Source organism: Callorhinchus milii, unplaced genomic scaffold, assembly GCF_018977255.1.
Source record: "Callorhinchus milii isolate IMCB2004 unplaced genomic scaffold, IMCB_Cmil_1.0 Scaffold1, whole genome shotgun sequence".
NCBI lineage: Eukaryota > Metazoa > Chordata > Chondrichthyes > Chimaeriformes > Callorhinchidae > Callorhinchus > Callorhinchus milii.
In genome coordinates, this window is record NW_024704742.1 from 37,515,857 (window position 1) to 37,587,191 (window position 71,335).

At 42.2% G+C, this 71,335-nt stretch overlaps 3 protein-coding genes across 6 annotated transcripts in view; 1 reads left to right on the forward strand and 2 right to left on the reverse strand.

Annotated features, from left to right (window-relative positions):
- Window positions 1-780: 780 nt before the first annotated feature.
- Window positions 781-29,601, reverse strand: klhl8 (kelch-like family member 8). Of its 2 annotated transcripts, XM_042340242.1 has the most exons (11): window positions 29,536-29,595; window positions 27,561-27,620; window positions 20,483-20,792; window positions 16,831-17,379; window positions 12,549-12,735; window positions 9,747-9,890; window positions 9,533-9,644; window positions 8,570-8,738; window positions 7,792-7,951; window positions 4,969-5,170; window positions 781-3,039 (listed from the first exon to the last, which is right to left on the reverse strand). In XM_042340242.1, exons 3-11 carry the CDS (start codon window positions 20,738-20,740, stop codon window positions 2,916-2,918), a joined length of 1,905 nt encoding a protein of 634 aa, XP_042196176.1. In that variant the 5' UTR covers window positions 20,741-20,792; window positions 27,561-27,620; window positions 29,536-29,595; the 3' UTR covers window positions 781-2,915. The 2 variants fall into 2 exon arrangements, with proteins under 2 accessions (XP_042196176.1, XP_007895123.1); XM_007896932.2 differs by lacking the exon at window positions 27,561-27,620 and having other exon boundaries at window positions 29,536-29,601.
- Window positions 29,602-35,724: 6,123 nt separating this feature from the next.
- On the reverse strand, window positions 35,725-50,978 carry LOC103180861 (flavin reductase (NADPH)). 3 transcript variants are annotated; one of them, XM_042340267.1, is made up of 5 exons: window positions 50,953-50,978; window positions 40,522-40,664; window positions 39,645-39,846; window positions 37,943-38,110; window positions 35,725-36,333 (listed from the first exon to the last, which is right to left on the reverse strand). In XM_042340267.1, exons 2-5 carry the CDS (start codon window positions 40,654-40,656, stop codon window positions 36,176-36,178), a joined length of 663 nt encoding a protein of 220 aa, XP_042196201.1. In that variant the 5' UTR covers window positions 40,657-40,664; window positions 50,953-50,978; the 3' UTR covers window positions 35,725-36,175. The 3 variants fall into 3 exon arrangements, with proteins under 3 accessions (XP_042196201.1, XP_042196194.1, XP_007895120.1); XM_042340260.1 differs by lacking the exon at window positions 50,953-50,978 and adding an exon at window positions 47,980-48,002; XM_007896929.2 differs by lacking the exon at window positions 50,953-50,978 and adding an exon at window positions 43,311-43,739.
- The window catches only part of sdad1 (SDA1 domain containing 1), a 25,882-nt gene continuing 3,025 nt past the window's right edge, over window positions 48,479-71,335 (forward strand). Inside the window, exons 1-19 of the mRNA XM_042340247.1 lie at window positions 48,479-48,642; window positions 51,233-51,337; window positions 52,081-52,179; window positions 53,139-53,249; window positions 53,342-53,413; window positions 55,286-55,386; window positions 56,262-56,319; window positions 57,532-57,603; window positions 58,391-58,492; window positions 58,888-58,957; window positions 60,080-60,183; window positions 61,211-61,268; window positions 62,046-62,104; window positions 63,084-63,160; window positions 64,542-64,639; window positions 65,364-65,440; window positions 67,044-67,167; window positions 67,635-67,729; window positions 71,105-71,295. Coding sequence (XP_042196181.1) covers window positions 48,538-48,642; window positions 51,233-51,337; window positions 52,081-52,179; window positions 53,139-53,249; window positions 53,342-53,413; window positions 55,286-55,386; window positions 56,262-56,319; window positions 57,532-57,603; window positions 58,391-58,492; window positions 58,888-58,957; window positions 60,080-60,183; window positions 61,211-61,268; window positions 62,046-62,104; window positions 63,084-63,160; window positions 64,542-64,639; window positions 65,364-65,440; window positions 67,044-67,167; window positions 67,635-67,729; window positions 71,105-71,295 — 1,778 coding nt within the window. The 5' untranslated portion in view covers window positions 48,479-48,537. The remainder of the gene's footprint in view (window positions 48,643-51,232; window positions 51,338-52,080; window positions 52,180-53,138; window positions 53,250-53,341; window positions 53,414-55,285; window positions 55,387-56,261; window positions 56,320-57,531; window positions 57,604-58,390; window positions 58,493-58,887; window positions 58,958-60,079; window positions 60,184-61,210; window positions 61,269-62,045; window positions 62,105-63,083; window positions 63,161-64,541; window positions 64,640-65,363; window positions 65,441-67,043; window positions 67,168-67,634; window positions 67,730-71,104; window positions 71,296-71,335) is intronic.

Here is a 71,335-nt window from a genome sequence, read left to right on the forward strand (position 1 = left end):
ATAACAGCAAAAGGAGAACTTAGAAGTAATTTTTTCACTTCGAGCAGTAGTGGTCACTGGGGTGGCCCATGGGGCCATCAAGTAGCAGCCCGCGGCCATTCATGCTAGTCTAGGTAAGGCCGTGTTCGATCAATACTGTGTTTTCAGTTTTTTTCTTGATTGAATATTTCTTGATTATAAGCATTTTGTGGGCATTTGACCCACAAAATAGTCAATCCACTTTACAATACATTCTGTGAAGGACTTTGAGACTCAACAATATGATTAGCGCTATATCAAATGCAAGGATTATGATCGTAAATCAATCAAAAAAATGTATCTTGTTTGCCGACCATAAAGGGCCGGGTTGACCTAGAGAATTGTTGGGATATTGAATGTTCTGCAAAGTAGTTTGTGGAGGTGAAGTCCATTGTGGCTATTGAGAGGGGAGCAGGCAGGTATATGAAAGGGAGGGATCTAAAGAGTATGGGCGGGGCAGTGGGATTGAATTGCTCTGTGAGCCAGTACGGACTTGATGGTCCTTCTGCGCTTTTTCAATGAATTATGCTGAATATCACACTATCCTTGAAAAATACACTTCATTCTTCACAATGCTCGTTTGGAGGAATAATAAACCTTGCATTTAATATAGCGCTTTTCACGTCTTCTACATGTCTCTAAGTTCTTCACAGAATATCCTGTAAAGTGAATTGACTGTATATTTGTGGGCGAAACATGTTATCATGAGGAGAATACCCTCATCTCACTTGAGCCTAACCCCACAATGCAACACAATACCAGTTTGAGGGTGAATACCTTTATTTCAATAAAACAAAATAAATCATACTTCTAAATACTGATTGACACCAAAGATGATTACTCCTCTCCCGATTCAAAACTTATTGCATTTTACATATTTTGTGACACATTTGACAAGTCACAGCTACACTTTTCAAAACTGTAAATTTCCAATTGTAACCAATGCAATTAAAAGGAAAACTCAAAACGTTTCGGATTTTAAGAGAAACTCATTTCAAATAAACAACGTTCATTTAATATGGTATTTAACTTAAAAATAATTAAATTGTGTCTTGTTCCCTCTGCATTGAATACTATTCCACTGTTAAAATGATGATTTTTTTAAAAAAAACTAGGCATCAGAAACTGACATAACAGACCAAACAATCATAAACAACAAATTATGATTTAAGTTTTTTTGTTAAAAAGCAATGATTTTGCTCTAACATGTTTACAGCTTTTTTTGTGTGTGGAATGAACCCACATGGATCTTGTTGATTCACTGTTGTTTACCGTAGGAATATACAAAAGTAATGAAGAGGATTTTTAAGTTAACTAACACTGCAAAACAAAAGAATATTTCAAGCACAAAAAAGTCAATTGCAATTCCAATACACTACTGCATAGGGTGTAGCAAATTAAATAATAGGGTGTGTTCTGAATACTCAATGTCAACACGTTCTTATTGCTCGGACAGGACTGGAGTATTCTAGGTCCTTTCCCTATCACAAACTATGGTCATTCTCCAACCACCAGATCAGTGCCAATGCTGCTTCCAACTGGATGAAGTGTAACCTAGTTTGAAACCTCCCTGAGATACCCCTAAAGGGAAGAACATAGTCTCTCAAACACACAGAAGAAGGATCAGACTTCTTGTGCGTTGAAATGCAGATGTAAGCTCTTTTGCAAGATGTAAGGCTCCCATACATTCAGAAATAAGGACCACAATGCAAATACACAATTGTATATCCACTTTGATCATTCCTGCCGCCCGATAAAACACTCAGATATCCAAAAAAGGACGATACCAAAAACATTCACAGGTAAATTTGGGATTGTGAATAAAAATAGGTATTGTATGTAACGGCTATGTAATATCTGCTGAAAAAGTGTCATCATTTGAGATATGCATTGTTTCCTAACAATGGGATTAAGGAGGAATTCACAGGCTGTTTGTTGGAGCAATGGAATTAAGTCATCCAGTAAAAATCCATCTTGGAAATATAATTTAATATAGATCTAACTCTTACTCCCTCCAAAAACATCAGTCTTTATATTACTGTGAAACAGAGCACAAAGGTTCAGTCTGCGATAGAGCCAGGTCAAGAGCAGAAATATACTGATTAGTGATCAAGCAATTTACAGGAACACTCAGCATTAAAACATGCTTGCAGTTTTGAACATAATAAAAACTTCCAAAGCATTTATTTAAGTGTAGCACAGTCAAAGGTGGTGCTCGCTGATCCGGGGCTGTGCACTGCTGAGCAAGTCACAAAACTGACGAATTATTGCTTGGTGAATGTCTCAAAGAAGCCCTGGGAAATTATACACAGCTTAGAACCTCAGCAGAAAGCACAATATGTGCAGATACTCACCACTCCTAAGTAGTGAAGATGAAAAACAGGATGTAGAGAAATGTATTAAAGTATATGAAATTTCCTTTTAAATAAAACCTTTACCAACAACCTACAGTATGTTTTCAATGTGAAATACAAACCAGAAACGTTGTGTAGTGTCACATTTCACTTAGTACTATAAAGAATTTATTTCTCCAGCATGTGTGACATTACTGCGTCATGAAGAACAATTGCCGCTGGAAGAACATTAACACTGCGACAGCGCAGCTCGCTGTGACTGATGACGTGTCTGATTCACACCCACGAATAAAAGCGTTCTATCCGCAAAAAACAAATGCTTCCCATCCACTGCAACGCAAAACACTTCACTTTCGGGACACAGTTTTACAAGATCAAATTCTGCTTTTTGGAAATCTATATACACTTCAGACGCCAAGCCAAATCAGGACAAATTTGTTCCTCTCCTCAGTGAGTAACAAGCGGCAATCAGACCAGAACTTTTTCCTCTGGGAAAATTATTCATCTTGAGAGGGCTTCATATTCCATACACCAGATTTCAGGTCACATGCAGTCAACTACATTGCTGGATCCTTGTCCCACGTCCCGGATTTGGTTAACTAGGCAGCCACACACAGCAACTCCAGCTCCTGCCCTGCAGTGCGATATGGACCCAACCAACTCCCACCTAGAATCATTAAAGAACAGAAGAAAAACAATTGAACCAAAACAAACATCGCAAGGTACACCAACTCATACAATCATTTAACTTCCTCCCTCTTGGGGAAAGCTGATGTTTAGCATTCCAGTGCCCCAGGTGGAGGAATGCAGGTCCTGCTTCATGCTATATTTATATTGTAGATGTATTCCAATGCTGCTGCAGATTCACCTCCTTTTACACTGAAAGGTAGAATCCACAATACAGAGGAAGGAGCAGTTGATTTCTGGACGGTAAAACCGCAATTTTATTTTCAGGCTGTGGACCTTCAGCACTGGATGAAAACTGCCAGAAAGCTTTATTCTTTATTGAAAAAACGCAAATTCAGCTGATTATTTCTGACAATTTTGAAAATAAAGTGAACTTGGCATTGATGCCCTGTTCACCATCTGCTCCCCCTGTGTTCCCAAGACCATCCTTGATCATTCCTGTTGTTGAATTGTTCCATCACCAGACTCATGTTTACTCCCAGTCCCCATCTAGAGTCTGAAATCCCCTGCTGTAACACCATCATCAATAGCATTGAGAAAATTACTTTGCTATGAAATGCAGTTATTAGAAGAAATACAAATATTGAATATACAATATCAAATAAGTGGCAAAATAATTATCTAATTAATGAGATGGTCAAGACATTTAAAACAACTTGTGAGCAACTAAAACTGGTCACATGCCAGCACCAATTTCAATACCAGAATTTACACACAAGCATTTCAGAAACAAAGTTTCCTACCGTATTATTTGTTTTCTAACAGTTAAACATGTTGCAGTCAGAGTGGTGCAAATCACCCATACGGACCAGAATAGCACAGGGCTTTCAGAGGTTCACTCATGAAGTTTAATAGCTAAAAGGGTTCCGTTTAACACCAGCAGGGGGCAGAGTGGTTCAATGGACAAAGCAGCAATCTTCCCCATCGTGTGTGACTAGGTTCCCGCTTATTCTTTGTAACACGGGAGAAAAGCAAGGAGGAAAATCAGGTGGAGAGTCCTCCTCTATTGAAGTGAATGCTTCCAAATGTAGCGTTCAGACTAAGTTCAATCTATCTCTGGGATTTCCATGTGTAGGTGGGACGCATGGAATTCTCAGCATGGGGGTTTGGATACTCTTAAGCCTGGTGATGGGTTTCCGCCTGCATCAGCCAACCAGGCTGACCAAAAAAGACGTTCTGCTTCTCAATCTAAGTTCAGCTTCTCAATTGTCAATCATCTCAGGCCCTGGGTCAAAATCTAGTCCAGAAAGGGGCTGTTAGGTGGGTTTCCACAAACAGTCGTGGATTGAGTGAATAAATTATTATTATCCCAAGGCGCTGGACAGTCCAGCATTTGCTCCTGAGCTGGGGATGGGGGCCAAGGAGGTGGGAGGCTGAGGGTTGAAAACATAGCCAAGACGCAGTTAAAGAAGATCGTGAGGCAGATCTTGAAGGTGAGGGAAGGGGCTAGTCAAAGGAACTCCTGGATACAATACAAAATGACATTTGTAAAGCGCCTTTCACGTCAGGAAGACGTCCCAAGGTGCTGGACAGTCAGAGATTTGGACCCGAGCTTGGGGTCGGAACCTGCTGAGCGGACAGTTTGACATGGAATCAGCAGGTTGCAAAGGTAGGGAGGGGGCAAGGCCATGGAGGGCCTTTAAGGCGAGGACAAGGATTTTGAACTCTATCTTCTGGGGGATGGAGAGCCAGTGGAGCCGGGCGAGGGTGGTGTGATGGGGTCACGGAGCCTGGTGCGGGAGAGGACACGAGCTGCAGAGTTCTGGATGATCTACAGCTTGTGGAGGGAAGAGTTGGGAAGGCTGACAGGGAGTTGGCGTAGTCGAGCCTCGATGCGATGATGGGAGTTCCAGAGAGTGAGACAAAGTATTGTAGAACAATAGAATCAGCAATGCAGGCGGTTGGTTACCTGTTTATCATCGGATCATAGGCTTCCACTGTATTCAGATACACGTTGCCATTGTGGCCACCGACTGCAAAGATTTTGCCCATTAAGGTTGCCACCCCAACTCCACCACGTGGCGTTGTCAGCTCGGCTACATACTCCCACTTGTTTGTACGAGGATCAAACCGCTCCACAGAGCTGAGTGGAGAGTTGTCGTCAAATCCACCTAAACAAGACCAAAGAGAAATGAGTCACCAGCAACCTGCAGAGGAGAGATAATACATCAAGGTGGTGGCACAGTACAAGATGCCACACAGCAGAGCAATACAAGTTTGAGCGTGTTATTCTGCCATTCTAGATCTCAGCAGCACTGCTCCAAAGAGCATGGAGTAAATCCTTGCATTTGATACAGCGCTTTTCACGTCAAAAGGACATTTCGAAAATGCTTGAAAGGATTTACTGCTTTACCAAGGTGTAATGACTGTGTATTTTGCAGGTGAGTATACAGACTGGTTGACAGATTTCGAGATATGAAATTAGAGACAAAGTAAAACTAAAAGGTTGTTAAACAAATCAACAACAATTTCCAAAAAAAAATTAAAAATCTGTTTGCTGTGAAGCGCTCTGAGATGCCGTCCGGCGTGGAGGGCGCTATATAAATCCAAGTTGCTGTTGTTAAACAAATCAATCATATCATCATCATTATTATTATTATTCGCTTTCTTTCTTGAAGATAATGATTTGTGCTGAGCCATGTACATCTGGCAGTCCTTCGTTACTTTGCCTAAGTGACCCAGATTCCTCATATGAGAGCCTAGACAACGAGTGCCAGAAAGCTATTCAGCCACAGCAGCGACCACAACAGAGCGTAATCCTGTCTCCACCCAACATCCACGCAAATAAAGGAGAGAGGCTGATCCTCTTGCAATGCTGCCTCTCTAGCATGAAGCTATTAACCAACTTTGCTGTGGAGATTTTTAAATTGTTAACGCAGCAGGTAGAGGAACAAATCCAGGCCCCAAATCCCACTTCTCCACAGGACATAATATTCAGTAAATAGCTGCCTTCCCCTTTCTTTTGTTTCTCAAGATTCCAATGGGAGCATCCGATAAGAAGACGGACATCTCAAAGACAAACAAACTGTACAGTCAATATAGCTACACATCAAACTAAACCAGGCAGCTATCACAGCTACCTTAGGCATCCAAGTTTGCTTGATTTATCACTTTTTCAAAAAAAAACTATTTTTCTACAAAAGCTTGTAAAGACAAAAGCTCAGTTCTTATTCCCCTGATCCACTTTTGACAAGTCCTTTGACTTTTTCATCAAGGTATTGATTCTATGAACACGTGTCAGACAGCGGCTGACCAAAAAATTAATTTAAAACTAGACAGAAATGTATTTTCTTTTGTGGTTGCCAGTCACGCTGAAGATAAGAAGCTGAATAGATTCACTAACATAAATGTCTGACTTTTATGAATTATTTTTAAAAACATCACTTATATCCAATATAAAAATGATATAAAAATGCCTAGGGATTTTTTAGTTGGGATAGCCTACTTAGTCACTATTAGTCACTATTCACGGCCATGCCTTATAAGCCCTTGCCACTCACTCATCTGGTTTTACTCTTCATCTCAGGAAGCCTGATAACTCCGAGCATTAGCTAGCTGCAAGAGAACACAAACTGCTGCTTCTAATGCATCAGCAGGGTCAGTCCCATAACAATTCAATGTAGTCAACACAAATAGAACGAGCAGGCATAAGCTCATTTATAATACAAGAGTGGTATTTAGATCTCCATGCCTGAGGGGTGATAAATAAAACAGCGAAGTTACTGGGAAGAAAATCATTAAGAAACAGTAAGACATCACATCACAGCTGGGGCTCCCTACTGAAACCAGCTTAAATTATATAATTTTTTAAAGAAAAAATACAGATTTTTTTAAGCTATCGAGTTAATTAACAAATACGTTTGGCATATTGAGCAACTTTGTATAACTAAATTATACAGCCTAAGTCTGGATTTAGATGAATATCTAATAGGAGAAATATGAAAAGGGTTTGGGGGGGAAGGGAAAAAGGCAAGAGAATGCGTCTAAACAGATACCTCTTCCAGTGAGCCTGCAAAAGCATGATTGGCTGAATGGCCTGCTTTGTACTGTAAATTTCTATATCTATAATGCTTTAGTTTGCCATGGTTCATAAAACCACAAGAGAGGTTTGGATGAAGAAGGTCCTTTGGCCCCCTTGATCTCATCCTTTAGAATACCCACTCTACCACCACAGTAACAACTTTTTATGTTAAATTAGTCCAGCGCTCTGGCCTCAACCACCTACTCCAGTCATTAATTATTCTCTAAATAAAGAGATACTGTATCCACAACTGTTTGTGGGACACAGCTGTGCACAATTGGCTGCTGTGTTTCGTCCACAAAACATACAGTCAATTCACTTTAGAGTATATTCTGCGAAGCGCTTTTTGACATCTAGAAGACATGATAAAGCAATATATCAAATACAAGGATTATTATTAGTAGTACTTCCTGGCGTCTGTCGTGAAATTGCCTGTTGCAATCCGAAATGTGTCCTCTTGTTCGGCTGACTATGACAGAGATGTAAAATAAATCTTATCTTGAGGTGCAATATGATGATTTTCACAGGATTCCTTTATAAGGAAACTGAAAATATTTCACAAGGACATGCAGCCACAACACTGCAATATGGTCAACTTCAATACTAGGGCACCTGGTTTAGAAATGGTTGCATGAAAGCTTAAAGATTGCTGATTGCAGAATTGTGGAATTTTTATTCCACAAATGTGCCCATTACAAACTTGATACTCACCAACTATGTACAAGCAGCCATTGAGTTCACCCACTCCATTTCCAGCCCTTCTTTGTCCCATTTCCTTAATTTCCATCCATTTATCCAAATGGGGATCATACCTCTCGACACTGGACAAAGATGCCACCCCATCGTTACCGCCAACAGCATATACATAATTCTAAATGCAAAAAAATAAGCGAATGGATTAAATGAACAGATTATTCAAAAGTGAGCAAGATATTTACATTTAATTGCCATGTTAAGGCTTAGAAATACAACATTTATATAGCGCCTTTCATGTGGGGATATGTCGAAGTGTTTAGCGTGTGGAATGCATCTACACAGGAGATCACGGAGATAGGGTGGTGCAACTTCATGAGCGCATATGGAGATGAGGATCTTAAACTTGATCTACTGGGGTAAATGGTGCCATTAGAGCCAGGCAAAGACTTGCGGAGACTTGTGCGAGAGTGGGCTGCTGAGTTCCCACTTAATCTGGTGTTTGTAGAGGATGGTGTGAGGGAGGGCAGAGAGCAGGGCACTGGAAAAGTTAACTCTGAAGGTGCCAAAGGCTTTGTCGAGGGTTTCAGCTGTGTTGGAGCGTGAGGTGAAGCGGCAACACAACAGAGTTGAACAGAGCAAACTTAAAGGTTTCTTTTGAGCAATCCTTTAGAGTTGTATATTGTTAATGTCAACATCTAAACATCTGCAACAGTTTTCTGAGAATGGCTTTAGAAAACTTACATTTTGGACACTCATAATATTGAATGTAGTGGAAAACTGATGTAGTGCTTACCCCAAGTGCAACTGAACCTACACCACCTCTCGGGGTGTTCATTGGTGCCACGCTACTCCACAGGTCTGAGCCAATGTCGTACCTCTCAACATCACTGAAGCAAGTATGATCATCCAGTCCTCCTATAGCATAAATTGGACCACCAAGCGAAGCCAGTGCAATGCCCCTCCTATAAAATGACACACCTTATTTATAATTTGTACAAAAAACACGCTTTGAACAATCATCTTTGTGAAACAATCTACTTCAGGGAATGGATGCTCTATAGCAAATAACCACAGATAAGAAAGCTTACTTCGAAAAGCGTATCGGCTCTCAACTCGTTCCCTAAATAAATCATACGGTCAGTCTCACGGGAAAACTGCCCGTAAGGGCTTATCCACACGATACTAATCTAAACTCAGTTTTGAGTGAGGCAGGTGTGTGTGCCCTAAATGAGCCGTAAAGAGCTGCTGTTTTCGGCTCTCAAATGATCTAAGTATGGTTCAAAGATGGTGGCGATCAAAGCTTTTCAGCTGATTTTGTATATTACTATTCAAAAGTATAGGAGAGGTATTTCTAAATGCATTTCAATGCTGTACCTTAAATCGGAATGGAATCTTTAGGAAGCCTGTACTTGTGACCCTTATGTTGTTATAAAGGCAAAAGTTAAAATTGCTATCAGATGAGGTAAGCTATGACCAAATGCCAAGCAGGGATTTTTTGACATGCCCGAATGGTCTTTGTTATTGCTTGCTTCAGATCCTGCATCTGTGTGAGCTCATTTAGGGCACACACACTTGCCAGACTCAAAACTGAGTTTAGATGAGTATCCTGTGTAAAAGCCCTTACAGGCAGTTTTCCCGTGAGACTGACCACATGATTTATTTAGGAACCAAGTTGAGAGCCAGTGCACCATACTAAAAGCACAAATCGAGTGAGCATCTAGACTGAAAGCGTGTCTGTTTAAAAGTGCATCTCTACCTTTTAGTATTCATGGAGGCTTTCATCATCCATTTATTTGTCAGAGGATCAAACATTTCTATGCTGCCCAAATGTTCGTTTCCATCATGCCCTCCAACTGCATAGACTTTTCCTATGGTTCAACCACGCAACACCGTTAAAAATGTACACGATCATCAACTTAAAACAAAGTCAGCAAAGCGCTTCAAGAAATATGGTTTGAAATGTTATTAACCATCAACTGAGATTACTCCAACGTGCCGTCTCCTGCTGTTCATTTCGGGACCAAAGAACCAGCTGTTTCTGCCGATTGAATAACACTCAATACTGCGGAATGGGTCACCCGCTCCACCTCTGCCACCAACACAAAATAACACACCTGCATGGAAGTACAGAGAAAAGAAACTCATTAAAAGTTAACCACACAACACCAAATTTGGACAGCAAGACGAAAAATAAACACGTATCTTCTGCAAACCCTGATGTGCACACTGCAGTAGACTGTAAGGTCAATGGAAGAACTACATATTCATTCCAGTACATGTCAAGGCCTCGCTATTGATACATCTACAACTGAATGCACAGAACAGTAAAGTAACCTACCTGTCCAAGAAAAACAGACATCTGTTGGGGCAAGTAAATATTTATTGTCATCTGTTACCTTGGTAAAGCACCATACACAAGTTTAGTTATTTGACAGATAGTCGGGTTACATGAAGGCCATTCCGGACTGTAGTAAGAGATTAACCTTGATTAACCTTGAGTCAATAATTCAACTAGGCATAACTCTTAAAATAAAATAGATAGAATTGAGTTGAGGGAAAGGATTAGTATCCTGGTCAATTACACAGTTCCTGCTAATATTGACTTTGTGATTTGAAATGCCTGGTGTATTTCAGTTGCATAGTTGCTATTTTTGGACGCCTCGTTACAGTTCCAGGATTCACTATACCAAAGGATAATGCAAACATTTTTATAAAGTATTTGATAAAATTTAAANTTTTTTGGAGACACCCTGTTTCCCCCACAAAATATACAGTGAATTCACTTTACAGTATATTCCGTGAAGCGCTTTGAGACATCCTGGAAGATGTGATAAGGCGCTATATCAAATGCAAGGATTATTACTTACCCAATTTCAGAGAATATTATGCACACATTAGAGAAAACCAAGACTTGGGGACCACAAAGTATGTCTTTTGGGGTACTGCTGGAGTTTAAGCCTCTGAAGCGGCAGAGCTTACCATTGAGAGCACCATTCGACAAGCTTTCTGCTGCTTGGTCAGCTAGGACTACCCTACTTCTCAGGGATTCAGTTTGCAAGGTTAATAGGAGCTGAGTGGGAGGAACCCCAGAATCATCAATCTTCCCCTCCAAGTCTTGCTCTGCCCACAAAATATACAATCAATTCACTTTACAGTATATTCTGTGAAGCCCTTAGAAACACCTCAAAAACATGATAAGGGGCTATATCAAATGCAAGGAATATTATTTTTATTATTAAGTCCTAATGATAAGCCAGGCTGGCTGATCTGTGATCAGTATACCATAAAGCTGCAGAGGATGGTCAATGGTTGGTCATTTGACATGTAACAATCACAGGCCTTTTCCTCCAGCGGGTGATGGCATGTATCAGGAACCCCTGTGAGCTCCCTTGTGAGCAGCACAAGTCGACATAAAATGTGTAGGAGCATTGTCAACATCCTCTTACCCACAGCTCAAACACACATCTCATTAAGCAATGGTCCTGACATGAAAAGTGCTGTACAAATGTAATTTGTTGTTGTTGAACCAGTTGCAAGTGTGGAGCTTGATCAGCAACTGTTTACCTCTCTGCTTACCAATCAAGATTAACCACATGAAAATGCCTTCACATAATGAAATTCGGTTTCTTAAAAAAAACGAATTTTAAAAAATGTTTTTTCTTTATTAAATACTTATTTTAATTAAATCCTTGCATTTGATGTAGCAAATGGCTTCTCCTGATCAATTGGTTATTCACATTCAGCTGTTTGTGGATCATTGCTGTGTGCAAATTGTCTGTCACAGTTGCATACAAATAAAAGTCATTAACCTTTACAGCAATGCCTTTAAACTGCTTTGAGACGTCTTAACGATACGATAAGGCACTATGTCAAATGCAAGTATTATTATCAGCATCTTTCATGTCAAGATTACAGTTCAGAAGCGATAGACATTTTTTTCCGCCAACTTTCTCCCCCATTTTCCTAAAGAAAAAAAAGCTGCCGTTAATCGGACATTAACGCTGACACGGTCAGCCCTCCTGTACTTATCAAAGTAATCATTCTCATGCACAAATCTAACAGTGAATGCTGGCAGGCTATTCACCCCTCGAGGCTTCCCAATAAGTCCAATCTCGTCCTCACCCGATGTCTAGCAATAGGTATTAGACATTCTATTACAACAATCTATTTCTGCAAAGTCCATGCGGAGGTGGGATGGTTGCAATTCTTAATTTGGTTTGGATTCTCTTAAGCATGGGGATTGGTTTCTGTATGCGTCAGACACCCAGCTGATCAAAAAAAGCTGTGGCAGCCATCTGAGCATCATCACAGGCAGCTAAATCAGTACAAACTAAAACCTTCTGGTTTATTTTGCTCAACGCTGCATTGTTGTGTCTTTTTTTTTAATTCCCCAATGGGGAAAAGCTATAAAAATTAAATGTAATAGATTCTTATTCCTAACAGCAGCTAAACATCTACGTTTTGAAGTAAACAGAAATTGATTCCGTGATGCAGGACCTCTCAACAACAATAAGATACAACAGACTCATCAATGCACCAAATATCGCAAGGAAAGCATGGTCTGCTGAACCATCTACTGTAGTCGATGAAAGCAGGAGTGACAATTTTAGGTTCTGGTTTGAAAGTAATGATTGCACCTTCTTCAGGTCCATATTACACACCACCATTAAGAAAGAGCTGCGGCTGGAATTGCTGTTCATCTCTAGTTTTCAAGAGACTTTGATATCCACAGTAGAATGCATCTCATTAAATTAAGATCAAACTTGTATTACCAGCAGTGTGTTTTCTAGGTGTTGTACGTATGGAGTACTCAAAGTCTGGCACTGGCATGTTGCTCAAGTGAAGATGATAGTTCCTCGCTTCATCCAACAGGTCTCTGCATTTCAGATTCTGCCTGATCATGTTGTCTTTGGCCACAACTCCCATAAGGAAATCAACGGGTAACAAGGGCAATCGAACCTGTTGGCAAGTGCACAGAAAACATAAGCGTGGAACAAGAAATGATGATTCAGTTCACTCTTTCTAAATAATCTAGACTTTAGATATTTGATTATCAACAGTATTTCAATCACATCAAAATCCACCTGCTATTCCTTATCCCAGGTTAACCATAACAAGAACTTGCATTTTTATAGCGCCCTTCACACAGGATAGCGCCTGGGAGATAGCAAGACAAGCATCGACTGTGTTACAATCACCTAACAAACTATGTTCAAACATTGATCCTATCCAGGTGGTTAGCAGATCAGAAATTATCTGTCTTCGGAAATTACACTATTTTATCATGATTAAACAACTTTAGCGAAGTTGGGAGAAAATGTGAAGATCACAAGTGACATCAAAAGTCTAATTGCCACCTTTTTTTTTTGCTTACAACCCTGTACGGCCTGGAACCCAAGCAAGGGAGAGGTGGAGGGTGGGGGGAAGTAACCATAGGCACGGTCGAAGAGGTGGGATTTAACACAAGAATTCAGAACTAGAGACATCAAAGGCTTTCACCATGTTGGATTCATTCTAAGATTCTCTTCAGCTCTTCTAGTTTATATAATTGTGCTGCTGTGTATCTTTATGTGTCTATCTTATTTTATTTAATCACTCTTGGGTAGGAGTTCCACCTGGGTTTAGGTTAGCTCTATTAATGTAATATTTCGGAGCATCCAGAATTCTTAAAATAGTCCAATTTTGAAGCGGTTTCTCTGTAAATTTAAGAACTTATGCGAATTGCGTGCACAACTTAATACAAGAAAAGTTTCTGAAAGCCTTTCGAACTGCACGAAGAGAGTACAAAAGATTGATTTTCTTTCCTTTTATACAAGGCAATAAAAGAAACTTTCTCAAAACAGCCAGAACAATTGACCCACTGTGCTGGTTCTATAGAAATTCTCTAATGTAAAACCAGATGTGAAGAACAAGGCTCCCTGAGCAACCGCTTTCCGCAAGGGCGTCATTCATTTCTGCATCGGGACAACATCTTTTTTAGGAAGGGTTTGAATTCAGTTTTGAATATGACCATTAGACTCTTGATCTAGTCTTGTCTAGCATCTCCACTGTCAGTTTCCAAGACTTCTAGAAGGAAACACCAACACTTTGCGTTTATATCGTGCCTTTCACATGGAATAATATCTTAGAGCACTTTATTGTGATCGGGGTGTGTTGACCATAGACACGGTCGAAGAGGTATGTTTTAAGGCTGAACTTGAAGACTGATTGATAACAACATCTTGCATATGTACGGCACCCTTCACGCAGAGTAGTGTCTTGGAGCAGTTAGAGACTGATAGAATGAAGGACCAGACCTGTATAAGACAAAGCTAGATTATAAGTCTTCCTTCTTCACCTTCGCTATTCACTATATTAATTTATTGCATAAGTACTACTTAGTAATCACTGGGGTTCAAAATGCAGTATTTACTAAAATGGCAATTCAGATCCATCCCGAAAATGGCGATCCCAACTGGTAAACAAAGTAGATCACGCTCAACCTACAGACTCTCGTAGGTCCCACGAGACATTACGGATGCATTTCCTTCCTTTGGTCTTCAAGTACTTTAGTGGTAATTATAACCCACCAGTACCAAAATGTCTGTTCAGTCAACTTCTCAGAAATGCCCGAGATTGCTTGAGAGGAAATGTCCCATTTGATATTGCTCTATCCAGCCTCCTATTTTCTGAGCTCTCTCCTAACCATAAGCATACAGTGTATCCGCCGATAGGGAAGCAGGAGAATCTCCCTCCCACCCCAAATCTAGCTAATGCTGTTCAAAGAACTAATACAACAGCCAAGTCCAAGAAAGCTGTGTAGCCACTTACTGAATCACACGACATTTGACAAGTAATTAGAAAAACTGTAAATGCTGAAAATCGCAGGGTTCTGAAGAAGGGTCACATACGAATGTTAATGAATCATTTCCGATACGCTTTGATCCCAAACCCTCTGGGACGCTACCCTACTTGAGGAGCGCTATATAAATGCAAGTTACTGTTATTATTGATCAGTGTAAAATTCCCACATTTTGGTTTCTGAAACTATTTGACATCTGGGTCCCATCTCTAACCCATTGACACTCCATACATTTAATACCATCCGAGAGGAAAAAAGATTCCCATTCAAAAAAAAAACAGAAGGCTCATCCTTAACCACACTGAATCCTTAACCACACAGACCATGTCAGTGAAACCACCAGCCCAGAGGTGAATGCAGCACCAAGCCTGTGTTGCAACTCTCCCCCAAATCAGTTTCGAGGGAGAACAACATATGATTATGACTCTTTTTCATGCATACAACACTGTATATTCTGTAATGTATGACAGTGTGCTGCAAACAAAGAATGGCTGTGTTTAAAAAAAAGTATAAGGAAAATTATTTTTTTTAACCCTCACTCGCCTTTCCACAAGCAACCCATAAACATGAATTCAGTCAGTCAACACTCTAGTCAAATGATGAGCCCTCTCTCTGCCTTGTAAAATTGAGCCAACAAGCAATTATACATTCAGTCTACCATTGAGGAGTGCACCAGAAGCAGACACTGAATGGCAATATGTACAACATCAAAACATTCTGTTTTATCCACAGGAATCTTAAACTGACGAGACCTTTCACCCAGAGCTGAAGACAAATTGGTTGTAAACCAACTCAAAAGCTTTAGCCAACTCTGCCCCAGGCATCTGAAAAGACACTGTTACACAAAAGCCGAGAAAAGTCATGATTTGAATGTCAACAGTCAGAGCCTCTGATGAAAATCTTCTAAAAGATCATTAACAGCCTAATAACTGCACAAAACAATTAAAAACATCTGATAATACTACTCTACTTCCCAATTTAGTACAATTTTGCACGTCCTGACTGTTCTTTTTGAAATTTAAGACTTGCAAACAGAGAAAGCACAGACTGCACATTGTGTAAAAATGATGTAGCCCACTGATTCACAACACACTATTAATCCAGTATTCAGTTGAGAAATTAATACAATTCATCCGAATGGCTTGTCAGATTTAAAGAAAGTTGAAATCATGAACTCACTGTTCACTACGTTCTGTAGTTAGTTTTAATAATAACTTGGGCATATATAGCACCTTCCATGTAGAACATGTCAAAGCGCTTTACACAGATGGAGTTGGAGCCTCATCGGGGTAGAGTGAAGACGCAATCAAAGAGTTATGTTTTTAGATTGATTTTGAAAGCAGAGCGGGAGTGAGTGGGAGAGGGAGGGAGACTGAGGGATTTAGTGAGAGAGTTCCAGAGAGTGTGGCAAAGTGGCTGAATGCTCACCCACCAATAATGGGGAGAAGGGGGCCAGAGTTTACAGAGTGGAGGGAGGAGAATTGCAGGAGATTGCAGAGATCAGTTGGGGCAAGGTTGTGAAGGGATCCTAAACTTGATTTTAAATGATCTTAATGAACCGTTTAGCATTACTTGTTATGGAAAAAAGCGATTTAAAAATGTCTGAACTCATTAATTACTTAAAGGAGGGGGTGGGGACAAGATAAAAAAGAAAAAGATTCACTGGAAAAGCACTCCTTCTGTCTTACCGCACTGGAGAAAAACATCTGGTAAACTTTTCAAAGTTATTGAATATGCAAAGCTAGTAACCACAAAGCATGCAATGTGACACTATCAAAACTCAAGTTATTCCTACTCGGCAATAATCTTTAAACCCTAGAGGTTGGGATTTGATCAATCACATGCAACATCAGGGAGATATAATGCTGGAACAAACCCCATGCTCAGTAAATGTATTCAGTGGATATCTCAGCACGATACTGATCAAGCTTGTGCTGAGTTTGCTGATCGCTATCTGATTTCCCCTGCTGAACACGAAATGAAGAGTGAACAGAGGATCAAGGTCAGCTTTGATGTCTCCTCCACTCCAATAGACCAATACCATGCTTACACTCATAGTCAAGGTTCACATATACATATAACGACCACATAACGTGACACCAGAGGGCAACAGTGCATGCAGTACTGAACCCAATACTGTCTGAGGAAAATCAAACAGAAGGAGTGGGCGCAAGAATCTTACCTCCATGGTTTCAAACATAAACAACGCCTACCTGGCCAAGAACTTGATCCAACCACATGGCATGATGCTGTGGGTTTGTGTGCAGCCATTTAATGGCAGCACTGTATACCTGCTTTTCATGTTCCACATTTAAATTGCTGGACGAAAGAAGTGTGACCAGGTGCTTTGGTGAAACGTTTACAAAATCTTCGCAATCTACCACTTCATTGAAGTGTTCACAGGCGTATTTATCAGCCATGCCCATCAGGTCCACCCGGTTGTGGCTCTCAGCAAACGTGCGCACGGCCAAGCAGTTTGAAGGATGAAAATGGGCTTTCATGTATTCACAGCACGCCCTGGCCACCAGCTCCACCTGCAGAATGCAGGCAGCATAGAGGAGAGGCTGCACGTTGTCCACAGTGAGGGTAATCCTGGAGCAATAGGCAAACTTCACCAGGTCATCAACTGCATCACCATCAAAATCTTTAATCTCAACCAGGTCCTGTTTGGCTTCTGCCATTTCAGAGAGAAACATAGCTCTGAAGTAGGGAATCACACAAGCCAGGACCAGTTTGTGGCATGGGATAACCTTGGACCCAACCTATTTGGGAAACAAAGAGCACAGACTTTAGAATGAGATACTTTAAAAAACAGGATAGAGGGAGTAAATCTGGAATAATAATTTCTGTTTAAAACAGAAGGAAAAACAATTTTGAAAAGTCAATGCACCGTGAGACATGGAGCCTTTGGAGATTGGCATGCACCGGTGCAATGAGATGCAAGTTCTTGTATTAATTAGGAGCTGATAAGTATATTGGGCAAGTTAAAATTTGTGAAGGGTGGAGACAGGGAGGCCAATGGGGAGAGCACTAAAGAAATTAACTTAAGAGACAATGAGGCATAGTTAGGCACTTTTGCAGCAAGTAGCAGTGTTAAGTGAATAGTGTTGATAGCAATGAGTCAGATAACCTGATTACAACTCATATCAAGATTGAACAGACCGCAGAGTTTGCACAATACCAGGTTCAGTGTGTGCAAGTATTCAGAGACATTAATGGATTCAGAACCAAAGGCATTTTAGTGCTGGTGAGAGCCAAATAAGACAGCTTCAGTTTTCTAGACATTCAGCTGTAATTAGTTGTGGCTCATCCGAGCTACCTCTTACACCTCCCTCCAACTCTATCTACAGATCATATAAAGAGGTGCTCATTTATATGAGAGAAACTATCTTATTTTCATAATCTAAGAGACAAAGATTACCACATCAAAACCTACACGACTGATTGTTGAAAGGGTTGTAAATTACTGGACAAAAGCAATAAATTGCAAAGAACAAAGATTAATGTTAAATTGTGGTTTGTCAGCAGGTAACAGCAGCAGCAACCGACTTTTAGGTTGGAGAGCTGGAATATTTCATCCCACTTGCAGATAACGTCTCGTGTGCAATGTACAAACCATCTGCTGAAATTAGTGCTGGTTCCAGCACAAGGTCTTCTCAAAATTACAATTGCTCCAGAGTAACACTTTACTGCAAACCAACACCATGTTAACAGGGCCATTATTGTTATTACCTACAGTAGATCAATTCATTCAATTAAGGTCTGAGGGGAACATTTCACTTGCTTAATTATTGGACTTGCTCTTCACTGGAACTGGTATCTTGGCACGGTGTGCGAAACAATGTGGCAGCTCAAAAGCCAATACAAGTCAGTTGTGTTCAGTGTACTTTGCTGTGCAGTCTTTGCAAATGTAATCAATTAGCAAATTACCACAATGTACTGAGTTTTCAGTGCCTTCTTAAACCAGCTGACAGAAAGACAATAAGATTCATGCAGTTATATCAATTTTTAAAAAAAAGAAAACTGGCACATTATTAGTGGGTTCCCACCACTGAATTCCTTGAATTTATTTTACATATACTAATAAATTTGAATAGAAAAATTCTGACGGATAATAAAGCCATCTATTATTTATTGCAAATTAAATAATTCACTATGCAGCTCTTAAAGAGTACATGCATCCTACAGATTAATCATTGTTTAAGGCTGCCATCAATTAGCAAGTCTAACACAGACTAAAGTTAAATAATGGATTGATGATCTGGTACTGATGGGGATTAAATCAAGCAGCCTGTCTGTAATGTGCCAAGATATGGCAGCAGCAGTACAAGTTTATTATTTCTTGTCATTAAAAGCAGGGTCTGAATTATTCAATAAAGACTAAGCACTACCTAGGATACTTAGTGGAATAGAATTTAACTGATGGTGACTTGAGACGCCGACAATTCTACAATCTCCAGATGTTTGATGCATGTTGCACATCTAGCATTTCCACTGCAAGATGAGTGTTGTCTTGGGAGAAAGATGCATTTCCTAGTACTTTTGTAAAAGAAAGTTATTCCCCTATAACCCTAACCCTGATTCATATATATGCTACGCTTGCAACCAAAGGATCCAATATGGAATGAAGATTGACACACAGACAGACATTTCATCTTTATCTCCACTCAACTGGGAGGACTCTGCGCTTTAAAAAATGTAATTTTGTTGTTGTTGCTGCGGCTTAGCTTCGTCTGTATTTCTTTATTTGTTCCTGCCGCTTGGCTATGTGCATGCTCTGTGACAGAGGATGCCACAGTGCCACAGTCAACCGGTGCGGCCACCAGGTATAACTGCAGTGCATGCATGCATATGTACTTGCTCTGTGACGCACAATACTGCAGCCCACTTTGACTCGGCGGCCACCGTAACTGCAGCAAAAAATGCAAAATTGAAAATAACTCATGAAACATAGGAGATACCTGAAAACAAATATGCCCATGTCACTCCCAAATGCAACACCTTTCCGATAAGGTATCAATCATGTTTCTATGTCAATCGGTTATTGAAATCCTTCTTGAAGCGCAGACAGACATTGTCGTTTTATTAGTATATATATACATAGCTAGAAAGAAGAAGATAGATAGAAAAAGATAGATATATAGACATTTTTTTCTGAAAGGAACCATTTCTCTCATTATTTCCTGTCTTACTAGTAATTGTTCTCAGCTCACTGTCATTCTCATACCTATTTTTAGAAAGGGTGAAACAGCAAGTATTATTTATAACAGTTATTTTTAAACAGGACACTTATGTTCAAGCAATTGCAGTGATTATCACAATTTAATATTTTATATCATATCAATTCCAGGCTTAATATTCTACCAAGCGGCAAAGGTGACAGTAAGAGAGATCCCAATATCAAAAGTGACAAAAGAAGCCCCGACACTGGTGCGAAAAGTCTTAAATTGATAAAGAAGGTAGAACTTCAGCACCTCGTGTTCCTGCTAGGAAAGAAACCTACAATAATCAAGTTAATTATATTAAATGGGACTTTAGCTTAATGTCTCATCTGAAAGGTGCCACCTCCAACAATGTATTGCCGTGCCAGGCTAGACTGTATGATCAAAGTCCCAACATGGGGCTTGAACACACAAATGTCTGACAGAGTGAGGGTGCTGCCAACAGCACCAGGCTGATACTCTCTTCTTAGTCACTAAAACACAAGGATAATCAACACAAAAACAAAAGCTTTCTTTAAAAAAACCCTGAATGATGTTTAAAGATCCTCTTTTGTTCCTTTATTTACACTCCAACAGGTCCAACCAACAGCAAGAAATATCACAAGACCAAGGAATTGGATTAAATGCTGAAAAGATCTCTCACCTTTAATGTTATGTCGCAGAGTTCTTTGGCTTCATAGAACTGACAGAGCGAGTTGTGATAATCCTTCCAAGCTTCATTTGCTTCAAACACGAAAGAACCATCTCCTTCAGTGTCATTGTCCGAGGGCTTATCAGGAAATTTCCGATTCTTTAGCTGCTGATGCTTCAGCTCTGGAATCATATCCCCAGATGACATTTCCCCAGATGCTATGGTTTCAGCTGCAAATACCTGCTCAGGGTTGAGAGAGACTTTCACCATACTACCTTTTTAACATCAAACTTGTTGGTAGTATCTGCAAGCCAGTTCATCCCTGGATAACAAGAACACCACCAATTAATAACACTAAATAATAATCCTTACATATGGTACGTTACCTATAATATTGAATGTCTCAATATATTTCACAGCAACTTCCTGTAAAACGTAGATATGTAAGCATGGCAGCCAATTTGCACACAGCTTTGTTCCAAGTGCACGATTAACTGGTTTATTAGCCAGGAAACTAGGAGAAACTTCCTTTTTTTCTGACTAATGCTGTGGGATGTTTAATGTCCACCTGAAGAGGCAGACGGCACTTCAGTTTAATACCTCATCTGAAGGATAGTACCTCTGAAAATGTTGCGCTCCCCCATCTTTGCATTAGAGTTTCAGCACAGACTATAAACTCAAAGCTCTGGCATGGGATTTGAATTTGCAACCTTCAGTCATTTCAGTCTCCTCAGTTTTCACAACACTTCACAGTATATGCTGGAGAAATCCTCCCGCGTAAGAACATAGCCAAAAATTTACAAGTTTCTAAGGTTTATGTTTTAACATTAATTAACATTGTATAATGTGGTTTCGTTTTTAAAACCATTTGATTGCGGTGGGTAGGGTTGGAGGAGTCACTTTCACTTCAGACACAATTAATCAAATAACATCAAAAGAAAAGCATTTTTAGCAAGAGAATAGCAATAATTCCATTCACCGCATTTATCTTCAAAGTATTTTAAAGTTCTCAAGAGTGCAAAGAGAGTTGCACATTGGAGCATCAATATACGGCTACATTGAGGAGCAGGACAGCGTTAAATGCATTCTTGTAAACACTAAATTTCAGGGACATTCCATGTTAAAAAAGGGTTTATGGGCAAGTCTGAGCATGCCAGGGTGAAAATAAGACAGATAAAAACACATGTGAGAAAGTGTGTGCATTGTCCTTTCCATGTGGAAGGTGTTATATCGATGTAAATTTGTATTGTATGTCAGGTGATTTGAGAGCTCACTTCTTCTTTGAAATAAAACATATTTTTTAAATAAAAGGAGTTTTAAAAAAAGCAACTGGAAGTCATGTTGGTACTGTTTGGGCAGAAGCGATGTTACCAATCAGTAAGTACATCTACTTTGATCCAAGTAAATGAAGCAATCAATCTGCACCTCATTAACATGATGTACATTTTAAATGTGCAATTACTATTTTGTAGTTTGTAAACACAGCCAGACTAAAGAAATCATGCAAGTACAGATGCTCTCGATCTTCATTTAAAGTACTTTTGTTACAGCCAGATGTCTCCATGCTCCTCCACTGAGAAAGGTCAACTCAGACTGGGCTTCAGTTCAACAAGAGGCAGCTCTAGAAGCCAATGTCTGGGGCCCCTCTTGGTGTGAGGAGGATAATAATAATCATCCTTGCATTTGATATAGCGCTTTTCACGTCGGGAGGACGTCCCAAAGCGCTTCACAGAACACACTGTAAAGTGAATTGACTGTATATTTGTGGGCGAACGCGGCAGCCAATTGCGCACAGCAATGTCCCACAAACAGTCGTAGATTGAAAATGACCAATTTATTATTGTTTTTGGTTTTGGAGGGATTATTATTTGGCTCTGTGTGGAGTGAGGAAACTTGCCCAAGGTTTCGCCCTCTGCCTGGAATTGAACTCAGGTCTCTCGCTTGCAAAGCGAGTGCTCTAACCAGTGAGCTACAGGACTCCAATATCCCTGTCAAGGATAGACAGAGAGTGAGTGCTGTTCACCCATGTGTATTAGAGGAACCGGGAGGCGTCGGAATTGGAGTAGAGGAGCCGGGCTGGGGAGAGAGGCCGGGGCTAATTCGAGGCAGCGGGAGGTAACCAGGAGAGGGGACGGGGCAAAGCAGGTTAGTGCGGGAGCGAGGTCGGTGGGAGCCGGCAGGTACTGGCAGCCAGGACCGAGGCCCTGGGGATCAAGACTAGTCACCTGTACCGGCTGGTGACTGGAGTTTGGCACAAGATATTCTTTTTTAAAAAATCCCGCGCCTGAACCAACTGCCGAGACTGTCCGCGCGAGTCACTTCAGTCCGCGTGTTTTGAATCACTGGAACCAGGTAGTGTAGTGTTATTGTAACCTCCTTCCCTTCTTCTCTCTTTTCCCTGTAAGCTTCTCTGTGTTATTTTCCAGGTTGGGCAACCTGGTAAATAAAAATAATAATAATAATCCTTGCATTTAATACAGAGCCTTATCACATTTTCGAGACGTCTCAAAGCGTTTCACAGAATATATTGTAAAGTCAATTGACTGTAGATTTTGTGGGCGAAACACAGCAGCCAATTGCGCACAGTAGTGTCCCACAAACAGTCGTGGATTGAAGGGAGCGATCGCTTTTTGAAGGAATTATTACCCCCAGAAAAGCAATCCACCGATTGATTAACTACTGGGTTCCTACTTACTGCAAGGTAAACAGAGGCGTGTTGAGTAAGGAAACTTGCCCAACATTTCACCCTGCCACACTCGGCCGGCTCCACAAGCTCCCCGTCACTCAGAGAACAGAGTTCAAAATCCTCGTCCTTGCCTTCAAGGCTCTCCACAGCCTTGACCCTTCCTACCTCTGTGACCTACTAACCCCTTAACAACCTGTCCCTCCCTCCGCTCAGCAGGCTCCGGCCTGCCCCATGTCACCCGCACGGCCCACCCCACCATTGGCAGTTGGGGCTTCAGCCTCTCCGCCCCCACTCTTTGGAATTCCATCCCACATTCCCTTCGCCCCCTTCCCTCCTTCAAGGCACATCTTAAGACCCTCCTTTTCGACCGTGCCTTTGGCCACCCTCCTATCCTCCCTTACCCCAGCGCCATGGGACGTCTTCTCGAAGTGAAAGGCACTATACAAATGTAATTTTGTGTATTGTATTGTATTTTCACAGACTTTCATTTGATACTGATCAACAGTATTCAAGGAGTCCTGTAGCTCAGTGGATAGAGCGCTCGCCTTGCAAGCGAGAGACCTGGTTTCGATTTCCAGCAGGGCGACACGTTGAGCAAGTTTCCTTATTCCACACACATCTGTTTACCGAACAGTAAGTAGGAACCCAGTTGTAAGTTGATCAGCGGATCGCTTTTCCAGGGGTAATCATTCCTTCAAAATAATAATAAATTGGTCTCTTCAATTCACAACTGTTTGTGGGACACTGCTGAGCTCAATTGGCCCCTGTGTTTCGCCCACAAAATATACAGTCAATTCACTTTGCAGTTTATTCTGTGAAGCGCTTTGAGATGTGATAAGGCGCTATATCAAATGCAAGGATTGTTATAGCAATTAGAGAAGCCTGGTATTTCCTAACCCAGGAACACCAAGGCCAATGGTAGCTCTCCAACCACTATCAAAACTGAGAATTTTTCAGAGTTACAACCTTTGATCTGCATGACTGACTGTATCAGCTCGTTCTTTACCCACTTACCCATCAGGTAAGTTATGGCTTTCACTTACAAACATATGCACTATCGGAGTATACCCATCGCTACTTGTACCAACCAACCAAGTACCAACCAACCAAGCTAAGGCAGTTATACAAGACTTGGGTTTTGCACAAGAATGGAGGAAAATAGTTCTTTGAATAAACATTAACTAAATGATTCCTCAAATGGGAGTCACGTTCAAAAGATTTGGCTGATTTCAGAGAAATGGACCTAGGCCAAATTCAGCTGAAGTAAGACTGATCCAAGCAGGAGAAAAAGAACTGAGTAACTCCGATCCAGATGGTGTTTCTTACACTCAGTTCACTCTGTTTGCTTAAAATATCTATGAACGTGTTTCACACTGGTCTCTTTATTGCTGCTCAAGGGAAGGAAAAGAGTTGGCTCTGTGCAAAACAGCAGCTGAATTTGCATATAAAGCAGAAAAGGCAGACCGCGTTCCCGGTAGCCACAACACCAAGTCAACTGTATCGGCTGCTGCCTGTATATCACTTGGCATCCCAACAACTGTCTGGCCACACCTAAATGAACACTGTTGTCACACACACACACTTACATCCAATAGGAGTTAGTAGATTATTGAGCAGAAACTCTGGTTGATTTCCTTCCCTCCAGAGCACTCAAGCCTTCGTTGGGACCCCAATGAGATCAGCTAATTGTCCTTTGGGTAAATAGACCAAATAGGGGATCCAATATGCAGCAATCCTGGGCTCTGAATACCTCAAATGATGAGAGGAATGTCTTGCGACTATAAATCTGTAAAAACAGTTTGGCCTTCACTGAATAATTTGTGGGCGCAGGCTCACAGCACAAAGCTGTCTGACTTCACTCGCGCAGGATAGTGGTGCCTGACCAAAGCTGGGCCACCTGTCCCAGGCCAGAGGCAGGGGAGCTGGAAAGGCCTGCCCATCAATGCTATTTTCCTATACCTTGGGAAAGAACCTAAATCCGTTGTGACCAAACCAGTCCCGTGTCAGTTACAAGAGTGTTTGGGGAAAGATCACAGAAATAGGATTGGAGTGGATACCTCTGGTTGGGCTCTAGCGCAGCACAGGCTTGATGGCCGAATGGACTCCTCTGAATGTTGAAATTGCTATGATTTTTTTTTAACAAGTTGCCAGAGCATAGGAACAGGAGGAGGTCATTCAACCCCTCGAGCCTGTTCCGCCATTCTTTTAAATCATGGCTGATCTATACCTCAACTCCAATTACTCGTCTGTACCCCATATCCCTTGATACCCTGACCTAACAAATACCTATCCAATTCAGTCTTTGAATTTAAATTAACCTAGCATCCATAGCCTTTTGAGGGTGAGAATTCCAGATTTCCAACAATAACAAAATTATATTTGAATAGCACCTTTCACGTCGGGAGGACGTCCCAAGGCCAGGACACTCGAATCCGAGCTGGGGGTCGGGATCGGGGAGGGTGGAAAGCAGAGGGGGAAAGAAGGTGACCAAAGGCATGGTCGAAGAGGAGGGTTTTGAGACAGATCTTGAGGGAGGCAAGGGAGAGGGCAAGGCGGGACCGCGGGATGGAGTTCCAGAGGGTAGGACAGAGTGGCAGAAAGTTCACCCACCAATGGTGAAGCAAACCGGAGCCCGCTGAGCGGAGGGAGCAGGCAGGTTGGTAGGGGGTTAGAAGACGCAGAGGTAGGCAGAAGCAAGACCATGAAGGGCTTTGAAGGTGAGAACCAGGATTTTGAACTGTGAGGCAATGGCAGAGTCGGTCAGTGTTGTGGAGGTGGGGCAAGGCATAGAGGGTCATGGCATGGATATGGGGGTAAAAGGACAGTTGAGGGTCAAACAAGACGCCCAGGTTCCTGTCCGGCTTGGTGAGGTGGAGTGTGCAACTGCGGATGCTGATGCTGCCAGTGCCTGAGGTGCGGAGACACTGGCGCGAACCAATCGGGAGGGCCTCGGTCTTGCTGACATTCAGTTGTCCTGGAGTTGAGGGTGGAGGGCAGAGAGATAGAGTTGGGTGTCATCCGCATACATGTGGAAGTTGACCTCATGTCTGTGGATGATGTCACCAAGAGGGAGCATGTAGAGGCCAAACAGGAGGCGACCGAGGACAGAGCCACGTTGGTGCAGAGTTCCAGATGATCTACCTTTTGTGTGAAAAAGTGCTTCTTCATTTCATTCCTAAGTGGCCTGGCTCTAATTTTAAGCACTCAAAGCACCCCACTGGACTATACCCCCACCAGTAGGGTGCTTTGAGACGTCTCGAAGACATGATAAAGCTCTGTGTCAAGTACAAGGATTATTATTATTATTATAGAGGAAATAGTTTCTTTGCAGATACCCCACCAAATCTCTTTATCAGCTCAATCAGATCACCCCTCAACCTGCTAAACTCAAGGGAATACAGACCAGGTTTATACAACCTGTCCTCATAATTTAACCTTTTAAGCCCTGGTATTAAGTCTGGGAGAACTGAACAGAGATCAAGTAGTCACAAAATATGAAAGATGCTCATCAGCATTATTGTACAGAAATGTACGAGTCAGGAGTCATTAGAGTATGGAACACAAATCATGACAGAAATTGAAATGAATTAGAGGAAGATGGAATGTATTCTGGCTAGAATCGTTGTTTTAATTGTTTTAAATAACTTGTTGCTTTCATAATGCTCAAGTGCAAAGCATACTGCATTTCAGATTTACTATTTGAAAAAAACATAGTTTCATTTCCTCATGCTATTTGGGGAAATAATTTGAGCGTAACTGAAATGCGTACGGACACAAGTGTTTTTGTCAGTGACAAAGTTTTAGGTCAACTAGAAAATAAGAAGGTTTTTAAAAAGTTTCAAAGTCAAGTCTCTCAGCCAGGAACATTCCCCAGGGATAAACTTCTTAGAAAATATAGATCAATGGCATGATGACATCATCGGACCTGCTCAGTTATAAACATGGAAAATATTGCTTGAATGACTATTAATAATGTCAGCAAAGTCTGTTGAAAGGACACAATTTTGTTGAAAAAAGATTGCTTGGAAAATGCTATTCAAGGCTTTCCAGAGAGTGTTTTCACATTTTCCATAACAAACAAACAAGTGACATTTCAGTAGATAAGTAACTATGTAACCGTACACAGCATTGTCACACACAGGAAAATACAGTATAGTAGTAAGAACACAGGGAAAGAACAAACCAGATACAAAATAAAACCAGTCTGTATGGGGGAAGAAAATGTATGAATTGAAGTGGGGGGGTGATCATTCTGATGGAAATTGGGAAGGGGGGAATTTGGTCATAAGGGAAACAGTTTTACTACCTACTTAGCTAGTCTAAAGGTAGATGAGCAGAGAAACAGCAGAGGGCTGAAAATAGCCAAACAGGTCTCTAATTATTTTTGCCAAGAGGCACACTGACCTTGATACACCAGGCTTAGCAATTGTATTGTGTCACGAGTAGAAGCAAACTGACATCCATCTATTTTTTCCAAGAAAAGAAAATCTAGTTATAAATTGCCAATCCTGGCAGGGCGAAATGTTGGGCAAGCTTCCTTACTCCACACGCCTGTTTTCCTAGCAGTATGTAGGAACCTGGTTGCTAGTCGATTGGCGGATCGCTTTTCCGGGGGTAATAATTCCTTAAAAAAAATTGGTCACTTCAATCCTTGACTGTTTGTGGGAAACTGCTGTGCGCAATTGTCTGCCATGTTTCACCCACAACATATGCAGACGCTTCACTTTACAGTATATTCCGTGAAGCGTTTTGACACATCTCAAAGACGTGATAAGGCACTATATCAAATGCAAGGATTATTATGATTATTATTATGCCCAAATCCCAAACCTCTCATTCTTTACAGGATCTTTAACAAGAACGGTCAGCAAATGGCCTATTGGGATGTCCTCCTGACGTGAACGGCGCTGTACAAACGTAATGTGCTGTTGTTGGAACGTAAATTTCAGGGACTGGGAGAGAAAGTAGTAATGGGGATGGGAGGCGGCGTGGGGGGGGGGGGGGGGGGGGGGGGGCATTGGGGTGGAAGGTAGGGAAGCCTTAAATGAAACAAATTCAATATTTTACCCATTGAGGTTATTGCTCCCTATAAACGCGTGTGGGGTCGTGGCGGTGGTGGGGGGCAGAGAAACTATCATCGTTCAAAACAAAAATGATCAGAAGGCTTCGCTTTATAACGTTCCAGATTTCATAACATCACACTTGCCATGATCCGGATTGGCACAATTTCCTGCGACATGTGCCTGACATTGCCTTGCCCGGTTGGTGCGAGGCACAAACAAAGCCGCAAAGAACACAATCCCAACAATTCTCAAAGTCATCGGAAAAAGGGAATATCAGACCTTCAGACCCAACAGACCCTCAAACTCCCGTTAAAGCCATCAGCGGATGGAGGGAAAGAAAACAGTTACAACCATCACAAAACACAGCAGGTTTGACACCGAAAACAGACCGTACACACATTCACTTCTACCTTCTTTCTTCCTCTTTTTTTTCTCAAAAAGAAAACAAAGACAAACAATCCACCTGGAAACTGAAATCCGGTACAACGTCTCTCCGCGGAGCTCACTCTTTTGGGAAATGCAGCTCTAAGTATTGCAGAGCTGTGACCCAGAGTGTAAAACGTTGTAACCAGTAAGTATGAACGACCATTTAGGACTGACCGCAGGAGGAGAGGGAAGGACCAGAGCAAAAAGCATGACATTCACAACAAGTCCTGCTTTGCTTTTTTTTCTCTCTCTCTCTCCCTCTCCTCTCCCTCTCTCTCTCTCCTCTCCCTCTCTCTCTCTCCTCTCTCTCTCTCCCTCTCCTCTCTCTCTCCCTCTCCCTCTCTCCCTCTCTCCCTCCTCTCCCTCTCCTCTCTCCCTCTCCCTCCTCTCCCTCTCTCTCCCTCTCCTCTCCCTCTCTCTTCTCTCTCCTCTCTCTCTCCCTCTCCTCTCCCCTCTCTCTCTCTCCTCTCCTCTCCCTCTCTCTTCTCTCTCCTCTCCCTCTCTCTCTCTCTCCTCTCCCTCTCTCTTCTCTCTCCTCTCTCTTCTCTCTCCTCTCCCTCTCTCTCTCTCTCTCCCTCTCCTCTCCCTCTCTCTCTCTCTCTCTCTCCTCTCCTCTCTCTCCTCTCCCTCTCTCTTCTCTCTCCTCTCTCCTCTCCCTCTCTTCTCTCTCCTCTCCCCTCCCTCACCCTCTCTCTCTCTCCTCTCCCCTCTCTCTCTCCTCTCCCTCTCCCTCTCTCCCTCTCCTCTCCCTCTCTCCTCTCTCTCTCTCTCTGTTTTTCTTTAATCTCTTTTTTTTTCAAAAAAAAAGACAAGTAACTTTAACTGGTGTTTTGGAGTGAAGTCCTGGCAAAGCAATGCTGAGTGAGTGAGTGAGTGAGTGAGTGACTTACCCTCTGCTGACCAGTGTGTGTAAGCCATGGCAGTGCAGACTGAGTGTGTGGCTCTCTCTCTCCCTCTCTGTCTCTCTCACTGAGTGACTGAGTGACGGGCAGCACAGACCCGCCCCCCCCCCCCACACACACACACACAGTCACTCACAGAGCACTTCCGGGTTGTCAGAGCCTCCGCCGGGCATCGCTTCAGCTCCTGCCCCACCTCCCGAGGATCCTGTCCCGCACTGTGCTGCACTGTACTGCCCTACCCTACCCTGCACTACACTGCCCTGCACTACACTGCACTACACTGCACTACACCGCCCTACACTGTACTGCCCTGCACTACACTGCCCTACACTGTACTGCCCTGCACTACACTGCACTGCCCTACACTACACTGCACTGCCCTGCACTACACTGCACTGTACTGCCCTACACTACACTGCACTGCCCTACACTACACTGCACTGTACTGCCCTGCACTACACTGTACTGCCCTGCACTACACTGTACTGCTCTGCACTACACTGCACTGCCCTACACTACACTGCACTGTACTGCCCTGCACTACACTACACTGCACTGTACTGCCCTGCACTGCACTGCCCTGCACTACCCTGCACTGCACTGCCCTGCTCTACCCTACACTGCACTGTACTGCCCTGCACTACACTGCACTGCACTACACTGTACTACCCTACCCTGCACTACACTGCACTGCACTACACTGTACTACCCTACCCTGCACTACACTGCACTGTACTGCCCTGTACTACATTGCACTACACTGCACTGTACTGCCCTGCACTACCCAACACTGCCCTGCACTGCCCTGCACTATACTACCGTAGCACTTCACTGCCCTGCACTACCCTGGGTTGCACTGCCCTACACTGCCCTGCCCTGCACTGCCTGGCTTACACTGCCCTGCACTACACTGCCCTGTGCTCAGCACTCACTCACTCACTCACTCACTGTCACTCATGCTATCACTCACTCTCACTCACTCTGTCACTCACTCTGTCACTCATGCTATCACTCTCACTCACTCTGTCACTCACTCTGTCACTCATGCTATCACTCTCACTCACTCTGTCACTCATGCTATCACTCACTCTCACTCTCATTCTCTCGCTGTCATTCTCTCACTGTCACTCACTCCGTCGCTCCCTCCGTCCGTCCCTCACTCCCTTCTTCACTCTCACTCCATCACTCACTGTCACACACACTGTCACTCTCACTCACTGTCACTCACTCTGTCACACCCACTCACTCTCACTCACTCTGAACTCAGTCACTCATTCACTCTTGTCATTCTTTCTTTCACTGTCATTCTCTCACTGACACTCACTCACTGTCACGCACTCCATCTCACTCTGTCACACACTCATTCTGTCACTCATTCACTCTCTCACTGTCACTCACTCCAAAACATTGCCAGACTCCACCACTGGCTCACCCCTCAGGCTGCTGAAACCCTCACCCACGCATTCGTCACCTCAAGGCTCGATTACGGGAATTCCCTCCTCATCGGCCTTCCCAACTCTTCCCTTCACAAGCTGCAGATCATCCAAAACTCTGCAGTTCGTGTACTCTCACGCACCAGGCTCCGTGTCCCCATCACTCCCACCCTCGCCCGACTCCACTGGCTCTCCATCCCCCAGAGGATTGAGTTCAAGATCCTCGTCATCACCTTTAAGGCCGTCCATAGCCTTGCCCCCTCCTACCTCTCTGACCTGCTGACTCCCTACCAACCTGCCCACTCCCTCCGGTCATCAGGCTCTGGTTTGCTCCATGTCTCCTGCCCAACCCGCCCTACCATCGGTGTCCGGGCTTTCAGCCTCTCTGCCCCCACACTCTGGAACTCCATCCCACGGTCCCTTCGCCTCACTTCCTCCCTTGCCTCCTTCAAGGCCGGTCTCAAGACCCTTCTCTTCGACCGTACCTTTGGTTTCCCTCCCAACTCTCTGCCTTCCCTCATCCCTACACCACCCCTCCCCATGCTCGGGCCCCGACATCTGACTATTCAGCGCTTTTGGATGTCCTCCTGACGTGAAAGGCGCTCTATAAATGTAATTTTGTTGTTGTTGTTGTCACTCATTCTGTCACTCACTCACTGTCACTCTGTAAGTAAGTTTTCTTACTCCACACGCCTAATAATAATCCCTCAAATAAAACAATAAATTGGTCATTTTCAATCCACGACTGTTTGTGGGACACTGCTGTGCGCAATTGGCTGCCGTGTTTTGCCCACAAATATACGGTCAATTCACTTTACAACATATTCTGTGAAGCGTTTTAAGACGTCTAGAAGACATGAAAAGTGCTATATCAAATGCAAGGATTATTATTATTACACTTAGACCGTCCCTCCAGCTGCACCAATATTTCCAAATTGGGAATAATCTTAAGCCTCCCCTCCCTTTACCCCACACAGAGTAGTTTGCACATTAATGCATTTTGCCCACAAAACACAGATTCAATTCACTTTACAGTGTATCCTGTGAAGCATTTTGAGACGTCTTGAAGACATGATAAGATGCTATATCAAATGCAAGGTTTATTTTTATTATTATTAAAATACACAGGCAATCCACGTTACAGTATATCCTGTGAAACGCTTTGATAAATCTCAGTGAGGATTATTACATATTAACAAGGACCAAAGTTCCACCTGATCTTTAGATCATGTTTTGTCTCAAAATTTGAAAGTCCTGCAGAACTGCGGGCAAAATTGCCAATTCAGTCTTAATTTGGAAGCTGGTTCATTTCAACAACTGGGGAAAAACAACTTCAAAATTAAGATTGCCAATTGGGCATGTTCTTGTTATACTGTTCATGAAAAAATTGCTTTGGGCGGGTGCCTAATTTTTCATTTTGTTTTTATTGAACCTGCACTGCCCTGCCCCCTTCCTCCTTGAAGACCTTTTCTTACAGTTTCAAAAACACTGGCTACTCTGCTACCCATAGGAGGCCATGCATAGTATTGGGCTACTTAGGGGCTAGTATTTGCTTGACTTTAGGCTACAAATGTATTTTCATTTCTGGCCACCTTGGCTGGCACTCTGGTCCTCAATCAGTCAGTCTCTCACTTGATCTGTGACCCCTCTCATTTCTGCTCTGTCAGGAGCTTTCTCTGTTTTTCTTTGATTTACCCCACTTCCCCTTCCCACACACAGGATGTAAATTTGCACATGGTCTTTAGATCATTTTTATCTCAAAATGTTGAAGTCTGCGGAATTGCGGGTAAAATTTTCAATTCAGTCTTGGAAACCGGTTCATTTAAAGAACTGGAGAAAACCGACTTCAAAATTAGACTTGTAAATTAAGAAGTATCAGCAGTTCTGCGCAATCTTAAATTTTAAGGCAAAATAGTCTTATGGCTAAAACTGGGTGAACCAGTTTTTCTGACCTCAGAATTCCCTAGCTTTCTGTTCACTTTTAATGGAATGCAAGTTGTTATTGTTGTAGCTGCAGAAAACTTTGAAATAAAAGTAAGAGCTGTAAGGTCCCTGAATCATTTGAACATAACACTATTGACAAGAAATAAAGTAGAAACTCAACTGCCACACATCTGAATTCATAAATCATGCCAACCTACAAGTATATACTTTATCGGAACAATGATAAATTGCTCTTATATAACACTTCCACATAGAAAAGAAATTCTCAAAGACATAGCGGGAGCCTTAGATGCGTAGGAGGTAAGGAGGAGGTGGCTGAAAACGTGGTCAAAAAGATAGGTTTTTAGACGGGTTTTGAAAGCAGAGTGAGCGAGCGAGGCACAGGGATTTTGAAAGAGAGTTCCAGAGACGAAGGCTAAATGCTGAAAACTTGCAATGGTTTAGGGACACGGAGAGACATGACACAGGCCAGAGTGGACAAAGCACAGGAAGTGGGCAGGAGAGTACATCCGCAGGAAATCATAAATGATCAAACGGTTAATTCACACATCTTAGATTATTAAAAGAAAAAAAATTAAAATTATGAAAAGAACAATAGGAAAAATATTTTTACACAGAGGGATGTTTGGGCATCGAAGACCTATCTGGAAGAATGATTCAGGCAGAATCCACATTCGTTTTTAAGAGAGAATTAGATATAAATACCTGTATTTGAAGAGAAATGTGAAATGATATGAGGAGAAGGCAGGAGAACGGGACTTAAACAGACAGCTCTTCAGAGAGAGAGAGAGCACAGGCATAATGAGCTGAATAGCCTCTTTCTGTGCTGTAAATTTCTATGCTTCTAAGCGCGCAAAAGTCCAGACGTTCACGGGAAGACTGGTTCTTTAAATTCTGTCAGCATATGTGTCTTGGCAGAAGGGGAAGTGGGTTTGGTCTCTCTTTCTCACCTTCATGCTGCTTTAAACCCAGATTGCTTGGTAAGGTTTGAGGTGGAGGGGTGGGGGGCAGGGGCAGAGTAGAAGGAAAAAGGGAAAGTCAGATAATCACCACTAGCCCCCTTACAGACCTTTGAAGCTCTGTATGTTGCTGCTCGGCTGCTCGGCTAAAAGGCAAGCAAGTGCCAGCAGATGTTACAAAGGCACTGTGATTTTTCAAAATATAGTCACAATAATGTCACTGCACTCAGGCACACAAGCAAGTATTGAGCTTGTGTTGAAGGTCTAGAGGATGTTGATTTCTTACCTGTGTCCACCTCCAACACACAAACACAAGGCACACACACCATGTATACTGTTCAATATTGTTAATATTAATTTCATATTCACAATTAATTTATTCCCAAGTATTATCACTCACCTTTGTTTTAGCCAACCAGATAGTCTTATACACATGGAAACCCATTATCAAACTTAAGAGTATCCAAATCAACATGAGAGTTTCACATATGCGTGGAAGTTTCCTTATGTCTGAAATGAAGTCCACGCTCTCATCCTGGAGGGACACATACCCTTCTTACCTAATCCTGGAAAGTATTTGGAGCAGCCAAGGCTTGAGGACCCCAAACAATACTTTGGGGGCCCTCTGGAATTTAACCAACTCAAGCTGATCAGCTGGTCATTTGTGAACACTGTCTGGTAAGCTTCCTGCTGCTTGTCAGCTAGGACCGCTTAAGCATGGTGATGGGTTTCTGCATGCGTCACACACAACAGCTGACCAAAAATGATTCTGGCTGTCATCATTTCACCCACTCATTCAATTTATCTTCATAAAGCAGCACAGAATTTTACACTTCTAGGGAGATTCGGATAAATGGACATTTGGCGTATTTGATCTCATCCTTCCATAATACTCACTATAGCTGAGTGCTATAGCAGTTATATACCTCCATAAGATCCCTCTGAGGTGTATCTTTTCAAAGCTGAAGATTCCTAGCTTATCCAACTGTTGCTCATTCCTCCAACACTAGGAATCATCCTTTTTGTCGTCCGTTGCCTGGGCAGCTGCTTCTCCGAATAACCACACACATCTAGGCTGAACCAAACCTGACCAATGAATACTTCATACCTTTGCAGCTAAGATGAAGTTCTCACAGAATGTTTAATTGTAATGTACACTTTAATGTTCCACTGCATGGCACAGTATACCTGAGCATCACCCTGAATCATACTTTAAAGTATAATTTTATAATAATGATATTGTTTCGTGGTGCATCACAAGTACGGGAAATAGGAAGAAATGGGATTCATAGCCCTTTTACCATAAGCTATTTCAAATAGCAGAAAGAGGTGATTTGAATGCATAATCAACATCGAAGGTCACTGTTTGCAGTGGGACCTGACTCTCATTAAATCATCTAAATTGTCTCGTTCACTGGTCCTAAGCATTTACTGCTGTGTTAATTCAATATACAAATAAACAAAGTAGCGATAAGTAAATCTATAAGTATTATATGTATAATATATATATATAATATATAAGCCAGTGCAGACACGATGGTCCAAATGGCTTCCTTCTGTACTGTAAATTTCTATGATTCTATTCTATGAGTGCAATTGACAGTCTGTCAGGAGTGAGGTTGTAAAATATACGAGCCATTGAATATCTACCCCAACACTGCATCTTGCACCATACATCTCATTGCTCTCATTCCAGCTTGTACCGTGTTCAAACTTTTTGACTTATTTTGCTACAGAGTTAAGGGTAGTGCAAGTTTGGGGAAAAAAACACAGGCAGCTCAGTGGATAAATTCATCACCCAGAATTGTATTGAGCCAACAAATTCCAGAAAGCAAGCTAGCAATGTTCATCAATTTTTATTGGATATCCCAGTGAACATTGCATAGAAAAAGGTAAACATTACAGACATATTTATGTTTTAACAATCAATCTAGGTAATGGAACGAGGCACAATTTAAAAAGAGTCTTGCCTGAATACACAAAATATAATAATCTATAATCCATCAACTGAACTGGATGCATAGTATAATGTAATCCTCTGGCCCACAATCCCCAAGTTAAAATTAGTCGTGGTTGTTTGTGGAGCATTGCTATGAGCAAACTGGCTACCATGTTCGTGATTAAATATTCATTCACATCACTTTACATGCTGTGAAGCATTTTGAAATGTGCCCCTGATATGAAAGGCAGTGAATAAATGCAAGCTGTTGTTGTTGTTGTTGAATATATTGAGAAATGTGTAGTTTATAACAGTAGAAAACACAATTCCACTGTAGTGCAAGAATTTAACTCTCATTTGGTTGTCATGGCCACAGCCTTCTTCATCCACAAATCTCCATTAAGAAGTGAAAGCATAAAGCGAGCGACATCACCTCGGGATACAGAATCTCCCAATGGATTTCCATCAGGACCAGGAACAAAGTACCCATCATTGGTTAAGATTTCTTTATCTATTAAAATAAAATTTAAAAAAGAGTAAATGAGAACTAACGTTTTGCTTTTTAACCTCAAACTATTCAATAACATTAGCTAGATGAAATGGAAAATAAGACAGATACATTTGGAATTAAGAATCAAGAAAACCAGAGGATTCCTGGCAAACCCAGCCTATGTGTTCAGGCTTTGTAGCATATTTATTTGTACACTATAACAACAACAACTTGCATATAGCGCCCTTCAAGCCGGATGGCATCTTGGAGCCCTTAACAGTGAGACGGAGCCAAGCCAGGGGGATGCGGAAGGTAAGCGTAGGCACGGTTGAAGAGGAAGATCTTCAAGCACGACCTGAAAGTGGGGAGAGAGGGGGAAAGCAAAGGGGAGAGAGTTCCACAGCTTCAGGACATAGTGGCTGAAAGCACCGCCGCTGATGGTGGGGCGGAAGGTCTGGTGAACAAGGAGGAGGCTGGAGACAGTTGAGCAGAGATAGAGGGTAGTAGTGTAGGGAGAGAGCAGGTTGGAGATAGGGGGGTGCCAGGGCTTGAAGAGATTTAAATACAAGAGTGAGGATCTTGAAATCGGTCCGCTCTGTGACAGGAAGCCAATGGAGTTTGATAAGGACTGGGGTGATGGAGGTACAGAGTTTAGTGCAGGTGAGAATGCGGGCGATGGAGTTTTGAATTAGTTGAATTTTGGGAATAGTGGAGCAGGGGAGACCAGCAAGTAGGGCATTTGACTAGTTGAGGTGGGAGGTGAGAAAGGCATGGACAAGGGTTTTGGCAGCTTTTGGAGTGAGGTACAGAGGAAGACGGGCAATGCGGCGGAGGTGGAGGAAAGTGGTTCTGGCCAGGGACCGGATGTGGGGTACGAAGGATAGCTGGAGGTCGAACTTGACGCCTAAGTTGTGCACGGTTTCGGTGAGTCTTAGGAAGAGATCAGGTAGGATGAAGAGGTCTGAACTGCAGGAGAGAAGACTTTGATGGGAGCCAAAGAGTATGACTTCTGTCTGTCAACATTCAGCTGCAGGAAGTTTAAGCTCATCCAGCATTGATGTCTGTCAGACACTAATATATTTATATATCTCAGAGCTTAAAAGAGCAGAATATGAATACAGTGTCATAACAAATCCTTGTTATGTTTGATACTTATAACTAATTGCCTTTTACAGTAAATGTATCCTTTTGTGAAGAGCTATGCAAATTCGGCAGCAGGAATGAATATTAATCTCTACTTCCAACATTTCTGTTTTTATTCCTGATTTCCATTCTTATTTTTTGTCTCTCGGCAGAAAATGAAAAACTTGTAATGTACAGATCTATCCAAGGCAGAATGTACCTCTGTCTGATCACAAACTATGAAGGTCATTGGCATGAATAGAAAACAAGGTGTGGATGCAATATGTGGAGAGAGGGGGTCACAAACAAAACACACATCCTGCTTCCTAATCCTGGATAGATCCATCCATCCAATTTACACACCTGGAAATTATCATATTAACCCACCCAATAGGGTAATTTCCATGTGTAAGTGGGATGCAAGAAACACTGTTTCGCTTGGTTAGATTTCCTCATGTGTCAGACACCTGACTGACCAAAAAATGAACAAAAGACCAAAACCACTAACCTGTTGCTGGTCCATTCCGAAGTCCCGGTGGTTTTACTGCAGTCCAATTGAGGTCATCACATTGCTCACTTAAGTAATTTTCCATCTCATCCATATTGATCAATAAATTGTGAATGACGGGAACGACGAGGTACTGCACAAATAAAGAAGCCTTTCGAGCAGATTCAGCTGTAAAACAACTAAACATTTTTACTCTGTAGACCCTGAAACATTCCTCAGTATAACCTTCGTACATGGGCAGATCTTCCCAAGTACCTCATGATTCCAGACAGAACCTGGGGTCTGTAGAATGAAGCCCAGGAAACTAAGGATTAATATTTGTTCTGTACAGTTTCTAGTGTAAGGGATTAAGATTGGCTGTTTCAATCCCAAAATGTATCTGGATATAAACCCCAGAAACCACAGCTCCACAATGTATAGAGGGCCGCAACTATTTACAATCTGTATCAATGATCCAGACGAGGACATAAGACTTAAAATATCTAAATTTGTGGATGATACTAAACTAGGTGGGAGAGTAAGCTCTGAGGATGACACAAAAAGATTGCAAAGGGATATAGATAGGCTAGGTGAGTGGGCAAGAAGGTGGCAGATGGAATATAACATGGGGACGTGTGAAGTTATTCACCTAGGTAGTAAAAACAGAAAAGCAGATTATTTTCTAGAGGGGGAGCGACTAAATAGTGTTAGTGTTCAGAGGGATTTGGGTGTCCTTGTACACCAGTCATAAAAAAGTTAGTGTGCAGGTACAGCAAGCAACTAGGAAGGTTAATGGTATGTTGGCGTTTATTGCCAAAGAGTTAGAATTCAAAAGTAGGGAAGTCTTGCTGCAACTGTATAGGGCCTTGGTGAGATTGCACCTAGAATATTGTGTGCAGTTTTGATCTCCTTATTTAAGAAAGGACATACTCGCTTTAGAGGTTGTGCAGTGTAGATTCACTAAGTTAGTTTCTGGATGAGGGGGTTGACCTATGAGGATAGGTCGAGTAAACTAGGCCTATATTCTCTAGGATATAGAAGAATTAGGGGTGATCGTATGGAAACATATACGATTCTTATGGGGCTTGACAGAGTAGACAGTGCAAGACTATTTCTCCTGGTAGGAAAATCTATAACTAGGGATCACAGTCTTAAGAATAGGGTCAGCCTTTTCAAACAGAGTTGAGGCAAGGTAGTGAATTTATGGAATTCTCTACCCCAGAAGGCTGTAGATGCTCAGTCCTTGAACATATTCAAGACTGAGATTGATAGATTTCTAAAGGATAGAGGGATTAAGGGACATGGGGATAAGGCTGGCAGGTGGAGTTAGGTTAGAAGATCAGCCATGATCTTATTGAATGGCGGAGCAGGCTTGAGGGGTCAAATGACCTACTCCTGGTCGTAATTCCTATGTTCCTATGTCCTATGTTCCTATGTATGGCAATCATATTCACACAGATGAAATGGAGTATGATTTGCAGTGTTTCACAATAGGTTTGCTTATCAGGGAATTCAGTCACACAAATGGAAGCTTTTCATAAGTGCGGCAAACCGATACAATACAATACAGAAAGTGTGAGCTTTCTGTGGATTGATTGGAATTCCTTTAATTCCTTGCTAAAGATTAAAACAACAGTATCTAGTAAGAAGTATGTTTTTTCTTAAAAAAGCTGTAATACATTTGAGAGTTTTGAAGGCAAATGTCAATCTCAGACTGACTCACGCTTTGTGTACCAGGATGTCATTGTTATCATCCGATTCACTTTTGCTTGACGCATGGCAACAACCACAGCTTTCATTGAGTCAGTGTATCCAGTAGCTCGAGAAAATATGCTCAGTGGGAACCCAAGGCAGGACAAGACAGCATCCTGCTCCTTAAAGTGCTCCACAAGGCTGTCTTCAGAGAAGATGTTTGCTTCTACTACCTGCAAGAAATGCAAATTTAGAAGGAACCCTTTAAAAATTCGACCCAGACTCACGCCTCTGCTTACCTAGCAGTGAGTAGGAATCTGGTTGGTAGTCGATTGGCTAAGAAAAATGTGGTCACTCAATCCACGATTGTTTGTGGGACACTGCCGCGTTTCACCCACAAAATATACAGTCAGTTTAATTTACAATATATTCTGTGAAGCACTTTGAGACGTCTCAAAGATATAATGACGGGCTATTTAAAATGCAAGGATTATTATTATTATTACTACAGGGGAACCCAGGAATGTATAGAACCAGAAAAGACCACCACAATCCACCCAGCCAATCCCAAAGATACTCCCTCTCTCTAATACCCTCAATTCACTTAAGAGTTTTGAAACAGCACAAGAACATGTTGTTTGGCCATCATATCTATGATGGTATTTTAATCCACATGTGCCACCTAATCTTATCTCAATTCACTTCCTTCACCATAAATCTATCCAGCTCCGCCTTGAAATGTTTCCAGTTGAACAAAGTGAATCAATGACAGAGTCACTCACAACGTACAGTGAGCACCAAACAAACAAATTACATTGATATAGCGCCTTTCACGATGGGAGGACATCCCAAAGCACTGGCCACCGTGGAGTGCATGAAAATCTCTTTCAACCCAGTATATTGGGTACCTTCAGGTTGTCATGCTGAACAGTGAGTTTGCTGGGAGTTCTCACAATTGCCGTCACCATGTGGCCCTGTTCCAGAGCTTGTCTCACGAGAAACTGTCCAGTTTGTCCTGTAGCCCCAAGCACTGAGAGCTTCATTCTTCAGTCTGAAAACATCAAGCAATTATGAGAGATGTTAATGGATGATCTCATTTATAATTCAAATTGTAGTTTTAAGTGAAACACTGCCCTCGTCAATCTGCAAATCTTCACACTAAAGCAAACATCTGCCTACGCATATTAGTTGCTCTTTAAATGAAAAGTCCATGAATTTGTTTAAAAGGCAATCAGACAGCTGTTTGAAAGGGAGGAATATTAAAGGGGAGAAGGAGCGAGTAGGACTCTGGGATTAGATTAGATGACTCACGTGGAGAAAAATTCCATCATAGATATGATGGCCCAACAGCCTGTTCTTGTGCTATATCACTGATTTTGTTAGCCCATAATAACACATTCCTTGGGGAAAAGCTGCAATGGATTACAACACTGCTCTAGAGCTTGACTTATAATCTATCTCTCACCTGACTAAATGTAATAGTTTGAGTAGTTTCAACCTGAACTTCAAGTAGGACCAAACATCAAACCACAACACAATAATGTGATTACCAGCCTCAGTAAATGCCCGGAGAGGCATAAGCATGGTGGATGTAGATAATGGAAACATTTCATAAAAATGTTGCAGGTTCTGTGAACTCAGGCTGAAACTCCACCACAATGCTTGTTGTGACATTAGCCAAAAATGTGTCTTCCTCAGAGCAGCGCAGAATGGGTGGTAAGTTTTGGTATCTGTACCAACACCTTCTTTTCGACCATTCCTTCAGTCATCTTTCCCTTCTCGACTCCAGCTCAGGTGCCAAGCCAAGACTGTCAAGGACTTTTGGATGTCCTCCCAATGTGAAAAGCGTTCCATTAATGTAAATTTGTATTGTATATATTCCCAATAGAACAGAAAATGTTGGAAATCCACAGCAAGTCAACCAACATCTGATCAAGACAATTTAATGTTACAGGTACGATGTCAAATACAGTGATCACAATAAGTAAGACTTCATTATTTCAAGACCTTCCTCTTTGACTGTGCCTTCAGTCACTTTCCCATTACCCCTTTCCCCATGTAAATGCTATTTGTTGTTTTTATGGTGGAGCCTCATAATAAGGCAATAGTTGGGGGCGTCCCAAATCTCCACTCGCCTTATAATGAGGCTATGTGTTTGTGTGCAGACACCAGCCTGCTTCCTGTGCACCAGCTAGTTTCCACCCTAATAAAGTTACCAATTTCCAAGTCATCAGGATGATATCCGCATGACTTCCTGTGTGCTGAGCAGGTGCATGGGCAGTGCATATGCACTTGGCTGTGCATATATACAGTGAATGGGATCCACACCCCAAACACATTATAAACAAACCAGCCACAACAATAATAAAACACCTTAGAACCTGGCTGTAATGTATTATAATCAACTGACTGAGCAATTTCACCTGGCAAAATGACTTTTCTTCCAACTAAAGCATCAGGATAGATTCAGTATTTTGTTAGTTGCAATAGTAACTAATAAGGCACTTTATAAATTCTGAAGAGGTCACCATGCATTCATGTCTAGTTGCATTCCTTTACAAAGTGATGCAACTCACTGATCCCACTTCATTTCCCAAATAAACCTCTCATTTTAGTGGTTGTAACCTTCTTTTGACTGTTCCTAGTTTTGTCCGAGGAAGCTTTTAGTCCTGCTTTAAAGAACTTTAAAGCTTTAAAGTTTCAGTTCTCCTTCCTTTAGCAGTCACCTTGACAGGATCTTGCTTTGTAGGGAGGCTTGTAGCCTGTAGCTTCAGTTTGCTTCAGCTGCAGAATCAAAAAAATCTTTGATTACACCATCTGTCATTGAGACCACACTGACTGCTGTCGCACAGTCAGTCCCAGCCTTCAAGGTCAGCAATATTCTTCATGTGGAGAGTACCTTGGCACAATTGCTAGTAATAAAAAAGCATCAGCCACTCCAACCTGGCAGTTATCTCTAGTATTCTAGTAAATGGATAAGCACCTTGCCCAAGACCTTGCCCAAGACAACTTGCCCTCTTTACATAGAAGGTAATCCCCAATGATGCTCAACAACACAATTGGAGAGCACAGTACAACAACAACTTGCATTTATATAGCGCCCTTCTCGCGGGGTAGGGTCTCGGAGCTATTAAGTGCCAAGCTATTCGTAACCCATTTTGCTGTGCCAATCTGAACTAAATATCAATGCCACCTAACTTGCAAACCTTGGAAAGAAAGCAAAGAGCACAGCTGTTGGAAAGGGATCTGCAACCCTTAGAAACATTTGCTGTAAAATTCCAGGAACTACGTGTGCACGAAACTCACCAGTGCAAAGAAACTGTCCCTTTTGTGTTTATTTGCGGGAAAAAGTACCAATAATTCAAACAAAGGGACCTGTATTTATATTAAGAGTACCTACATCAAAAATCTTTTCATTCCAAAAGTGAGAGTTGATTGACATTTGGCAGGTCAGGTCATACCGAGCAGCAGTTGTCAATTTCTAACTCTTCACCCAACAAATCAGAACATTAATACATGATAGGTGTGGATTTATTGTGGCTTCCAATAAATAATAACCTTGTTTACTTGGGGACCTATCCCGAAACAGCTATAGATCGCAGCAGTCCAAATACTGCAATCTTTACATGGGAAAGTACATGTACTGATACTCGTGTATAAGCACATAGTTCAATACCTGCGACACATTCTTACTTACTTATGTTTATTGAGCAGCAGCTGCCTGGTGCTGTAGATGAAGATGGTGTTGTCAGTACAGTATTGAGCTTGCGATGCGATGTGTTGGGAGATTTGGTGTACAGTATTTTCAATGTCACACATTACTTAAACAGAGCTATTTCCGTGTCTCTTAAAAGGGAAACTCTAACCCCACCCAAAGTTCAATTTGTTTCCTCATACCAGAGCAGCCAGTGGAGTAAATTGCTGAGGATTACAGCCATCCCAGGAAACTGTGTCTAATATGTCCTGAAACTCAAGCTGCAACCTTCAGTCAGCAGTTCATGTTAAAATATAATGATGTAGTTTTAACACTGCATCTCTATTCTCTTAAATGCAGCAACAAGCTCACCTACATTTGTCTGGCACAGTGAAGGTTCACTGCTTTGGACAGAGACAGCTCGTTTTATATAATATAGATAGATGTACAATCCTGGCCAATAAATGTCCAAATAAACAAAGGGTCATTCACCTAATGGCTGTTTGTAGGACATTTCTGTGCACAAATTGGCTGACAGGTTTAAATACAAATATACAGTCACTGCATGTTATAGTCAAAACTATTTTAAGCGTTTTGTGATGCTTCAGTGTAATAAGACACTATATCAAATGTAAAGATTATCATTACTGAAATGAGGCTACAGTGCTTACAGCAAACAAGAGTAAAAATCCCAAGTGAATCGCAGTGAGTTAAAAAGGGACCTAGCCAAGGTGGGCTGGAAAGAAAGATTGGCAGGTAAAACAGCTAACGAGCAATGGGAAGCCTTCAAGGAGAAGATAGTTCAGGGACAGAACAAATACATTTACTAAAAAAAAGTAAGAATAAAAATAATGGAGGCTCTGGCCACAATCTTTCAATTCTCTTTGGACACCGGCATGGTGCCAGACGACTGGAGGGTTGCAACTCTTACTCCCCTGTACAAAAAGTGGCAGAAGGATAAACCCGGGAACTACAGGCCAGTCACCCTAATGTCTGTAGTGGGGAAACTTCTGGAGACTATAATCCGGGACAAAATAAATTTTCACTTAGAAAAATATGAGTTAATCAAGGACAGCCAACACGGATTTGTTAAAGGCAAATCATGTCTAACAAACCTGATAGAGTTTTTTGTTGACGCAACGGAGAGGGTGGATGAAGACAGTGCAGTCCATGTAGTTTACATGGATTTTCAAAATGTGTTTGATAAAGTGCCACATAAGAGATTTGTAAGCAAAATAGAAGCCCACGGTATTAAAGGGACAGTGGCAGCATGGATACAGAACCAGCTGGGAGACATGAAGCAGAGAGTGGTGGTGAATGGTTGTTTTTCTGCCTGGGGGGAACCCCAGGGGTCGGTATCGGGATTACATAAATGATCTGGACTTGGGTATAGGGAGTACAATTTCCAGGTTTGCAGATGATACTAAGCTAGGAAAACTGGTAAACAGTGAGGAGGATAGTAGCAGACAGTAGCAGACTTCAAGAGGACATAGACAGATTGGTAAAATGGGCAGACACGTGGCAGATGAAGTTTAATGTGGAGAAATATGAAGTGATGCATTTTGTGAGGAAGAATGAAGAGAGGCAATATAAGCTGATGGTAGAATCTTAAAGGGGGTGAAGGAACAGAGAGACCTGGGTGTTCATATAAGTAAATTTTTGAAGGTGGCAGGACAGGTAGATAAAGCTGTTAAAAAAGCATACAGGTTACTAGGCTTTATAAATAGGGGCATAGAATACAAAGTCAGGAAGTTATGATGAACCTTTATAAAATACTGATTAGGCCTCAGCGAGAGTACTGTGCTCAGTTCCGGGCACCACACTTTAGGAAGGATGTCAAGGCATTGGAGCGGGTGCAAAGAAGATTTACCAGGACGGTACCAGGAATGAGGGACTTCAGTTATCGGGAGAGGCTAGAGAAGCCAGGATTATTCTCCTTGGAGCAGAGAAGGTTAAGAGGAGACTTAATAGAAGTTTCCAAAATTATGAGGGGATTCGATAGGATGAACAAGGAGAAACTATTTCCATTGGTGGGTAGGTCAGTAACCCGAGGACACCGATTTAAAATAGTTGTTAAAAGAAACAGAGGGGAGGGGAGGAGAAATGTTTTCACACAGCAAGTTGTTCAGATCTAGCATGCATTGCCTGAAAGTGTGTTGGAAGCTGATTCGATAACAACCTTTAAGAGAGAAGTAGATAATTATTTAGGGAGGACAAGTTTGCAGAACTATGGGGAGAATGTAGGGGAATGGGATTGATTTGGAAGCTCTTTTCAAAGAGCCGACACAGACACTGTGGCCAAATGGCCTCCTTCTGTGCTGTATAATTCTATGATTTTTTAATATACAAAATCACACAGGACCACAATATTAAATTGATGAAGAAAGCCCTTCAGCCCATCTGATCTCATCCTTCCAGAAGATCAACCCTACCGTCTTCCCATCACACTTTTTAATGAGTGTCCTGGCCTCTAGCACTCTTTTTAGCAACCTGTTCCAGTCATTAATTACTTATTTTTTTACTCACAGGTACTTTTCCAATTATTTCCTTAAAATAGTCATAAACGAATTCTGTTTTCTCCTGTTTTATTCTCTAGTTCTGCTTCTAAAGTAATCCTCCGCAGTGGTCTTTTCACCATCGGCGGCCATGCTTTCAGCCACTACTTCCCAATGCTGTGGAACTCTCTCCCTCAATCCCTTTGCCTTGCCCCCTCTCCCCATTTTCAGGTGGTGCCTGAAGACCTTCCTCTTCAACCTTGCCAAGATCACCCTCCCCCTCACTCGGCATTGGGCTCCACCACTGTTAAATGTCCAAGATGCTGTCCATTTTCTGTAACAAAGAATTTCAGTTACTTTTCCAGTAACTTGTAGTGTGTCATGTTTTCGAAGGAATTCCTTATTAAAGAATCCGATCATAGAATCACAGGAAGAAATAGCATCCCAGCATGTCTTTCTCTTTCTCAATCACAGCACTTCCTCTCTTGCTCGCTGGCTTGCTGTTCATCATGGAGTTCTGTAGCTCAGTGGTTAGAGCACTCACTTTGCAAGCGAGAGACCTGGGTTCGATTCCCGGCAGGATGAAACCTTGGGCAAGTTTCCTTACTCAATATGCCTGATAATAATCCCTCAAAAAAAACAATGATAACTTGGTCATTTCAATCCACGACTGTTTGTGGGACGCTGCTGTGCGCAATTGGCTGCCGCATTACAACAACAACAACAACAAGATTCCATTTATAAAGCGCCTTTCACGTCAGGAGGACGTCCCAAGGCGCTGAACAACGCCCACAAACATACAGTCAATTCACTTTACAGTCTATTTTGTGAAGAGTTTTGAGACGTCTGGAAGACGTGAAAAGCGCTACATCAAATGCAAGGATTATTATTATTATTATTATCTCCCACTCTCTGTCTTTCTGTTTGTAGTATGGATTTGGACACTTTCTCATTCAACAATATCTTCAAAAGTAATTAAGCAAATATCCCAGAATATCTATCCATTCTCACATCTCCAGTGTCCAAATATGGACTTTTTCTCTCCACCAACACATCACCACTCCACCTCCCCCCACTTTTCAAACTTGCAGAATTTCTCATCAATCCTATTTCTCTTCTCTAAAGCGGTTGTCAAACAGCCTTAGGGAAGAGAAATAGGAATGTGAGTCAACAACTTGGATTTATATAGCGCCCTTCATATAGAGTAGCTTTCCAGAGAGCTTGAGACACCTGAGTAACTATCTCTTGTAGCACAGTCACAGAAAGGGAGATGCAAGCTTCCTACCCGTTGTCTTCAAGAATAATTTGGAAGAATAATACAGTAATAACTAAAGAGATTAAATATTTTTTCACACAAAAAATTGTGGCAATAAATTCAGCTGGACTTATAAATAATAAGTCTGCGCAGGTTGCCGGAACATCTCAAAGCCCTTCACGGGATGTTACTGGTAAAGTGTAGTGACTGTGTGTTTGCGGCAGAAAGCAGCGGCAAATTTGCAATGCCCAGAACACAGCTATAAAGTGAACAATTTTACGCGGGGGGGTTGTTAACGATTAGAACTTTCTGTTGCAAGGGTCTTTTCGACCCTTGGAATAAGGACTCTGCTGATTTCAGTCAGCTCGGTCATTATTCCAAGGGTCAAAAAAAGAAGCGCTGCAGCTCTACCGCTGTATGTTTGCCAACAACATACGCAGTCATTGACTCTACATCTAGTGTATTCCTTTGAGCCGTCTTTGTGGAGTCCTCAGTGGTTAGAGCACTCGCTTTGCAGTGATTGTCAGACCATCTGTCTTATCTGTCGGTAGCAGGAGGGGGTTAAGAAGTGTCATCAAGACTGATTTGCACACATCAATGTCCCACAACCACCTACGTAGTGTGTGTGACCAATTTTATTTAGGGAATTGTCGGCCAGCACACCAGGAGAAACTACCTTCTCTTTTCGAATAGTACTATGGGATCTTTAATGTCCACTGGACAGGCAGATAGGACCTCAGTTTAACACCTCATCAGAAGTACGACATCTGTGATAAGCAGCACACCCTCAGCACAGTGTCAGTATGTGGGTTCCAAATGCCGTTGTGGGGCTTGAACCCACAATCTACTGATTCTGAGGCGAGAGTACTACCAACTGAGACACTTGTACTGCCAATCTAGTTATCTGATCACATTCCAGTACCTGTTCACATTCCGGTAGCCATTAGTGGAGTCCTGTAGCTCAGTGGTTAGAGCACTCACTTTGCAAGCGAGAGACCTGAGTTCAATTCCAGGCAGAGGGCGAAACCTTGGGCAAGTTTCCTTACTCCACACAGAGCCTAATAATAATCTCTCCAAAACCAAAAACAATAATAAATTGGTCATTTTCAATCCACGACTGTTTGTGGGACATTGCTGTGCGCAATTGGCTGCCGCGTTCGTCCACAAATATACAGTCAATTCATTTTACAGTGTGTTCTGTGAAGCGCTTTGGGACGTCCTCCCGACGTGAAAAGTGCTATATCAAATGCAAGGATTATTATTATTATTATTATTCCTAAGGTCCCAGGGCGCTCTGTCAGTGGTCAAGGCTGGTGCTGCCACTGTGGCTTTGCAGACAGACAGACAGACAGATGGGGTTTTGAGATCGCGCGCTCCCGCGGCCGTTTGTCCGCGCGGCGCTGCCGTTGTGCAGGCGGCGGTGCGAGGCCGCGCGGGGCGGCACGTGGTGAGGAGCCGCGGACACGGGGAGACGGTCGCCATGTCAACCGCCTCGGCCAGAGCCAGGAACAGCAACAGGCTGCCGGGGAGCCTCGCCCAGCTCCAGAACCTGCTCAAGAGGGACCCGCAGGCCTACAGCGAGGAGGTCAGTCACACACACACACACACACAGCGCTCCCCCCTCCCCCGCTCTGCCACCTCCCCCTCTCTCCTCCCTCTCTGCCACCCTCCCCTCCCCCTCCCTCTCTGCCACCCTCCCCTCCTCTCCCTCTCTGCCACCCTCCCCTCCTCTCCCTCTCTGCCACCCTCCCTCCCCCTCTCTCCTCCCTCTCTGCCACCCTCCCCTCCCCCCTCCCTCTCTGCCACCCTCCCCTCCTCTCCCTCTCTGCCACCCTCCCCTCCCCCTCCCTCTCTGCCACCCTCCCCTCCTCTCCCTCTCTGCCACCCTCCCCTCCCCCTCCCTCTCTGCCACCCTCCCCTCCTCTCCCTCTCTGCCACCCTCCCCTCCTCTCCCTCTCTGCCACCTCCCCTCCCCTCTCTCCTCCCTCTCTGCCACCCTCCCCTCCCCCCTCCCTCTCTGCCACCCTCCCCTCCTCTCCCTCTCTGCCACCCTCCCTCCCCCTCTCTCCTCCCTCTCTGCCACCCTCCCCTCCCCCTCCCTCTCTGCCACCCTCCCCTCCCCCTCCCTCTCTGCCACCCTCCCCTCCTCTCCCTCTCTGCCACCCTCCCCTCCTCTCCCTCTCTGCCACCCTCCCCTCCCCCTCTCTCCTCCCTCTCTGCCACCCTCCCCTCCCCCTCTCTCCTCCCTCTCTGCCACCCTCCCCTCTCCCTCTCTCCCTCCCCCTCTCCCCCTCCCCCTCTCCCCCCTCTCCCTCTCTGCCACCCTCTCCCCCTCCTCCTCTCCCTCTCCCCCTCCCCCTCTCTGCCACCCTCTCCCCCCCTCCCTCTCTGCCACCCTCTCCCCCTCCCCCTCTCCCCCCCTCCCTCTCTGCCACCCTCTCCCCCTCCTCCTCTCCCCCCTCCCTCTCTGCCACCCTCTCCCCCCCTCCCTCTCTGCCACCCTCTCCCCCTCCCCCTCCCCCTCTCCCTCTCCCCCTCTCCCTCTCTGCCACCCTCTCCCCCTCCCCCTCTCCCCCCCTCCCTCTCTGCCACCCTCTCCCCCTCCTCCTCTCCCCCTCTCCCCCCCTCCCTCTCTGCCACCCTCTCCCCTCCCCCTCTCCCCCCCTCCCTCTCTGCCACCTCTCCCCCTCCTCCTCTCCCTCTCCCCCTCTCCCCCCTCCCTCTCTGCCACCCTCTCCCCTCCCCCTCTCCCTCTCCCCCTCTCCCCCCTCCCTCTCTGCCACCCTCTCCCCCCCTCCTCTCCCCCTCTCCCCCCTCCCTCTCTGCCACCCTCTCCCCCTCCCCCTCTCCCCCCTCCCTCTCTGCCACCCTCTCCCCCTCCTCCTCTCCCTCTCCCCCTCTCCCCCCTCCCTCTCTGCCACCCTCTCCCCCTCCCCTCTCCCCCTCCCCCTCTCCCCCCCTCCCTCTCTGCCACCCTCCTCTCCCCCTCCTCCTCTCCCCCCTCCCTCTCTGCCACCCTCTCCCTCTCCCCCCTCCCTCTCTGCCACCCTCCCCTCCCCCTCCTCCCTCTGCCACCCTCCTCTCCCCCTCCCTCTCTGCCACCCTCCTTTCTCTCTCTGCCACCCTCCTCTCTCTCTCTCTGCCACCCTCCTCTCTCTCTCTGCCACCCTCCTCTCTCTCTGCCACCCTCCTCTCTCTCTCTCTCTCTGCCACCCTCCGCTCTCTCTCTCTCTGCCACCCTCCTCTCTCTCTGCCACCCTCCTCTCTCTCTGCCACCCTCTCTCTCTCTCTCTCTCTGCCACCCTCCCTCTCTCTCTGCCACCCTCCGCTCTCTCTCTCTCTCTGCCACCCTCCTCTCTCTCTCTCTCTGCCACCCTCCGCTCTCTCTCTCTCTGCCACCCTCCTCTCTCTCTGCCACCCTCCTCTCTCTCTCTCTCTGCCACCCTCCGCTCTCTCTCTCTCTCTGCCACCCTCCTCTCTCTGCCACCCTCCGCTCTCTCTCTCTCTCTGCCACCCTCCTCTCTCTCTCTCTCTCTCTGCCACCCTCCTCTCTCTCTGCCACCCTCCGCTCTCTCTCTCTGCCACCCTCCTCTCTCTCTCTCTCTCTCTGTCACCCTCCTCTCTCTCTGCCACCCTCCGCTCTCTCTCCATAATCCTTTGATCTCTGCTCTTCATGTTCTTGAGTGGAATCCCAAAAATCTCCATTAATTTTACATCCAGGCTTTTTTTGGCCCTCCAAATCCTACCAACAAACCAGGCTATTGACTAGTGTGTCATCAGCAGAGTACTGTGGACCAGTCTGGCTCAGGACCGCCAGAGGAATGACGAGATTCCGACATTTTATTGCCAAGCCGTCACCTTGGAGCCAGTCCAATTCTAAGGAGACCCCACTTACCTCTTCTTTCTCCCTCCAAACCAGGAAGATAATTACTGTACTATAAATACATTCAAGCAACTCTAAAATGAAAGAGCAATGTTGGTCTGTAATTATTGTGTGCCTTTGTATGTGATGGTACAGGTATATTAACTGATGCACATCAAATAGGTTGAGTGATGTGTTGAAAACCATTTGGAACCGTTAAATGTTACTCGATAAACAGAACTATTGTATTTCCATAATAATTAATTTGTCATTAAATGTGTAAGTTGGATTTATTTTTACCTTTCTCTCTCAGTTTCTACAGCAGTTTCGCCACTACCAGTCCAATGTACAGATATTTAAGCTGCAACCAGACAAGCCAAATAAGGAGCTGTCGGAACTGGTGATGTTCTTGGCACAAGTATGTTTATTTATCTACAGTAAAATGACTAGAAATCCCCACAAATCAATATGGGTGCATTCTATTCTCAATACTATACAATTGACATTGATATAGATCCTTTCATGTCAGGAGCACGACTCAAAGCGCTTGACATTGCTGGGTGGCCATCTGATTTGGGGGTGGGAGCTGACGGGGTAGGGGAAAAGTTGACCAAATATTGAACCGAAGAGGTACATTTGGAGACCTGGCTTGAACAAGTGGAATGAGCGAGTCAGAGGGACTCCGGGATGCAGTTCCAGAGAGCAGGGACAAAAAAGCTTAAAGGGTACCCACCTGTCGATGATAGGGTGGGGACATGAGCACAATTAAGAGTATTCCTTATAACATTAAAGATGTGATTCTCTCGAGTTTATTTAAATAAATACTCATTAACTTTTTGTATAATGCCAAGTCTCAGGAATGCTGCAACACACAATGCTGCCGATGGGCCTGAACATACAGCTGCTTACACAGTGATCTGATTGCAAAGATACCACTTTAAACAATGGCTGTGCAGAAGCCATCGAAAGAGGGGAACACTAGAACTAATTGTATTTTAATTGGCTTGCTATATGAAACCTGCAATAGCCATTCTTCTGGCTATTCGGGATTAATTATGCATCTATTTTCAGAATGGTACCATTATAAAATATTACAATTTTCTATGGGGAAATAAGCTCAGCAAAACTGTTTGAATATCATGTTTTTATTATAATCAACAGGTTGCACATTGCTACCCAGTGAGGTTAGCTAACTTTGCCCAGGAACTAAAGGAGTTGCTTTTCTCTCACCACACAGTTCTGGTACCAGACCTGCGAATGGTGAGCTATATGTGACTAATATTTCCAGCAATACTCTGTGACAGGTTAGCTAAACGTAAGCCTGGTTTTCACTTCTGTAAGCAGATATCTACCTTCTTAATCACCTACACTGATAAATAGAATTCAAAACATGAGCCATAATATTGTACTGTTTAAGTGCTAGAAAGGTTTATTGTGTTTTTTGGAGGACATTTTACCATGTAAGCAATGAATAGAGGTTACACATATCTCTAAATCAGAAAACAAACTATGTATTTCTTACTGAAGCATCAGGTCTTCTGGACAAGCACCAACTGAATCCTGCACCACTTACATACCTCTTTTATAATAATAATCCTTGCATTTGATATAGTGACTTATCGCATCATTGAGACAAATCAAAGCTCTTCACAGAATATATTGTAAAGTGGATTTTGCATTTTGTGGTGGAACATCCATTAAATCAGGTTATCTGCATATTCACAACTCTCCCAGTGTGAATTGAACCATTACAGCATTGATGGTAATTATTTGGGGAGGATAAGTTTGCAGGGCTATGGGGAGAAAGTGGGGGAGTGAGATTGAATTGGATAGCTCTTTTCAAAGAGCCAGTACAGACACAATGGGCCGAATGGCCTCCTTCTGTGCTGTATAATTCTATGATTCAAACAGAGCACGCTTCTCTGAAATTTATGGTTTCTTTCTCTGATTAAAATCTTGTTTAAAAATTCTCTTATTTCATGTGTTCTAATTCCCTCTATGACATCAATATTGTACTCTGATGGAATAATATTTAAGGAGCTGCAATGATTCAATTCACATTGGCAGAGTTGTGAATATGCAGATAATCCGATTTAATGGATGTTTGGTTGCTATAAAACATTAATGCTATAGAGTGGTGGGGTTGGGGGTGGAGGAGTGAAGCATCTTATTTACACTTTGTGCTTTTAATTTTGATTTGTTTTTTACCTTTTTTTTAGACATTATGTAAGGCTTTGATCTTGTTGAGAAATAAGGGGCTTCTTAATCCTACCAGTTTGCTGGAATTATTCTTTGAACTCCTGAGATGCCAAGACAAACTTCTAAGACAGGTATATTGTCAAAAAAGTCGTTGGAAAGTATTTTTGAAATATCCATTACATTTCCGAATTTCATATGTACCTTTGTTTATCATTTTTTTAAGATGCTGTATACTCATATTGTGACAGACATTAAGAATATCAATGCCAAACACAAAAACAACAAAGTAAACACAGTAAGTATATAAAGCATAATAAATATATTTCCTTAGTCATTTAAATGGGTTTATTAATAAGTACAGTAGAGTCCTGATATAACACATTCCATATCCTTTGTGTGAAATAATTCTCCTAATCTTATGACTTGTCAGCATAAAATTCAATGATTTCATATTTCAAAATTAATATTCAAGACTAGAGAAGCTAAATCTTCCCTTAACCTTCTCTGCTCTAAGGAGAAAAGAGGGATTTTTCTCCTTAGAGCAGAGCAGGTTAAGGGAAAATTTAATAGAGGTGTTCAAAATGATGAGGGGTTTTGATTGAGTAGATAGGGAGGAACTGTTTCCACTGGCAGGTGGGTCGGTAAACAGGGGACATAGATTTAAAATAATTGGGGGAAAAAACGGGAGATGAGGAGAATTTATTTTACACCAGAGAGTTGTTACGGTCTGGAATGCACTGCCTGAAAGGGTGGTGGAAACAGATTCAATAACAACTTTCAAAAGGGAATTGGATAGGTAAAGGAAAAAATTACAAGGACCTGGGGAAAGAGCAGGGGAGTGGGACTGATTGGATAGCTCTTCCAAAGAGCTAGCACAGGCACGATGGGCTGAATGACCTCCTTCTCTGCTGTAATATTCTATGATTCTATGAAGACGATCTGAAGGTACAGAAACATGGAAGCTGACGGTGATATTGTGGCAAGTAAACAATTGCCACTTGTAGTCTTATTGAGTATGTTATACATACTCAACAGTCAATGATGTTACCCTGGGAAGTCTTAAAAGTTATAAAGTGCTGTTATATGTTTCTGCCCAACCTTAAACTGTTTAATAGGTTTATCTTGTACTGTGTGTTCATGTAGACCTTGGATGCTGTACTCCTCTATTCTATTGGTGTTATTTGTGTTTAGTGTTTACATGATGATCATCACTCGTTTGAATATGCCTTCTGCCAGTCCAATGCTGCTTATTTAAAACTTCCTTTTTCGTAATAATAAATATCCTGGCATTTGATATAGCGCCTTATGACATCTTCCAGATGTCTCAAAGCACTTCACAGGATAATTTGTAAAGTGAATTGACTGTGTATTTTGTGGGCGAAACTCGGCAGCCAATTGTGCACAGAAGTGTACCACAAACAGTCGTGGATTGAATGACCAAATTATTATTATTTTAGTAAAAAGAAAACTACGGGCCCAATCTCATTGATTTCCCACAGCACAATTCAATTTACATCTCTGCATTGTGCAGCATTTGTCATCCACTTTCAATAGAGATATTGAGATGCAACAATACAAACTTTCTAAATCACAGTATTTAGTGGCAGGAAAAGCAATGCTCAACATTGCTAGCTATCGAAATGCCATTGGAATCAGTTAGATAATGAATCCATATCTATGTATATGGAGCACCAATTACTTTATTAGTTTTTTCTTAAGCTCCTCTGATAACTCATTTGATGCTTTATTTCCAACGGTATAAAGGCATATTAATGCACTGTCAACCTCCACAAGGAGACAGCTCCTTTTGTATACCATTTTGTTCTCAAACTTAAGGGCTGGATGCTCGGTAGCGAAAAGATGTGTAGATAGGCTGCTTTGGTCAAACATTTGTAGAAACAGCCGGACAAGGAACGTTTCCTGGCAAACATATTCATCACGGTTTCCTGCACTGAATCAGCATGTATGTCACTTTAAAATAATGCATTAAGACGGGCAGTGTACTTGGGTTTGATGTAATTTAGACTCAAACAAAACACAGGCACTATCTATTTAACTATTTGTAGGAACACATCTGTTTTATGTAAGTAGTGTAAAATGTTCTGAACTGTGAATACTATCTAGAATACTATCAGGATTACATTTACCTTTGATTGTATTTTTGTAGACTTTGCAAAATTTTATGTACACCATGTTGAGGGATAGCAACACTATTGCAGCCAAAATGTCTCTGGATGTAATGATAGAGCTGTACAAAAGGAACATTTGGTAAGTTTACCTGCTGTGCATTGTGACAGTTTATTTTCTACCTGAAATTATTTGATTTAACACTTAATATTTGAAGAAATGTAACTTGTCTTAAGATGTCTAAATACATGTTGATTTATTTCTTGAATAGTTAATCATGTATGTTGTTTATGTTTGCCACAATTGCCATAATTGAAGATTTGGAAATTAACCTTCAATTGGGTTAACCCTTACTGAGATTCAACTCTCTTAACCAGGGAGCTGCAGAGTTGAATATCAGTAAAGTGTGTTTGTTTTGTGGAAAAGGTGAGATTCTTGGGCATGAAAGAAGAGTTCTGCCTGTCCAAGTAGGTTAAATTATACATTCCGCTGAATAATCTATGTGCTAATTTGAGTCTTGGAAACACTCATACCCAGACCAGCTGATCCTCCTGTCTGTTGTTGTAATAAGTGGCTTCTAAAGAAAGTCAGAGGAGATAGGGGAGAAAGGGAATAAATTCTAAGAATAGCATCAACACTTGTCAAAGTTACAGGAATTTTAAACCATTCACATGGTACAAATGCTGAATTTATAATCTAATAATTCTAATGCTCTGGCATATCTGGTTGTTTCAGGCATGAATTTGTAAACCTGTCACTTTTTTTCCAAGGGGCAGTAATTATTTGGATTATTGGAATGAGTTACACTTCTCTTTTCTGTGTTATCGAATAATCCTTCAAAAACAATGATGTTTGGGCAAGATACTGAAGCGTCAAAGCTGCTTTGAAGCCTCACCCCAGTCATTGGAAAAAGAATTTAGAAAAAAGGGCAGGGTGAGAGAGAGGAAAACTGTCTACAATGTGTGTGAATGAGGAGTAATATTGCACTGACTCTATTAATGTTGCCTTGCTTACAGGAATGATGCAAAAACTGTCAATGTCATTACAACAGCTTGCTTCTCAAAAGTAACAAAGGTAAGTAGATCAGGACCGTTTTGATGACATCCTACATCAACGGTGCTATATAAATGCAAGTTGTTGTTGACTATCTATGAGAACTACTTGGATGGGAGGGGAAGGAACAACAATACAGTAAGCGCTCAGCTAAGGGGACGGACTCTATCCGGAATTCAAATCTGGCTGAACCCGGCTTTAAATGGAAACTTTTTTAAAAAAATTCCCACATGTAGATATCCACGAGCCTAATCTCCTAGCCATGTACTCCTTCCTCACCGAGCCTGTTGGCCTTCGGTGGCCAGGGATACCGACTTTGACTCAGTTTGAATCCCGTGACAGCTTATTCGCTACCTTCTGCTCATGGAATTCAAACAGTTATAATGCTGATACCGGCAATTTTCAGCACTGAAAAAATCCGCTACTGAAAAAGCCAGTAAATGCTGGTAGTGGCATTGTAATTACACTTAGCCGGCTCAATAAGTGTAATTCTGGCTTGCTAAACCGGATCTCCTCCCCCCGCTTCCCCCCATTGAGTCCGACTAGCTGGGGTTTTAGTATGTATATAATTTATAAAATTTTGAAATGGAACGTCACAAAGCTCAATGCCACCTCGTCTTAGATAGCACTTGTGGAGTTCTGTAGCGTATTGGTTAGAACACTCGCCTCACAAGCAAGAAGACCTAGGTTCAATTTCCATGCAGGACACGACATTAGGCAAATTTCCTCACTCCACACATCTCTGTTTACCTAGCAGTAAGTAGGAACCCGGTTGTTAGACAATTGGTGGATTGCTTTTTCGGGGGTAATAATTCCTTCAAAAAAATAATAAAAATAATTTGGTAACTCAGTCCACGACTGTTTGTGGGACACTGCTGTGCGCAATTGGCTGCCATGTTTTGCCCACAAAATACACAGTCAATTCACTTTACAGTATATTCTGTGAAATGCTTTGAGACTTCTCAAAGGCATGATAAGGCGCTATATTAAATACAAGTATTATTAATAAAATTTAAGATCATGCAAAATTAGAGAAAATTCTTAAATTTGGTTTTCCAGATTTATCAACTTTCATCTTCCAAATGAATTTAAGAATTATCGTTAAAGATTTTTCAACAATCTTTAAAAGATTGTCTTGCATGCTAAATCTGGGTGGAACTTGAGATCTCAGAATAGAGTGATAGATTTATTGTTGCTGCATGAACTTCATCATACAGACTGTTTTTGTTTCAGATCTTGGTTGCTGCTCTGAAATTCTTTCTTGGTAAAGATGAAGATGAGAAGGATAGTGATTCAGAATCCGAGGTATGTCTGATGCTGACATTTGGATCGAGTTTATAATATTTTGTTTTAAAAGTGATTCCAGTCTAATACTTCAAAGTAAGTTAAGTGTGCAGGACAAGAACACATAAATATAAAATTTTCTCCCAGAGGAAGTTTGACTCGTTTTTTCTTCCATCCCGGAGATACGGTCCTCCTTTTCCTCATTTACACCCTCCCTCTTCAGGCACCAGTGGTTGCTTTGATCCACTAGGCCAGCGAAAGAGCTTGAGAGCTACAATCCTACAGTCAGTCCACTTATATTGAACATTTATGTTAACATGCTGCTTATATTGAAAAAAAAGTGAAGTTCCAGTTCCTTCTCCGCGCATTAATACTCAAAAATTACCATCTATGTTGATGTCGCCATAAACTCCAGTGCACTTATGTCGACAATTATTTAGGTTCCAAACAGTATTAAGGGCATTGTTTCATTGCCACAATGTTGACAATGTACTCCTAAATTACTATTTTTTTTACTTACATGACTTTTTGTAAATAAATTAACTTTTTTTGTAAATAAGGTAACAAAATCTATCTAAATAAATGGTTCAGGAATTTTAATTCCGACTTTGTTTTTAAATAAATCAATGAAAGTACATGCAGTCAAACGGTACAGAAATTCCAATCACAGCAGAATACCCATTGTCCACTTGTGACCGCCTGTGTCGACAAACTGCCTCTGTTGACAAAACTCGAATGGTCCTGACATGTCAACGTAAGTGGGTAGGACTGTTTCTGTTTAATGAAATTCTGCATCATTTTCTTTCAGGATGACGGCCCTACGGCTCGAGACATAATCACGAGGTACACAACTGGCAAGAAAAACACAAAATACAAAAGAAAACTGGAAAAGGCCATGAAAGTTCTGAAAGTAAGCACATTACAGCAGACCTGTGTTGGGTAATAAAGTACATTTGTTAGTCATGCATAGTGCAATGTGAAACTATTAATTTTTTAGTTTTATCAGTTAGTTAATACTGTAACATATCGTTTCTGAGGTACTTGCTCTGCACCTTATTAAAATGAACTTAAAAGGAGGAATAATACAAAAGTGTAAAAATGTTCTAATTAAAGTGTGTTTTCATTGAGTTTGCTAAAGACAGGTGATGTAGGCATTTAGAAACTTGACATTTGCATTTCTTATTAAAGGGGTTTGGTTGTCCTGAATTTCCGGCTTGCTCATGACAATTCTAGTATTTGTGATTCTAACCACTGTATCCTGGTGTTTATTGTCTGCTTAAAAATGTATACTTATTTTTTATACAGAAACATAAAAAGAAGAAACATCCTGAAGTGTTTAATTTTTCAGCAATTCATCTAATTCACGACCCACAAGGTACGAGATTGTGTTTTCTTTGACCTTCTGACAACAGGAAAAAATATTCATCCAATTTCCTGTAGCTGACCTCTTTGTGATTTGGTTATTTGATTTTTGACTTTTGCAACAGGATAAGAACAATAGACTTTTCCTCACTAAATCTTCCTTGTGATAGAGAGATCCGATACAAGGGGACATAGGCCTCAAATCAGAATTAAGAAGGTTAGAACTGGACTCAGGAAGTATTTCTTCACACAGCAGGTTGTGAAAATGTGGAATGCTCTGCCCCAGAAAGCTGCAGAGATAGAATCAGTAGGGAACTTTCTGGAAATCCCTATGGGGTATCAACAGATCTGCCAAGGTATAATACAATATAAATTTACACCTGGAGGACGTCCCAAGGCTCTTGACAGTCCATGCGTAGCACTTGAGCTGAGTGTGGGAGCCAAGGAGGCTGGGAGGGGAAAGATGATTGAAGATGTAGCCGAAGGGGTAGGTCTCGAGACAGAGATTGAAAAAGGTGAGGGAGGAGCCCCAGACAAAGGAATTGGTCGGTTTGGAATGGTTTGAGGAGGTCGCAGAGGTAAGGTGGGGCAAGACCATGAGATCTAATAAACTGGTGGGACAGAATTGATTGGCAGAATCAATTGTTCCTGTGTTCCTATATTCCTAAAATCAATCTAGATGTTTCCTTCTAACAAAGAAATCCATGTAGAAACTTTTGGTTATCTAGTGCTGTATTTTTCCTGACCTTGCATTCCTTGTGATTTGGCATAAATAACCAGTAGTTAGGACAGATCAGATGGTAACTTGCCTTATACTTTTGTTGCTTGGTGGTAGGTTGGGTCCAAGTGGAGAGAAGTGCTCCAAGCTAGCCAATGTGTACCTGAGAACGTTTGTCAATTCAAATGTGTAACAGAAATCCCTTATAGTGATAGTTCTGGGATGGATGAAGGCTTGTTTCTAACGATTGTATACAAATTGCTAAAACTGTACAGAAAACCGGTCAGTAGAACTCTTAAGTAAAAATTTAACAAAAGTAAAGGTTGGAGCCTCCCATGTTTTAGTAGAGTCCAATATTTTATATCATTTTGGCAACAGTTTTGAAAGAAGTGTAATAAAACTTTTAATTTGTTACAGATTTTGCAGAGAAACTTTTCAAACAGTTGGAAAGTTCCAAGGAAAGATTCGAAGTGAAAATGATGATGATGAACCTAATATCAAGACTTGTTGGAATTCATGAGGTGATCAATATTCTGTGTTTTTTAGAAATCATTCTTGTGATGCGGATCATTTGATAGGAGGATTTCATAAATAAATTGATATCAGTGTACAGAGCCAGCAATTCCTGTATAGTGTAATTAGGGGTTTCAATCCCAGATTTCAGAATAATTACCGCACGAGGTGCCGGGAATCCCATATGGTAATTGTATTCCTGAAATCCCAGGATTGCAACCCCAAAGTGCAATACCAGTTGGCCAGTTGCCTAGAGAACCCCAATAAACTGCTCCAGAATTTATAGAAATCACAGCATACAAGAAGACCATTAGCTGAATGAGCATAAAGTGGTGCTAACTACTCTATTGGTAATTCCCTGTTCTTTTGTGTACCCATTTTAAGTGCTTCCTCTTCAAATGTATATCTAATTCTCTGTCAGTCTTTATTTAAAATTGCTTATGAAAACATGATTCTCCTTTTTTTCTTCATTTGCCCACTTCACTCTTGTAATAAAACTTGGAAAATTAGGTGATTTTTTTTCACAGGAGTCGTTGGGATGCGGAATGCCCTGCCAAGAAAGGTAGTAGAGGCGGACTCCATTGTGAGTTTCAAGGAGGAAGTAGACTGATAAATGAAGAATAAAGGCTTGAAGGGGTATTGTGATAAGGCAGGGCAGTGGGATTGAAGCCAGCGAAGACTCAAAGGGCCGAATGGCCTCATTGTGTGCTACAAATTTTTATGATTCTAAGAAAGAAGACGATGAACTGCCAGATGTTTTTAGAATATGTCTTGCCTTTGTGAATGGGTTGGCTAAATGGGTTCTGAATCTTATCAGTAATCATTTAGCAACCTGACTAGTGTGTATCTTGACTGTCTTCTGCTGAAGCCTAGAGTATTTGCGGTCTTGGGTTTGACGTTTGCAGCTCTTGCATAAAGTGTTGTGCTCTTCCAGAACATAAAGAAGACTTTTCATCTCTGCAGTGCATAAAGCATGACTGTGTGTGTGTACATGTTATATATATGGTGCTTATTTTGTTTTCTTTTTGGTTTTAGTTATTCCTTTTTAACTTCTACCCATTTCTGCAACGCTTTCTTCAACCACATCAAAGAGGTGAGTCGAGCTCAAATGTTGTCCGATTCAATCACTATTTTTCATTGACTGAGCCACCAATGATAATAATAACAACGCATTTATATAGCACTGCTCACACAGGGTAGTGTCCCAGAGTACTCGACAGTGGCGGAGCACCATGCCAAGCTGGGGGGAAGGGGAGGTGACCATAGGCACGGTTGAATAGGAAGGTCTTCAGGTGCGACCTGAAAATGGGGAAGGAAGGGACAAGGCGTAGGAATAGAGGAAGAGTGTTCCAGAGTTTCGGGGTGTAGTGGCTGAAAGTGCGGCCACCATTGGTGGAACTGAGAGCACGAGGGACATACAGAAGGCTGGAGCCACTCAAGTGGAGACAGCGGATTTTAGGTTGGGGGGTAAGCAGGTCGGAGTGGTAGGGAGGTGTCAGGACATGAAGGGATTTGAAAACGAGTGTGAGGATTTTGAAATCAACAACTTGCATTTAATACGGCTCTTTCATGTAAAATAAAACTTTTTTTTAGCTTTTTACAATCAGGAATGAATTGAATGTTGTTATTCTGGCAAATCCTATCAGCATCCCACAAACAAGAATGAGACTTGCAGATACCAAACTTGAATTTAGGGGGTAAATTTGTATTAGGAGGGATACAAGCCAGCTTAACTCAGAGCAAGGCAACCATGTTTCTTTGAAGCAATGGCAGCAGTGCTCTTTAAGTCAACTTGAATCAAAGGTAGGTGGAAACTAAAATTAACACAATGGATTAACCCATTAAAACCAATCCTTCCGTGTTCTTTCAGATGTGACCAAGATTCTCCTCCACGCTGCTCAGGCCACTCATCAGCTTGTTCCACCTGAGGTAATTGTCAAAACTTTAAATCTTAAATGTTAGTGTTTAGAATTTTAACGTTAACTTTTTGAGATATATTGAATTAATTTTCTTACACAATTTCATTTNAAAAAAACATTTCATGTTTGTATTCAATTTTGAATCTTAAAGAATCCTTAAGGTCATATTTCTGAATTTTTGGTGACCTGTCTTGCACATTTATGATCTCAGTCATTGACTTGCAAAACATTGCTTGGAAATGTTAAAGACAAAAACAAGACTTAAAACTTGAACAGTGCTGTTTGCAGCTGTAGATCATCCAGAAAGGATTTGAACTACGTGTTCATGTGATCTTAGTTATGAGTCTTTCTCCCCAGTCTGCAGGAATTTCTGCTTGAAATAGACCAGAATTGACTCCATGCAGCAATTGCTGAGCAGGACAAAGAATGAGTGAATAGTAGAATGTGCTGCCAGAGCTACGGTTCTGTAGCAGCATAGAGAATAATGTCCAATAAAGGATATTATTTCACTTCTGTGACTTCAAATTCTATCCAGTCGTAGCCTGTGAAACCTAAAATTATAAGGTTTCACAAAATTGTGGGAAATTCTTAAATTCCATCTTAATTTGGGAGTTTTTTTCCCCACTTCTTGCCGAGAACGATCTTTCAGATCAAGACTGCATTTAAACATTTTCCACAATTCAGTAGGTATAATTTTGAGCATCTGTTTAGAGTTTTCAAAGCACTGCTGAAAGATTAAAAGCTACCCGTTCGGTCTGTTATTGTTATGTTGTACATTGGCTGAATTGTTGGTGAATTGTTCGTGAAGAATTAGGAGCCACAGTCCCTCCAAACCAGTCGTTTGTACAAATTCCACATCATCTGTGGAGGAGCCCAAGTGTGAGCAAGTGGATACTGACTGAAATAGAGTGACAGTGCATTCTTCCCAGGGTTAATGTGTTCAGGAGTATGGATATTGACATGATTACAATAAGCATTTTTTTTCCTAGATTATACAAACAATGGTGATGACTGTAGCAAACAACTTTGTGACGGACAGAAACTCTGCTGAAGTAATGACCGTAGGGTAATGTAACAAACTTTCAATTATTAATCCTATCCAGAAAAATATATAATTACCTTCATGTAACAGCTTCCTTTTGGTGAAGAAAGGTTTGATTCAGAAAAGAATGTATTCAGAGGGTATGTCTTTGATGTTATACCTGCTTCCCCTTTGGTAATGCTTCCACTTGGATTTCCTGAGTGACAGGCGAGCTGACCTGTTTGGCTCCTTGTGCCCCTGTGAGATGGGAGCAGCTGCAATCTGCCCATCCCACCCAGGGGAAGTGACACAGACTGTGTTGTACAGAGGAATGTACAAGACTGGAAAAGCGCATTGCAATACAAGTGCTCGGTCCCTAAGTAAAACTGCCTTGTAAAAAAAATTACACTGCTTAATCTCTCAGGCCCTTTAGTTGAATTCTTCACCAAACCTTAACTCTTCAACAACCTGCGCCTAATGCTTTTTGGAATTAGGTAAGCAGGATGCTGACTTTCAGGGAGAGAAACACGCATTACATTCCAACAATCTTATCTCTGGAATTTCCATGTGTTGGTGAGATGCATGGAATACTCAGTTTGGCTTGGATACTCTTAAGCATGGTGATGGGTTTCCGCATGTGTCAGACACCTGGCTAACCAAAAAAAAATTGAATTCTTCACCAGATACCTATCTAATGGCATATTGAATTTGCTAATGCAAACGATGGCTGTCCATTACCCCTGCTGGGTACTCAATTCCATGTGTTCACCATTCTTTGTAAAATGATGAAAGAGTCTGCCCACATTTCCCATTCTGAACTAGAAATACCTCCATGGTCTTGCCCTCCCCCTATTCTGTGACTTTCTCAAGCACTACCAACCTTGCTTTCCCTTCCCAGCCTGCTTCATGGCTCTGCTCTACCCGCCCCATTGTTAATGGGCAGGCTTTCAGCATATTTTGCTCCCACTCTCTGGAATTCCATCCTGGAGATTCCTCCGACTTTCTCCCTCTCTTACTTTGTTCAAGGTACTCTCAAGACCTGCTTCTTTGATCATCTTTCTCCTCCTTACCTCTTTGGCTCCTACCCCAGCTCAGGTGCCAAGCCAGTATTGTTAAGGGTCTTTGGCCATCCCCTGAAGTGTAAGGCACTATACAAATGTAGATTTGTATTGCATTCTGAGTTGAGCATGTTGAAATAATGCTACTCTGACACCTCCAACAATGCAGTGCTCCTCAAAGTACTGTATTGGAGGGTCAATCTAGACTGAAATCAAAGCCCTGACGTAGGGTTTGAACACAATCTTCTGACTCAGAGGTGAGAGTACTACCAACTGAACCAAACCAATGCCTTTTTGAGATTTTACAGATAGGATTCAGGTCCACGATTTAACAGCTGAACCTCTGAACCATTTCTTTACAAAAACAGAATCAATACCATCAAGGAAATCAGTGCTCGATGCCCCCTCGCCATCACAGAAGATCTTCTCCAGGATCTTGCTCAATACAAGACACACAGAAATAAAAGTGAGTCAGCGGATTTTAAATCTATATATTTTAAATTTTGTTTTGTCTTTCGATTACCAATTCGAGTAGGGCCAGCTAAATCACCATGTGTTTAATGAACTCTGTTATATAATTTTCTCCATTTGAAAATGAATTGTATCATTAAATGCTCTCCCATTCCAGTTCACAAGATATTCTCAGATATGATTTTGCTGAAGCTGTGACAGATGGTGCATTTATTCGATGTCTCTGTGACTAGTGTATCTGTTACATTGTGACTTTGATAGTAATTTGGTATGCAAGCTCATACTCAGTGTGGGGATTCATTTAGAGTGCCAACGGAACCACTTAAATTTGCCACACGTTGTGAAGAGAATGTTTCTGAAATAGTCTTTGAAGTTCTTTTTTTCCCTTTGCAAAGGACCCTTAGCTGGTACTTCGCTGATAATGACACTCAACAGAGGAATCAAACAACTAGTAGTCATCACTAACTCTTCATGCATTAATATCTGTGCCTCTATTCGTATGCCATGCCCTATGTATTGACCACAATCACTTAGAACGTAAATTAGAATTGTGGAAATTTACAGCGCAGAAGGAGGCCATTTGGCCATCAAGTCTGCACTGGCTCTCAGAGTAAGCTGTTCATTCAATCGCTCTGCCCTTCTTTATCCCCATACTCCTTCAAGCCTTCAGCTTTCAGTTACCTGTCTACTTCCAACCTTTGTTCTATTATTGCTCTCAGATGTGGGGATGTCTGCCAAATCACTGATTCATCTTTTTAGAAGCATGAACCCTCAGATGTTGCACAAGAAAGACCGGGTAAGACAGACTGTGAAATACTGAAATGTTTAGACCCCGTAGTAACTACTTGATAGCAAGAGTTTATGGCCAATTTCAGGGTGTGAGAACAATAGAGACCTCTACTTATTGTTACACCATTTACTTTGCAAGATGCTGGTTTTGTTTTGGAAGTGAATCTTCCAACAAAATTCCAACGCACATGAAATAAAGTGTAGTGGAAACTGACGGTGTTGCCGAGATATTTTGGCGATTTCACTCCCAGGGTCATTTCTGGTCTCTACTAATGTTTGCACCGCATTAAAATAATTTTTAAAATAAGTGAATGAATTAATTGCCATTCATCAGGAAAAGATGCACGTCACTGAGCCATGATGATTGCGTGTGATGTATTTACATGTGAAACACGATGGAGCTATTGCTCGATGGGTTACCGCTGCTCATCATCGTATGAACTTGTTCTCTACCGGGGGCAGCCTGAGCTGTGAGCTTGCCTCAGGAGAATCAATGGTGACTTTAGGAGAAAGTTTGTAAGGAAAAGATTATTGGTCATTTTTGCTTCAGAAACCACTGTGTGCCTATAAGTATACAATACAATATTACATTACATTTGTACTCCGCCTTTCACATCAGGAGGATGTCCCAAGGCGCTGGACAATCAGCGATTTGGACACAACCCTGGGATCGGGAAGGGTAGGAGGGTGGCCAAAGGCTCTGTCGAACAGGAGGGTTTTGAAGGAGGCAAGGGAGGGAGCGAGGTGAAGGGAATGTGGGATGGAGTTCCATAGGATGGGAGAAGAAAGGCTGGAGGCCTGGCCGACAATGGTGTTTGCATAACTTGCTGCTTGGAACGCCAGCACTCAGAGTTAATGAAATGCGCCCTAGGAGCCAGCAGTCATGAGCTGATCTAAGACTCCAAGCTGATTCCAGCATGAATATCAATCTTTAGAATCAAAACCTCTGCTCTGCTCTGATATACACTTTGGAAAACAGATGGCTTTCAATAGTTTTAATGAGCCCCAGATACCCACATACTGATCATAGAGCAGACATCTCTTCTGGCAGTCTTTTTGCTGTAAATTGTAATTGTTGTGCTGCATGAAGCATGGGAGTTTGAACCAATTCGACAGGATTTAAACTGTGAGCCATTAGCTAAAATGGCCACTTAATCTCATCTACTGAGGCTGCATGTTTCGAGAGTAAGGTGAGTGGATGGGGAAGAAAGAAGGAATTAAATTGCCAATAAACCCAGATAGAGATGGATGCACTTTGAAGACTTGTGATGAGACAGAACCATTCTTAAAATTGTTCTCATCTCTCTTCAATTCTATGAGCAGGAAAATAAGATACAATTGCTAGTGTAGGAGCTGCTGTGACATAATCTCATTCTCCTTTGTTAATATTTCTATAATTGTGTGCGGCTGCCTCTGTTCCTCGGCTGAATTGAAGTCTACAGAGGGTGAAAAACAGAGCAGAGTACCCACTGACCCACTGATAGGGGAGCAGAACTGAGAAACTTGATCAATACGTGTTTAAAGGCCACGTCACGGTGAGATCTGCTCAGTGTCCATCTGCATTATAATAGTTATTAAAATCAGAAATCTAAACTCTGCTTCTTCAATAGGGTAAACCTACTGAAGCCTCGCTGGAAGCTAAATGTCATGAATATGGTGAACTGGATGCTAAAGACTACATCCCAGGAGCAGAGGTCCTGGAAGTGGAGGGAGTGGAGAGTAAAGAGGATAATGGTAGGTCCTTTGGTTTTTCCCTGCCTTGCAGTGTGGGTGATACTGTGATACTCCCTCCAGGCAATTTCTCTGACTCTTGATGATGATTAGCAGTTGGACCTACAAGAAGCACAATTCATTGGGACATGGTGATATTCTATCTGACTGCCTAACACAGAGGCAACTGAGTTGGAGTGACTCTCTCCTTGATACAGTGAGCCATCAATACAAATTTTCTAATAATAACGATGAACCTTACATTCTGTATATATAGTGCCTTTTTCATTTTGAGACTCTTTCTCACAAAGTGCGTCAAAGGGTATACTGTAAAGTGTAATGACTATATTTTGTAGACTTTTGTATGATTTTAGGGTAAAGTTTAGAATTCATTTCACATACTGGCTGGGCTTCTTTGTAAGCGTTTAGATAATATTTTATCCGAGGTGAAATATACTGAGTAGAGATTACGAGCCAACTTTCAATTGCAGATGGATGGGAGAGTGCGAGCATGGATGAAGATGAAGATGATGAAGGCTGGGTTGATGTTCATCATTCTTCAGATGAAGAGCAGCAGAAGGAAGTGGTAAGTTCTACTTGGGCACTTGAATATTTCATACTGCGTCAAATCTCATTGAACAATTTTTTTTACTGCTCTTTTTATGACGTCTTTTGAACCTTTTTCACCTAAATTTCTGGTACTTGCCAAGATTACTGGAGCAATGGTTTGAAGAATTGATAGACTTTAGAGTGAAAACATAAAATTCTAAGATTGCATTTAATGAAATGTAGGTCGGTCAGAATTATACATTGAGTTCAACGATGCGCTTGATGAGTAATTGGGAGAAAATCTGAACATCAGTGCCTTTGTTACTCAGTAACCAGAGGTCTCATCCTCTCAGCTCTCATCCCCAGGTTAGGCACCCAGCCAGCATTGTCAAGCACTTTGAGACATCCTCCGGACGTGAAAAGACATTATTATAAGCATAAATTATGTTGTATTATATGACTGACCTTGTCTTCATAAGGACAGCCCTACAATGTCACTTGGACATCTGTGAGAAAATATAGGTCGGAGAAGCTCACTGTTCAAGGCCTAGTCCATGAAAATACTTTTCAAGACACTTGGTTGTCAATTAGGCAGAGTGTGGAAAGGGAGAGGTTGCAAATCTGTACAGAGTTGCCTGTTGAAGAGAATTTTAAATTAATCGAGCCTCTTATTTAAGCATATTTTATACACTGTCTACAAATCTGTGCCTGAGCAATAATATTATAATAAGAAGATTGATGTTTGCAACAGAATAGCAAAGGGCATCGCTGAATAAGCGTTCACAATTGGGGAAAAAAAGTATTAACCTTGAATTCTGTGCAAATAATTTGTTAACAGATGAAAGTTTTAAGATAACATTTTAGTTAGATTGTGTTTCTAGCGAGAGAGAAAAAGCTTCATCTTTCAAAAACCCAGTGCAGTACCACAATGCACACTCTTAACCAAGCCTTGGCTCTTGCCAACCTGCGCCTAATACTTTCCAGAATTAGGTAAGCGGGATGCGTCCCTCCAGAGAGAGCATCCCATTCCAGACATGGAAATTTTCACATGTAAGTGGAATTCTGTCTGGGTTGGACACTCTTTAAGCATGGTGATGGGTGGTATGTGCAAGTGTCAGCCACACAGTTGTCCCCCGTCCTCCCCCTCTCCCCCCAAAAAAAAAGTTAAATGAACAAAGTAAACTCAGCTGAGATAGAATATGCAAATGTATTTCAAATAAATCTTGTTCTCCAGTCCTCTCACAGGTGAATTCTGTAAAGAATTGACTATAAGAGATTCCAACAATTCTTTATTTCTGAGTCAGTTATTGGGAGACACTGAAGCGCTGACAAATCTCCCTCTGATTTTGTAACATTGTTTTGTTTCTAGCGCCAAGATTTTGTAAGTTTTTCAATTCGCAGGGTGGCCAGATTTGAGTTAAAAAGAGCTTGTGCTGCCACTAAGAAAAGTGACGTGGAAAGGCCAGTTTGTCTAATCATTTAGGTTTCCATTTGATCACTAGAAACCCCTATCCTTGTGCCTAAATTTGTAATCAAGGTCTACACAAGTTCCATTTGTGTTCAAAATGTCCATGGGAAAATTCACCCACTTGGTTTTCTTTGAAGGGCATTCATAGAATTATACAGCACAGAAGGAGGTCATTTGGCCCAACATGTCTGCCGACTCTTTGAAAAGAGCTATCCAATTCAATCCCACTCCCCCACTCTCTCGCCATAGCCCTGCAAACTTGTCCTCCTCAAATAATTATCTACTTCTATCTTAAAAGTTGTTATCGAATCAGCTTCCAACACACTTTCAAGCAATGCATTTTATATCCCAACAACTCACTTTGTGAAAACATTTCTCCTCACCTCCCCTCTGTTTCTTTTAACAACTATTTTAAACCGGTGTCCTCGGGTTACCGACCCACCCGCCAGTGGAAGTAGTTTCTCCTTGTTCATCCTATCGAATCCCCTCATAATTTTAAAAAGTTATATTAAGTCTCTTCTTAACCTTCTCTGCTCCAAGGAGATCAACAACTTGCACTTATATAGCGCTCTCCACGCAGGATAGCAGGATAACAGTGGCGGAGCCTGACTCTGAGCCAGTGGGAGGGGGGAGGTGGCTGTAAACACAGTCGAACAGGAATGTTTTCAGGTGGGACTTGAAAGAGGGGGCAAGGCAGAGGGATTGAGGGAGAGAGTTCCAGAGTTTTGGGATGTAGTGGCTGAAAGCACGACCTCCGATGGTGGGGCGGAGGGTGCGAGAGACAAGCAGGAGGCCAGTGCCAGTCTAGTGGAGGCGCTGGGTGGTGGATTGGGGAGTGAGGACGTCGGGGAGGTGCCAGGGAGTGAATAGATTTGAACACGAGAGTGAGGATAATGAGAATAATTCTAGCTTCTCCTGATAAGAAGTCCCTCATTCCTGGTACCATCCTGGTAAGTCTCCTTTGCACCCTCTCCAAATGCCTTGACATCCTTCCTAAAGTGTGGTGCCCGGAACTGAACACAGTACTCTCGCTGAGGCCGAATCAGTGTTTTATAAAGGTAAAATTATTTTCCTTTTTTTTAATCATGAGATCTGTTTGGGTGAAGAAGGTCCCTTTTAACCCATTTGATCTCATCCTTACATCACCTGCTGTCTTCCCATGACAGCATTAAGCTGTTTTTCAAGATGAGTCCAGTTTCCAAGTCTGGTCTCTCCACATCTTTCTTGACAACCTGTTCCGGTCGTTAATTACGCTTTGGGAGAAATACTTCCTGGTATCTGTCCTGAATTTGCGCTTTGCCATACTGGCTATATTCTCTTGCCCTACTGTTGGTGCATCATATAGTACTCTACTGGATTTACGATTTCAATCCCATGTAAAAGTTAAAACAGATTAAAATTATATAGATATAAGGTTCCCCTGAGACATCTTCTGTCAAGACTGAAGAGCCCTATCTTGTCTTAATTGTTGCTCATTTCTCTAACACCGGGGATCATCCTTGTTGTTCTCCCCTGTCATGCCTCTAAGACTCAGGCAGCCCCTTACGTTACAGTAACGTGAATTGCATGCAGTACTCTGACCAGAACACGATACGGCTTGAGTATGACAACTGGGGATCTGAACTGATGATTCTATGTCAAACATCGAATGCAACTGTGAGCAAATGACCAAACCTCTTGTTTAGTGAGTTCTAGACCAGCTGCTTAGAAAATATAATCTAAAAAACATGGCAAAAATTAGAGGGAGATTTGTCAGCACTTTAATTCTGACAAATCTTCCTCTGATTTTTGCAATCTTTTTATACTATAATATTTTGTTTCTATCGCGAGGATTTTGTATGTCCCAGTAGCTAAATTTGTAAAAAGAACTGGTACTTGCTGTGCTGACCCTCACTGGAACTGCAATATTGCAGGCTTTTTCAGCTGATGTGTTTATTTGAACAGGAGGAGAAGTTGAAGAACATTCCTGCAGACTCGCGGAAGGTTAAAGCAGCTGCTGTCAGCTCCAGCCGCCTCCTAACACAGGACGACTTCAAGAAAATCCGTTTGGCTCAGATAGCCAAAGAAGTAGACTCTGCCCCTGGCAAAAGCCAAAAGAGGAAAGTTGTTGAGGTCGACAGTGATGAAGAAAGGAAGTATGTGTTTTTTTATATGTAACTTGTGTGACAAACAGTT

What these genes read in the sequence shown, in the direction of transcription:
- LOC103180861 (XM_042340267.1), bottom strand. Translation starts at nt 40,656, where the DNA reads ATGAAGCTCTCAGTGCTTGGGGCTACAGGACAAACTGGACAGTTTCTC. An exon ending in TTCAGCATGACAACCTGAAG is followed by an intron (nt 39,847 to 40,521) that starts GTACCCAATATA and finishes CATTTCTTGCAG; the next exon opens with GTAGTAGAAGCAAACATCTT. An exon ending in GACATCCTGGTACACAAAGC is followed by an intron (nt 38,111 to 39,644) that starts GTGAGTCAGTCT and finishes GTTGTTTTACAG; the next exon opens with CTGAATCTGCTCGAAAGGCT.
- klhl8 (XM_007896932.2), bottom strand. Translation starts at nt 20,740, where the DNA reads ATGGTGAAAGTCTCTCTCAACCCTGAGCAGGTATTTGCAGCTGAAACC. An exon ending in ACCTAGAAAACACACTGCTG is followed by an intron (nt 9,891 to 12,548) that starts GTAATACAAGTT and finishes ACTTCCATGCAG; the next exon opens with GTGTGTTATTTTGTGTTGGT. An exon ending in GCCTCCATGAATACTAAAAG is followed by an intron (nt 8,739 to 9,532) that starts GTAGAGATGCAC and finishes GTCATTTTATAG; the next exon opens with GAGGGGCATTGCACTGGCTT.